Consider the following 72,089-nt stretch of genomic DNA (forward strand, 5'->3'; position numbering starts at 1 on the left):
GCCACATTTGGAGCAGGAAAAGAGAATTGTTGGAACCCAGTGCCCTTTGTTTGTCTTTAAGAAAAAATAAATAACAGGTATATATAGTCTTTCATGAAATATTTATATTATATTGTCACTCTCTGCAATATCTAAAAGTGGCCTGACTTTCTGATAATAAGACTGAATGCTTCTGTCAGTAGCGAGGTTAGGGAAACACGCTCTAAAGAAAAGCTAAGTCCCAAGTCCCTAAGATGCCCTTCAAAACCAGTCATCCATTTAATTTGATCTATTAAACAAACTTAGCAGTTGGGATGCCCACACAGTGAGAAAGGCTGCTTAGAGATGAAATTTTGGCTCTAATTGGAATCTTCTGTCATTTACTAGACAACCGTAAGTTTCCAATTACACACACCAACTTTATTTCAAACGTGGATTTATAAAACCTTATGATTTTTCATTCTTAGCAACAGATTTAGGAATAAAAATAAACTCCCATGATGAACAAATATGAGGAATTTTATTTTTCTCTCCCCCTCCCCTTTGTTTTGCCACCTCCCAAAATGTCATTGATAATTGACCAAGTGTTCACTTTATATCCAGAGCTGCATTAGCTGCATGGAGCTATTTTTAAAAATTCTGAAAAATAATCCCTGTCCTTGAAAATTTTAATTAATATATCTCAAGAGAAAAAAAGCTAACCTACCTGGAACAATTAGGTAACAATTAAATGACTACTTTGCTGTTTCCACTAACGATATAATGACTTCCCCTCCATTTTAGTCTATTAAAATTTTAACCATCCTTCAAGGTCTGTCTCCACAATTATCTTTGATTTAGCTTTATGAGGTTGCTTGAATGCAAGGGGGAGCCTACCTTTCTCCAAACCATCCATCTAAATACATGACACAAAATATTTTCAATAGTTCTTCATCATCTGCACCCTGCAGTCCAGGCTCTGTAGCCTGGTAAGGGGCCCCCAACCACCTCTCCTATCTTGTCTCCCCTTGCTCTCCTATTTGTACATTATTTTGAAGGCAAACCAAATCCTGGTCCTGAATCTACTTTAGTAAACAGCAAAACCAAGCCAAAGTTACCAAATGCTGTGAATTTCCACATCCAGTCTACAATGCCTAGAGTAGCCCTTTTTCATTCCTTACCCCCAATTTAACCCCTGGTAAATTCTGTCTCATCCATTAACCTACCTTAGACACTACTCTCTCGCTGAGTCTCTTCCCTTTGCATCCTCCAGGTGTGCTATCTCTGTCTTCCATATTTTTATGATTTTTTTTATGATTCTGGGTAGGAGTAGTTTGCTTTCAAGCCTGAATTCCCCTTTTAGACTCAGTATCTTGAGGGTAGCACCCAAACTTTACTTATTTTGGAATCCCAAATGCCTAGTAGGGGTGCCTGGCATACAGCAGGTTCTTCATAATATTTTACAGACATAAATTGGATTGCATTGAACTAACTGAAAGTATAGAGAAGACTCGAGGTAGCTGAAGATCCTAACTGACCTCTGGGTGTTATGTCAGTGTTGCGTTGGAGGGAAAAAAAACCTTACAGAAGAGGGAAATGACAGGACCAATGTCCCTGGCAAAAGCTGGGGACCGTGGATGGTCTTACCTGGCTGGACTGAATGCTATAGAGTGGGGAGTATTGGGAAATAAAGGTCAGAAGGGCCAGGCAGGGCCATGTATGGAAGACTTTGTGAAGCAGAGGAGGTGAAACATGATGTGACAAGTTCTGCAATTCAATAAAAGAAAAATTTAGAAATACTCAACTATTTGTTGTGCACAAAATGAACCTTATCCCTTCTACAGTCCTCTATTTCGGAACTTACCATATTGTTACCGTTGATATGTCACTGGTCCCTGTCGGCCTTGAGTCAACTGAGCATAACAGTGTGGTGGTTCGAAGTCGGGTATGATGCACCAGGAATCAGAAACCCCGGAGTCGAATTTCTGCTCTGGTACTAGGCTGTTACCTGATACGGTGAAGTTGCTTTACTGCTTTAATCCCCAGGGTTCTCATCTGTAAAATGAAGGCAAAATGTGGGTGACATGATTCATGAGGTCCCTTTGATCTCAAGGAGCTAGTTTATTAATCTCTCTCTGCGCATAGTTTTATTTGTTCATTTATTTACTTGTATTCTGGCATCAGACTGGTCTTTGACAGTCCCACAATCTGTTCTTCTGAGACCATCCTTTGAGGTCTTGATCATCTTGTCACACCTACAAATCCGTTCTCAACCTCTGCTCCACCTTAAAAACCCAGCTCCAGTCCAACACCTTGTTTCAAGCTTTTCCAGGTCTCTGATATTTACCTACTTGCTTTTGGTGTTTAAAAATATTTCATTTTGAGTTATTCTTTATTTCATCTTGACTTTCCTATTTCCAACTAGTCTGTAAATTTCTTATAATAAGGAGCTGTTCCATGTAATATATGTTAATCCCCCACCCCATCCCAATCCAAAGCTAGGCACAAAATAGATATTAATAAGGTTATTGAATATTGAAATGAATGACGTACAAGGAATATTACTAAAAATGGAATAACCAAGCCATCCAAAAGACATCATTAGGGCTTGGAATTGAAATAATGTAGCATGTCAATGATTTTATAGACAGCATTCTGTACCCAGAAAAGAGTGCTTTAAGATAGGGTGATCTGGGAAGTTTCTGGTCTGTGGGCTTGGTTTGAATTAAAGAGTGGGTGGTACTAGCACTGAGAGATATTACAGCCAACTCAAGGAAAAGAGAAAACAGAGAACTGTTTACTGAGTGACTTTGCTGTTGGACGTGTCCCAACTGCAGCTTGAGAACATCGGGCAGAGTTACCACCCTGCTGCCACAACCTCTGCCAACTTGGATAAGAAGCAACAAAATTGACCTGCCTTTTGGCTCTGGAACAAGGCAAGGGAGCGCACCAGCAGGCATGGGAAGGAAGAAGTTGTGAAATGAAAGACATGAAAAAGAGATTACTGTGATTCTCTCTGCTCTTTTCCCCCTTTCCCTCCAGTCTCTCTCTTGCCTCCCTGATACCTGCAAAGTGAAATAAACCAGATCTTCGCACTTAACATCAACTGGGGCATCAGACCATAGGAACCTAGCCTGGGGTCACAGAAGGCAGTGAGACTCAGTTTTTGTTTTGTTTCCTAAAATGATCCTAATATAAAAGGCTTGAAAATTCTAGTCTACTCAGGAAATTAGCCTTTAAACAACCTTTGTTTTAAAAACAAGTTTTAAAAACTCAATGTAAAATATAAGAGGAAAAGTGACTGATATAGTTGAATTCTAGATCTGGCAGTATTGGGGCTCTCCTGATTATAAATTAGCTAATGGAAAGAAAACATCTGAGGTTAGGAACTCCAAATCCTGCTTTTGCTCTCAAGTTGCCTCTGCCTTTCTCTGGTAGAGAAAGTCTAGAAACTACGGTTTCATCGTACACCAACCTCCTCCCCCTGCTTCTGACAGGCCCAAAGTTGTTGGTGTTTATAACAGAAGAACTCAGCATTGAGTTGGTTTGTCTTACTGTGTGCAGAAAATGTAGGAATAACTCCCATGTGTCATCAACCATTTAGTCAGCACTCATCTGAGTTCCTTAGCAGGGGAAATGGTCAGATTTATTAGGGAAAGTATCTGTCATCTCATATAAATAGATGCACAGTTAAAGCAGATGCAGCAGGCAGGGTATATATTTTTGCATGACTAATCATAAGGAGCTTATTATCAAGAACTATTTGGAAAAATCAGTCATTTGAGAAGAAGGCAGACGCAAAGATACACTTACATTTTTATGGAAAATATTCCTCAAAACAGTAACATAGGTTCTAAGTGCATTGTTGGGGTAAAAATCATTTAAATTAAATTTTTGGCTTTAATTTATTACTTTTGAGAAAATACATGCAAGTGATAAAAGCAGTCCAACAATAAACAAAGGTTTATAAAGCAGGTCTCTTTCCCACTGCTGACCCCAGTCCCCAGCCTCCTGCCCCCTTAGAGGCTGTCACTGTTGTCAATTTATTTTGTATTGTTCAGAAATATTCAACGTGAACAGGCAGATCTTCCCCTTCCGCTTTTACACACATGGCAGTCCACTCTCCATTTTCTTCCACAGCTTACTCTTTTCCTTAGCAATGTATCCTGGAAATCATTCCTTATCAGTCTGTGCATATGGGCCAGATGCATTGTTTTTAACAGATTTAACCGATTGACATCTTGCCATAATGGCTTTAGGGTTTTTTGTTTTGTTTCAACACTGCAAATACATTTTACCACAACCCCCACTGCCCAGTTCCCTTATTCTCTGCCCAAAGGTAATCACTATTCCGAAATTAGCATGTATCCTTCCTGCCTGTGTTTTAAATATATTTAGTAGACTACATATTTAGTATTTCATTGTGTGATTTTGGCACCATTTATTTATTCACAATTCTATTTTTGAACATTTAGGTTGTTTCCAATTTTTTGCTGTTAAAAACACTGCTAAAACAAACATTTTACTCCATGTTTCTTTAGGATGTATACCCACAGTAGAATTGCCAGGTCATAGGGTGTGTATTCACCAACTTCATATGATATTACAACCTTGTTTTCCACCGTGGTTTTTAACAATACGCATTCACACCAACCATGGTTTAAAAATCCCTTTCTTTCTTGACCACATTCTTACCAGCACTTGAGTTTCTCAGACTTCTAAAATGTTCCCAGTCTGATAGGTATGAAATAATGCCTCATTGTTGTTTTAATTTGCATTTATTACTTACCATGTATTTTCTTATTTGTAATGCTATTTAATTATCTCTAATAATTAACATTTGAAACTTTAACATTTTCTACCATATTACTCATTTTGCCTTGCTGTTTTGGGGAAATATAAAAAATATTTTGGATATTAATACCCAGTAACATGTATTCGACTACTCTAAGTGTCTGACTTGCATTTTTACCGCTTATTGTGTCTTTTGTCTAATGGAATGTTAATATTTAATGTGTTCAAATTCTCACTGTTAATCATTTGTGCTTTTGGTGTGTTGTTTAAGAAACCTAAAGAAATATAATGACATTCTCCTTACTTTCTTTTTAACTTTAAATATTTTCTCCATACCTGTAAGTTTTTAATCAGTGTGGGATTTATTTTTTTGTGATGGCATGAAGTGAAAGCTAAAAAAATTTCCCTTGTATCTACTCTGGCTATGGCCACTTGTCTTGGCACCATTTAAATAATCACCACTCTCTGCTGATACATACAGTCATCTCTGCCCATATCAAGTTTTCATATATGTGCAGGTCAGTATGGACTTATTTTGTTCATTCTGTTCCTTTGGATTAGTTTTATGCCCATGCTCCAACGCCACACTGTTTAAATAACTATAGCCTCACAATTAGCCTAGTAGGGCAAATTTCTATTCCTCGGTTTTGTTTTTCAAAAACTTCTTTGCTAATTTTGTCCCTTTGCTCTTCTATATGAACTTTAGGGTAGGATTGTTACATTTCATGAAAAATCTTGTTTGGATTCTGATTGGAATTGCAATGATTCATAGATCCATTACAAATTTATGGGGAGAACTATAGAATCTAACAGCTATATCCTTCCAATCATTCAGTTTCTCATCACTTCTCTAGGGCATCTTTTATGTAAATATTATAATTTTTCCCAATATGTATTTCATTAATTTTGGCCCAAGTTTCTATCGTCAATGAGAGATTTTATATATATATAAATATATATATACATATATATATATATATAAAATATATACACATATAACATAGTTTTTGTCTTTTACACCATGAACATGTATTCAGAATGCTGAATTTTTCTATTGGTCTGAATTATTTGGCCACAAATTCTCTTATATTTTCTATGTCAGTAATACTATCATCTGCAAATAAGGAAAATTTTCTTTTACTCTTTCTAATTCTTATTCTTTTTAAAGGTATTGCCCTGGCTAGGACTCTATCCAGTGTTTAAGAGAAGCTGTACTAACAGGTACCCTTGACTTTGAAGAGCACACGTCCAATGTTGTACCACTAGGTATCATGTACTCTGGGAGTTTCTGGTAGATACATGTAGAAGACACTGCTGATCTTCCCTGCACCTCCCACCTCCCAGTGGGTTCTCCCATTTTTAACTCAGAAGAACCTTTAAATTTTATTCTGGAGACGTGGATATCAAGAAAAATGCTTGTATTCTCTGTCGCCTTCAACTAGGTGATGATATATAGCTTAGTTGCTGCCATTAGATGTGAGTAAAAGTCATTTATGCAAATTCCAGGAGTATCCCAAAAGGGGAACATAGCCACTTTCTTCCTTTCTCCTACCTACCACCTGAAATGCAGATGTGATGATAAATTCAAGCAATTGTATTGGACTTGAAGTAAATTTAGAAATAAAAACCATACAAAACATAATACATAAGAGAGAAAGAAAATTCTATGAAGTCTGGAGTTTTCTGCCACTCACAGCCAAGCTCAATCCTACAACACTCTTTATCAGGACGATGAAGTTATAGTCCATTCTGTTTCCCAATAGTTTTTCTTTCTTTTTTTCCCTATGAGATGTACTTTCATGAACTGCTCATCTGCTTAGTGAGATGAATTACACTGATAAATTTTTAATGTTCAACCAGTCTTGGGATTCTGCCATGGTATAGACCATAGACCATAATTTTTAGAGGTTGCTGACGTTCAAACATTTTATTTCTTACTTTTCCAAAGGTTCTAATATAAAAAATTTTAAGCACACAGAAAAGTTGGTCTGTACTGTGAATACCCATTTATCCACCACCCAGATTCTATAACTAATACTATATTCTATACAAATATTATATTTATTTTGTGTCTTAGCAATGCATTGTGATGTGTTTTTTTGTAGTGTGTTTTCAATGCATTGCTTCATTTAATTAGCTAATATTTTAAATATTTGTGCACATGTATTCAAAAGTAAGGATAACCAACTTTTTCCCCCATGTTTTCTTTGGTTTGAATGTTAAGAATATATTCATTTCATAAAATGAAGCAAAGGGATTTTCTATTTTTATCTTTACTGAAAAAGTCTGTCCTGTACAGCAAATAAATTTGAAAATTTAGTAAAACTCTCCTCTTTGGGTAAGCACTTAGTTGGCATGGTGCTTTATTATTGGGTACAATTTTTTAAAACTACAGATTTAACTCATTTAATAGGTATAAATAAATATATTGATTGCCATTTCTTTTTCAAATAAGTTTTAGTGATTTATATATTTCTAGAGAACTGTTTATTTCATTAAATTGTCCAATGTGTTAAAGGATATTCATTGTATTCTCTAGTACCTTTAATAATCTAGACTCTATTTACAGTTATATCCTTCTTCCCAAGTCTTTTCTCTTTTTCTCTCAATCAGTTTTGCTAGGGTTTTCTATTGTATTAGTGTTCTGAAAGAACTAGCTTTTGGGTCTATTGATTTTTTTGCTGATTATTTTCCCTTTCATCTATTTCTTTTCTTTTTGTTATTATTTCCTCTATTCTTTTTTTTTTTAGAATTTTACTTACTTACTTACTTACTTACTTACTTACTTACTTACTTACTTATTTATTTATAGAGATGGGGAAGAGAGGGAGAGAAACATAGATTTGAGAGAGAAACAGTGATTGGATGCCTGTCACACGTGCCCCAGTCAATAGGGGACCGAACCCATGACCTAGGCACATGCTCTGAGTGGGAATTGATCTAATGCCCTTCAGCTTTGTGGAACAATGTCCAGCCAGTGGAGCCATACTGGTCAGGGGTACTTTCTCTGCTCTGATTTATTTTTGAGGTATATGCTTCCTTCTTTTCTCTTATATGTATTTGAAGCTCCAAATTTTCTTGTAAATACTGCTAAAATGGCATACCACATATATTGGTAATAGCATTTTTATCATCTGGTCAGGGCAAAACATGTGGTAATTTCCATTAATTTGTCTATCTTAATTATTATTTAGAGATTTGCAAAATTAATAGAATAGTGTAAATATTATAGTGATTTCTGATTGTATTGCATTGTTGTTAGAGAACATGTTTTATGTGATTGGGGGTCATTGGGTATGTGTTTGAAATTAATTTTTTGATTTATTATAGTCAGCTTTAAAAATGTTTCATGTATGCTAGAATGAATGTATTTATTAAAATTTGGATATAGGACTAATTCGATTGTTTACATCTTCTATAGCTATGGTGATAGATTTGTACATGCACACACATATTTGAGGTTCCAAATTATTATTTCTTCAGTGTGAATTAATTTATTTTTATTTATCTTTGTATTCTTATGTAATGACTCTTTTTGTCTTAAAGTTTTAAAAGTTGATACTGTTATATGAGTTTAACTTTTATTAATATTTTCCTAGTAAATTTTATTTTGTTTATATTTTTTTACATAATGACCTCCCCATCATCATATTTTAGGTGTGTCTCTGATAAGCAGTACATTATTGAATTTTATAATATCCTCCTGAGAATCTGTGTTTTCATAAGCAAGTTCAATATATTAATATTTCTATATACTTTGATTATTCATCTATTTGGGCTTATTTCTATTATTACATTGTGTTTTCTCTTTACATTCTTTAAATTTTATTTTTATTTTTCCTCTTCTCTACTTTCTATTAGGTCAATACAGTTTTTAAATTTTATTTAGTTATTTTTCAAGTACAGTTTTTTGTCTATTTCTCCCATCCCAGTCCCCCCTGTCCCGTGCCCCCCACCTCCCTCCCATTTCTTCCCCCCCTAGTCCTCATCCCTGTGTCCTTCATACTTGTTCCTCCAAATCCTTCCCCTTTTCCCCCCTTAAATTCCCTTCCCTCTCCCCTCTGGTCACTGTCCCCTTGTTCTCTATTTCAGTGTCTTTGTTTTTATTCTGCTTGCTTGTTTATTTTGTTGTTTAGCTTCCTGTTAAAGGTGAGATCATATGGTATTTGTCTTTCAACACCTGGCCTATTTCACTCAGCATAATGCTTTCCAGTTCCATCCATGTTGTTGCAAAGGGTAGTAGCTCCTTCTTTCTCTCTGCTGCATAGAATTCCATTGTGTATATGTACCACAATTTTTTGATCCATTCATATACTGATGGGCACCTAGGTTGCTTCCAACTCTTGGCTATTGTAAATTGTGCTGCTATGAACATTGTGGTGCATAGGTTCTTTGATATTGATGTTTTAGGATTCTTAGGATATAATCTTAGCAGTGGAATTGCTGGGTCAAAAGGCAGGTCGATTTTTATTTTTCTGAGAAAATTCCATACTGTTTTCCATAATGGTTGTACCAGTCTGCAATCCCAACAGTGAACTAAGGACCCCTTTTCCGCACACCCTCTCCAACATTTGTTGTTTGTTGCTTTGTTTATGACAGCCATCCTGACCGGTGTAAAGTGGTATCTCATTGTGGTTTTAATTTGCATCTCTCTGATGGCTAGCGATATTGAGCATCTTTTCACATGTCTCTGGATCCTCTGTATGTCCTCCTTGGAGACGTGTCTGTTCAAGTCCTTTTCCCATTTTTAATTGGGTTAGATATCTTCTTAGAGTGGAGTCATGTAAGTTCTTTGTATATTTTGGAGATTAAACCTTTGTCTGAGGTATCATTGGCAAATCTGTTTTCCCATACAGTTGGTTGTCTTTTTAATTTAATACTGTTTTCTTTAGCCACGCAGAAGCTTTTTATTTTGATGAGACCCCATTTGTTTATTCTTTCCTTTATATTCCTTGCTCTAGGGGACATATCGGTAAAAATGTTGCTGTGTGGAATATCTGAGATTTTCTTGCCAATGTTCTCCTCTAGGACTTTAATGGTGTCATGGCTTATATTTACGTTTTTTATCCACCTTGAATTTACTTTGGTGTATGGTGTAAGTTTGTGCTCAAGTTTCATTTTTTTGCACATAGCTGTCCAGTTCTCCCAACACCATTTGTTGAAGAGGCCATCTTTACTCCATTTTATGTTACCGCCCCCTTTGTTGAATATTAATTTACTGTAGAGAGTTGGGTTGATTTCTTGGCTCTCTGTTCTGTTCCATTGGTCTATGTGCCTGTTTTCATGCCAATACCAGGCTGTTTTGATTACAGTGGCCTTGTAAATACAGTTTGATATCAGGTTAGGTCGATACAGTTTTTAAATGTATTTTTCCTTTTCCTCTCTACTGGGAGTTTGCTATCAGCCTAGGGTTGTGATTAAAATTTAAAAAGTCCCCTGTGAGAAATTAAAACCCTAGGTTTCCATACCATTTTCCCAGCTAGGTGGTTGAACTTTTCTACTTTTTTCATAGCAGGGATATCTCTTCAAGGGCCTGTCTACAAGGACATCTCTTGGGTCCCCAGAATCTTTGTCTCAGGGAACTCAGGGAGATCCTCTATGCAGCTTCTGAACTTGAACTGAGAAGGCAAAGAACATGGCCTGAGCACAGAGCCAGGACTTCTCTGCCCAAGACTAGGGGTCAACATGAGATACAAGGGCACCTAAAGATAACCCTGAGCAAGAACTATTTAGACCATTAAATGAAGCAGAGTCAACTCAAGCTGAATCCACTGTGGCTTTGTTCTTACTAATTATTCTGAAAAGTCTTTTTTTTTATTTTTGAGCTCAGCTATTCAGTTAAAAATTATTTTTAATGCATTTTAACCAGCATTTCCATGAGTAGATACCAATCTGTGATACTCTAAAAAGCTGTGGGAGTTTGTTTATTTATTTTACAGAATGCTTACAGGCTCTAAGTCTTTTTTTAAAAAATAGGTTTGTTATTTATTTTTTTACAGGTTCTAAGTCTTACCTTCCACCTCAGATCCCTTTCTTTCTTTCTTTCTTTCTTTCTTTCTTTCTTTCTTTCTTTCTCTCTCTCTCTCTCTCTCTCTCTCTCTCTCTCTCTCTCCCCCTCAGTTTCTGACTAGTCAACTTACAAGCAGATTCTTTTTTTTCTGTCTTGCTCTTTGGCAATGATGATTCATTTTGAAGTTCTGAGTGGCTATTGTTCTGGCCTTTCCTCAGATGCCCTTGTCTCTCAGATTGAGATGGGGAAGCTCTCTCCAGTACACAAGCTCCTAGACACCATGCTGTGTTAACACCCACAGTCCAGGCACGAAAATCGGACATACTTTTCTGTCGTGAAGTCCCTGGGTGTGTTGCCTTTCCTCTATCCTCCAGCAGTTTCTGAAGTGATGGCCCCGACAGATCTCAGCCCTCCTGTCTGGACACGCCCCTGGCTGTGATGGAAACATACCCCGCTGGAGGCAGCTGACATGGACAGACCTTCCAGCATTAGGCTTTCTAATACAGCATCTTAGGGCCCTTATTTCCTATCAGGACTTTCTGGCTAGGTGTCTCCCTTCAGCCACAGGCATTTCCTGGGCAGCTGAGTTAACAACTGAGTTTGGCCATCACTAGTGCAGCTATGGGCCCTGGCATTGCCTCTGGTGAGTACATTCCCCAGTGAGCCTGAAAAGCTGCTTTGATTTCTCTTTCAGGTACAATTATCTTAGAACAAAGCCAGCTTGTCTTTATAAGTGGGAGACCTATGCGGTTACATTAGGCCCCACACTCAGAAAAGTACTTGAGTTAATACTCTGTCTGCTGTTGCTCTCCTGACATTTTAAATAACTTTTGAATAAAAGTTGAAAGTTTTTATTTTGGATTACATTCCACTACTGTATAACCTTTGCTGAGGAGAAACAGACAACATCCCTGACACTTGAAGAAGTGGGTGAGGCTTATCCACTCACCCAGCTTCTTAGGAGTCTTGGGCAGAGGTGTCCAAAGTTTTGGCATCTCCAGGCCACACTGGAAGAAGAAGAGTTGTCTTGGGCCACACATTGAATACATTGTGACATATAATCACCAAAAAAATCTCGTAATGTTTTAAGTCAATTTATGATTTTATATTGGGCCACATTCATAGCCATCCAGGATCACATGCAACCCACACACCACAGGTTCGACATCCCTGGTAGGGTAATAAACATTAAGAGAAATTGTTTAAAAATATATTTTTAGATACAGTGCCATATCCTGTAAAACATATTTTTATGGGAAGTTCCCATGTAAATAAAACACTGTAGCGCTTCGGGAAAGGGCGAAGGGCACCACTCTAGAATAGCCATCCAATAGAACTTGCTGCAGTGGTGTTAATGGTCTGTATCTTTGCTGTCCAATGCAGTGGCCACTGGCCACATGTGACTGAGGACCTACCTGAATTTCTAAACTTTAATTCATTTTAATTATTTAAATTTAAATTTAAATTGCCATGTGGGGCTATTGGCTACCATATTCGTGTAGACCTAGAACAACAAAGTAATTTCTGACCTTCTGTGCTTCGATTGTATTTTGCACTGATTCTACATCAAGACTTGATATTAAGCTTTGTCTAGAAAGGATTTTCTAAATTCAGATTTAGGGCATATCTAGAACTGGGTGGGAGAACTCAAATCACAGTGTTTTTTTCTTAAGTATAGGAAGATATCCTTTCCACTTATGAAAGCTTAGCCGTGCAGCACTGACAAGGGAGATATTACATGGACAAATGAACTGCCTGGAGGCCGCCCCTTTCAGTTGTTGGTGATTATGAAAGAAATAGGGAAGACAAAGAAGAGCCAAGGTCAGAGGCCAGAGTCTTGGCAAAGACTGATGGTGAGGAGGCACAGTGGGAGGTGAGTTGAAAGATGAGCTTGAGCCAACCTTTCTGGGCCTCCATGGCCTGGGTGTACATGTAACTCAGCAAGTCCCAGGGGTTCTGATGAGACATGGTCTTGAGAGCACAGAGATACAGCGGAGGGCTCTAGTCAAAACAAAGAGGTGGCTGAGTAGGAACTTGGAGAGGGCCAGAAACACAAGTATCAGAGGCAGACAGTACTCCATCTCAAAAAGCCACACTAGAGAAACCACACTTAAGTGTCAGCCCAGGGAACACAAAATCCAGCCACTGCACTACCCACCAATGAAGATCCAGATAACACCAGCTCTGCTGCCATGGGCCATTACTACTCTGACAGACCTCAGTACACACAGTTGTTACCTTAGAGGAGAACAAGGAGATGGAGAGAAAGTTTGAAAACAATATTTTTCCCAAAGAAACTTAGGAGAATTCACATAAAGGGGTTGTTTGAATTATTGAACTGAACTAAGTTTAATTGAGTGGGATAAGTTTAGGTTCTTCCTATTTCCCTATTAGTGAGCAGTGAGTTAGGGAGAAATAAGGAAGGTGCATTTTCTTTGCACATCAAAGCGCAGAATGAATGATATTGTGCCTCACTATAAATATGTACAGCCTTCTGCAAAGGCAGTTATAGATAGAAGTTCTATTCACAAGCATTAGTAGAGGTAGAATATGAGACAGGGGTGGGGCAGTGATGCTAACTGACTGTCTTGAGTCTAGGAGCCAGCGTCATGACAGATGCCCTTTGGCATTACAGAGGTCTCTTACCTCATAGATAAATGCCCTCTCTTCAGAGGACTGGCTACCTCACATGGTAAGGTCATTTGGGACTTATCTGTAGGACGGTTTTTCTCTTATTACCTACCGGGATTATAGAGGAGGTTGTACATAATCTGGCCTACTAGTCCAAGAACTTTGAGATCAGTGGCAGAGAGGCAGCCTGGCAGATTATGGTTCTTTTGCCTGTGCAATGCTCCAGTCATCTTCTTGTGCTGAATGAATCACATCCGGGATCAAGGAGGCAAGATCTACTTGGACAAAATCCTAATATATTTATCTGGATCTAACATCCCATCAGTCCCTTGCCCATACAGTCCTCTGTGGGCTATAACACCACCTGCAGGCCAGCACTGAAAAATACAAGTCGAAGAAAATGGAAGAAGTCCTGGTTTACACTCTGCACAGCCAAGATATCTATCCGCATTTTGCTTCAAGCATTCATGGTTCTAGAGTAAGAACCCACATGGTTCATAAAATCTATTTAGCAATTCCTGGAATTCATTATAAAATTCATTACACATTTCTTCTCAGCTGTTATAATAGCTGACATTCTCAAAAGCAAAGGAGGCTTTTTTTTTTTTTTTTTTTGGTTCTCAGAGGCAGATTGCAGCCTTCACATGTGTCTTGCTTAATTCTTCCAACCTCCTCCTAACCTACCTCACCCAGCACACCCCAGAATGAACATGGCCAACCATTGAGATGGGAAATACTAGATCCCAGGAGGACCCCAGCCCTTGTGCCTCCATCCCTTGGGTTTCTTTCTTTGGGAAATTGTCTTTTGGAAAAATTCAATGGCTTATCCTCCTTGGGAAAATAAATCACTTGTCATAGAAGCTATAATAGCTAGGATAGATGCAGAAATTCAGTTTGTACCAAGGTCATCTTTTTCAAGCATTTTGGATTTACCATTTCACAGCCAGTCCTGGAAGCCATAGGAAAGACTGTCACAGCACCAACCCTAGAAATCATCTGGCTGGAAATTCCAAGGACATCTAGGTCTAGCCATTATTAATTTTTAATCAGGCACAGGCAGGGGTCTGGACAATCGGATTTTTATGTTACCTAGGTGTAAGAGGAATAAAGTGTTTAAGCATGAGCTTTAAGTTTATATCCTGAGCTACTGGATTTTCTTAGTTCATTCAGGCTGCTATACAAACTGCCACAGACTGGGTATATTAAAGCTACGCACAACAGGAACTTACCATTTATAGCCCCGGCATTGGAAGTCTGAGATCAAGGAGGCAGGGTGATCACCTCCTAGTTAGAGTCCTCTTCCTGTTTCATAGCTGGCACCCTCTTGCTCTGTCTTATGCTGACAGGGCCCTGGAATTCTTTTATAAGGGCACTAATCCCATCTGTGAGTACTCCATCCTGAAGACCTAAGTCCTTCCTAAAGGCTCCACCTACTAATACCATGGCCTTTGGGAGTTAGGATTTGACATATGAATTTGGGACATACATTCAGACCATAGCATGGATAGATGGGAAAGCCAGTAGAAGAAGATGTGAGAGATAAGATCAAGTTGTAAGTAAATATACTTCTAAATAAATGGGATTCAAGGTGAATATTTATTTTCCTACATAATAAGTGAGGCTGCTTAAAAAAAAAGAACCTTATATTGAAAGCCAGACGCCTAATTTGTCATGTGTCATGACTGACTCAGAATGATTTTGGAATTTCTTCTTTGGAAGTACCTCAGAGCTCTCTGTACAAATAGGGTGACTAACCATCTCAGTTTGTCCTGGGATGAAGGGTTTCCCCGGATATGGAACTTCTGGTTTGAAAACTGAGGCAGCTTTGGGTAAATTTTTCTGGTTTACCTGGAACATAGAGAGATTTTGCGTCTAAAACTGGGAGAGTACCAGGCAAAATGGGTATAGTTCGGTCACCTTATTTATAAACTGTGTAAGAACCGCCAGCCCATTGCTTTGTAGTCATAATCAGATTCCTCAACTCGATCTTCTCCTTATTTTAAAATCTTGGCCCTAAATGTTTTTGGCTGTTTCAAAAGATCAAACTTCTCCTCCACAAACAGATATCTGACAGTGCTGAGAATAGCCTGGGTTTGGATGGCAGTTTGAAACAGTTTCCCTTCCCTCTCTACTTACTTTCTTCCCTCCCTCCCTCTCTTCTTTCCTATCTTTTCTTCTAGGTCTTGACTTTGACCTGCATCCTGTCTTTGGCTTGTCTAGCCCAGTTTTAGCAAAAACCCTTCTAAGTCACTTTAGCAAGAATCCCACCACCCTCAATATCTGATGAAATTTTTCATCTTCCACTCTTGGTATTGATCACTTTGGCTTATCTACAGCAAGAATCCCATTAACATGGGATGTCCAGGGATTCTTGTTAAGATTCTTGTTAAGATTCTTGTTAAGAATCCCTGGACATGGATAACAGTGTGGGGATTGACTGTGGGAGCAGGGGGTGGGAAGGCTGGAGGAGGGCAAAAGGAAAAATTGGGACAACTGTAATAGAACAATAAAAAGTGATTTAATAAAAAAAGTTATATTTCACATCATTAACAACAAAAATAGTATCCACACACAGGGTCCAGCACATATAATGTGCCTTGCTTATTACAAAATCGTTTATTACAAAATCGTAAGTATATAATTCTGTAACATAAAATATCACACTGAAACAAACCATGACATTTTAGGTGAAATGTTCAAAGTAAAATTATAAATTATTGTGCCCATATTATTATCCTACCAACCACACTCAAGCAGATGTTACTTCTGCTGGACCCTGAATATTAAATTATATAGTTCTGTTACTAAGTATGACTAAAGATGATGAAATTGGCTCATTGCCACATCTTGTTAAAAAGTATATGTAAGATAATGGGTACAATTTTTACCTCAGGGGGCTGAAATTCATGGGTTGAGGAAGCAAAGTGGAAATAACACAGGGATAATAAAATTTGGATTTTTCTTGAGAACAATAGAGTGTTCTGCCTTCTTTCTTCAGCAATGAAATAGTGCCAGTTTGTAGAACCTGTCATTAACATTTTAATTTCTGTTAGTTTTTTGTTTGTTTGTTTATCAGCACTATTACAGATGTCCCCACTCCTCACTTCCCCCCTCCACCCAGCTCTGCCCCACCCTCCCTCTGTCCATCGCCACACTGTTGTCTGTGTCTATACTCCCTGGCTCCTGAGTGGAAAATTTCTGGCTCTTATTGAGGCCTCTACTCTAGAAGCTGGTTAGAGTCCCGAGCTTCTCTGTTTATAAGGTACCGTGAGTTAAGAACCCAGGAGCTTCTCACACCCCTGCTGACTACATGCCCCCCACCATGGCACCAACTCTGTCCACTTCCCTTTATGGTGGAATGGTTTTACTAAGGATAATTTGGAACTTAATATGACTTCCCCAAACTGGTTCCTCTATGACATCATGAAGATTCCTCAAAAAAAATTAAAACTAGGACTACCATGTTGTTCTACTGTTAATAAAAGATTATTAAAAGGTTTTTCTTTACCTCTTAAGCAATTTTAAGTCTTTTGTCATCAGCAGATAGTTTTTGTTTTACTCTGATTTTTCTCTGAAAGCACTTAACATCAGCTATAGGCAAGAATGCTTCATCTTGAACGAAAAGAGACTGTCACTGAGATTCGTTGAAAGGTCTAGGACAGGTCTCTGGGATACAGGCTTCTGATGGCATTGCTAAAATAACTCTGAGGCCATATCATTTGACTAAGAAAGGGTTTCCAAAACTCTAGTGGAGAAGCTAATGGATTGACCAAACTGCTAACCCAAGACCAAGCAGAACAAGAGGTAATTACATGAGACTCAATGAACTGATCAAGTATGACTATGCCTTTTGTTTTGGAATATTGCTGCTGGATTTAAGGGACCATTTTCCCTTTTCTCTTAACCCATTTCCTGTTTAGAAAAAAAGTGCAGCTTGCTGCCACTCCTACTAAAAACAGTCTGCTGTGAGTAGAATGATGTCATTTATTTCCAAAGACTATCAATATACTAGAGCAATATGAAAATAATAATAATAGTGAGATATTTCATGGGTAAGGTTAGGGCTGTAATCCACAAGTTATCTCGGGTAAATGCTGCAGCCACAAGCACTGAGGCAAGTGTTCTCAGGCAAAAGGGAAATGGGTTAAGTTATAACTCATGACCATTTAGTAGATAATACTTTTGCAAGCAGAAATGAAACATTTTTTCTTCTTGCCTGATCTCTCCAGAATTCAGAAACACTTTTTAAAAAGATTTTACTTATTTATTTTACAAAGGAAAGGGAGGGAGAAAAAACAGAGAAACATCAATGTGTGATTGCCTCTCCTGCACCCCTTCCAGGGACGTGGCCCACAACCCAGGCTTGTACCCTGACTGGGAATTGAACCAGTGATCATTTGATTCACAGGCCGGCGCTCAATTCACTGAGCCACACCAGCCAGAGCAGAATTCAGAAACTCTTATTGAGTGTTCTCATTTTCATGGCAATATAGTTATTTGCATAATTTCAATAAGAATTTGTCCTCCTTGCCCTGCCTGCTTTGGCTCAGTTGGTTAGGCATCATCCTGCAAAGCAAAAGGTCTCAGGTTAGATTCCAGGTCATGGCACAAGCCTATGTTGCAGGTTTGGTCCAGGGCGGGGCATGTACGCGAGGCAAATGATGGATGTTTCTCTCACATCGATATTTCTCTCCCTCTCTTTCCCCCTCCCTTCCCCTTTTTTTCTTAAAAAAAAAACTGTCCTCCTTGAAAACAACATAATTGGAAACATTGGTTATATAACCAAGTCTTTGACTGAAATGTCATATTTGAGAATGATGTGCACAGAATCAGCTATAACCAGATAATTTAAGAAACTGAGGTTGACTTTATGGAGCCAGTGCTTACAAAACCCTTTTAGGAAAACAGAGCTGGAACCTGGCTTACAGTGTTCCCAGCCTTATAGGTAAGCAAGAAAGGTTATTTACTGGCAGGCCTAGGAAGCTTAGGGTATTTTAGGACCTAGAAAAGAAAGAAATTCACCCAAATATATAGGTACCACAGATCAAATCTGGTGGTGAGTCCTTGACTTGGCATTCTAGTTTTGAGAAGCTTTTAAAAGTCTAATTTGAGATTCCTTATGAAAAGTATTAGCAAAGAAATCTTTCAAAGGTCTCTGTGGTCAATTACTATTGTTGCTGTGCGTATGTGAGTAATAGGCCAAATCTAATGGGACAAGACTTATTTTATAAACAAGAATAATCTCATTTTGGTTAACTTTGATACAAAAAGAGTAAGTGCAGAGAAAAGCTGTCCGCATCAGTGGGCAACAGGAGCACACCCTGGTGAGTTATCCGACTCTAGTCCTCTCTATTATCTTTGAGGTTTTTTTACCTCCTTAGAAATTGGACTGAAGCCTGCATCCTGCCATCCTTACCAAATTCTCAGTTCTTCTAATTTCCTCCAATGGCTAGCTATAACTCTCCAAATTAACATTTCCAATTTTTCTCCCACTTTGCTAACTTGGTGTTACTGAGGATTAAAACTAAGTGCACCTCTCACTGGGACTTTGTTTGGGACTTACTGGGACTCAGGTTGCCTTTCAAGCTAAAGATGGACAACAGGAACCTTCATTCTTGGAGCTGCGGGCGTGTAGACCACCAGGAACTTTACTGAACGTTTCTCATCTTACATGCTCTGCTCTGGGAAATAACTATGACTGTGACACTGATGTTTATGCCATCACCAATGACATTCAAACTGGAAAGAAATCTGTCCAATTGTTGCTATTGTCCTCACTGTACCATCTAAAGATGCTACAAGTCGAACACCTAGAAATCTTGGCTGGCCGGCCTCTGGACTTAGAAACTAGGTTTATAGGCGGCTTCAACCATTAATCTTTGCTGCTGCTGCTGCTGTTGTTGTTTCATAGAAATTCTCTTTCTTAAATGTCTGATGATTTTCACCACCCCCCAGATATCCTCTAGTCCCAACAGATGGCTCATCTAATCCTTAATGGAAAAAAAGGAGACTGAACAAGAAATGGATTTATATTGTTCAGAGAAAAGAAGAGTATCTCTACTTTCAACTCTTCTTTCCTTGAACAAGAGGAGGGACTGAAATTCTCAAGCCTCCACTGTGGCATGCCTAGCCCAGTTTTAAACCAGAATACTGCTTAGTAAGTTTAGTGAGATTGCCCTTAACAATTAATAATCTGACAACTCTCGAAATCTGGTCAAGTGTCTCATCCCCTGCCTTTGAAGTAGAAGTCCTTGACCTGCCTTCAGCAGGTTGAAAAAGAATCGCACTACTCTTGATGTCTCCTCTGAGTAATTTTCCATCCACTGACGTCTCACTCTGCCTCTTGGCCTGTCATACTGGGAGGTGAGCCCAGTCTCTCTCTCCTATCGCCACAGCGTCAGGGCCTATTGCAATAGCCTTGATAAAACCTTCTTTACCATTTTAACAAGTGTCAGAAAAATTTTTTCAGGCACATCAGACAAGAGGGGTTTCCTAATCAGTAAATAGATCACAAGAGATATGAGAATCAGCATCTCCTCTTTTAAAGGTCATTTTGTCCTAGCTCCCAGCCAGTTTTGGAATCCCCTTCCCCTTATTTTTGGCTGCTTAACACATTTCATGGTAATCACTAATTCATCACATGGAACTGAATAAGAACCATTTAATATGATTATCTTCTCCATTAAAGCTGTCATCATAATTAGAGCTGCAGTGAACTGTTTGCCAGGAATTATAACTCTGCCAAGAAAAACTTGGGTGTCATTTTAGAAAAATTCTTCAGTGGGGGAGGAGGAGATCAGGACCATCTGTGTTGGGATCCAAAGCTGAACGATGAGGAATAAAGCCCCTCGCCTCTGCTATCTGCCAAGCCCTGGCCGGCCGTCTGACCGGACCTGGCCAGAGACTTTAGAGTGACTCAGCTTTCAGGGCAGTCCAAAGAGCACACCCTCTCAGAGAATCACAGCCCTGGAAAAGTCACCTGTTAAGAAGACAAAAAAGGCAACAGCAAATAAAAATTAGGCCTTCATGGATAAGGCTTCCTAAAAGTTGTTCCAAACGGTTTTGTTTGCCGCCCCACTGTTTCCAGGGCAACCACCTCAGCCAGGACAGAAGTAGAAGGAGACGTGAGGCTAGAATGGGACCACCCACTGCAATTCTCATTTTATCCTGATGGCAAGAACCTTTATATCAACTCCAAGTGTTTGTCAGGCCTCTCGCTGTGAATCACTGGAATAACATTTTACCCTGATGGAACTGTGTCACAGGCTGCTGCTCCCACGTCCCCCCATACTGAGGTGTTTTTAAATGGAAGTAAATATCCCAGAGGAATTTTCTCTGCACTACTAGCTGTCTTTGTCGCACATTTTTAGATTACACATTGTAAATTATAGATAAAATGCATCATGCTAATTTCCTCCTGCATATCTTTTAGTTATTTTTAGGAAAAAATGTCTTTGACATTTACCTTCTCAGGTAAATGTTTAAAATGAAGAGAAAAATAAAACCACGGCAGTGGGATGCTCAAGACAGACTGCAGCCATATTATAGTCTGGCACTTGTAATGAGCATAACGTGTGTTCAGCATGGCTTTTAGCTGCAGAGAGTGGAAGCATCTCTGTACTGGGCATCATTAGACTTGGTTGTGTCTTCTGGTTCTGCAAATTTCATTCTTATTTCATATTCCTCAGTCTCAGTTTCCTCATCTATGAAATGAGAAATGTTTGACGAGATCTCTAAGGTACCTCACATTTCTCACTCCCTATGACGCTGCTAAACCGAGTAAAATGCCCTCAAATCACAGAGAAGATTGCATAAACTGGCTTTAAAAGGATTGAACTAACTCAACCTGTATGTATTAATAAAATTCCGTGACTGGAAAAAATAAAAAAGCTGCATTTTCCACCCACACCCAAAACTTCAGTATCATTAAAACACTCAAACCACATTCTTCATGATGTCTTACTGCACTGGGTTGTTGATTTTTCCGCTTGCTGTGCTGGGTATGTCCCACTTGCTCCTCGGGTCGACCCTCCATTGTTTTCCACCCTGGGGAGGTTGTCATGCAAGGACTACAACACAGGCTCTTGTTCTCTGACTTCCAGGTGGGTTCGAGGAATTGACAAGAGAGTGAAGGAGGGCAGAGTGTGAGGTCGCCATGAGCTAGCTGCACCCCTCAACCGAAAGTCACAGCTCCTGGAAAGCATCCTCTCTACATAACTGTCTCCAGGTTTTCATAACAGGTCCCAGTCAGGGGAGCTATAACAAAGCGCTGTAGCTTATAAACAACACAATTTTATTTCTCACATTTCTGGTAACCGAAAGTCTGAGATCAGCATATGGCCGATTTGGTGTCTGATGAGTGCCCACTTCTTGGTTGCAGACTGCCAAATTCTCACTATACCCTCACGTGATAGAAGAAGGGTTAGAGAGCTTCCTGGGGTCTCTTCTATAAGGGCACCAATCCCATTCATGAGGGCTCCACCCTCATGACCTAAGTGCCTTCCAAAGGCCCCACCTCCCAATACCATCACATTGGGGGTCAGACTTGAAAGATACGATTTGGGGCAGGGGACATAAATGTTCGGTCCATCACAGGCTCTCTTCTCTTGCTACTTCACATCTAGGGGCACCGTATAACGTCTGTGGTTCTCTTTGCCCCATGTATATATATATTTTAATATTCTTTTTAAAAATTTTATTTATTTATCTTTAGAAGGGAAGGGAAGGAGAGAGGGAGAAAATATCAGTGTATGGTTGCTTCTCATACTTCCCCTGCTAGGAACTGGCCCCTGCTAGGAACTGGCCTGCAACCCAGGCAGGTGCCCTGACTGGCAATTGAACTGCGACCTTTTGGTTCACAGGCCTGTGCTCAATCCACTGAGCTACACCAGCCAGGGCTCTGGCCCATGTATATTTTTAAAAATTAGTCTTTATTTACCTCCCCAAATTACACAGTTCAAATGAGTCATCTATAGCCTGCCTGTATGCTGACTGATACACTCATTTTCTTGGACACAGGTGTGGCAAGATTGAAAAGGCCATGATGCTTATGACTTCAGTTTATCAATTTACCTTAAATAAATATCCCCCCTTAATTGTGACTTTGAGAAAAATATGAGACTCTCCATGCAGTCCTAGTTGGTTATGTAGTACGTGACCTCTACACATGTTTCTGTGAGGCAGGATTCAGAAGCAGATACTAGAAACAGGGTGTCTAGTGGTTTAAGTAGAAAAGTATCAGGTAGGTACAGGGAATCAGATGCTCAGAGTTATAAGAGCTGGAGGAGTCGGCTCCAGGCTGGGGCCCTAGTAATGGCTTTCCCAGCACCACCACAGAGCTGAACCATCTAGAGAATTCTCTCTGCAATAATCAGGAAGCTGGGGGAATCAAGGAGTCCTGTGCCACCTGCCAGCTCCAAGATCAGACTACTTTTGCCACAGTACAGGAACTGGGAAATTGGAGCCTCAGTTGTTGGTCTCAAACCATGTGTACCTGATTTGTACCATCAGAATGAAAGCCTGCCTTCCTTTCTGCTCAACTCAATTCTAAATTCGGTTTTTACACAAGTGCATCTAATTGGTGGAGTCTAAATCATATTTTGACTTGCAAACAAGCCTGGGAAATGTCAATTTTAGCTTCCTGGCCTCTATTGTATGGGAAGACACACTAAAAGGATATTGGGATGAATTCTGAAGGAGCTGATCTATTCTGTCACAAGATTACTTCTGAAAGCATGCTTCAAATGGCATACAAAAAACCCTGTGAACTTCGGAGAGTTTTTAACGAAGGGACTATAGAATTCAAACCTCTGCTCTAGGATACACCAGCTTCATGACCATTGGCAGGATGCACTTATATTATTGGATCTATTTTTTCATCTGCAATGGGAATAATAATGTCTACCTCCCAGAACTGTCATTAATTTATTGGATTTAATATTTGTGTTGCAGCCTGTCAGGGCCAGACAGGTTCATGGTATTCGGGCTGATGGAAGAATATTCACGGAAATCTTGGGATGTCTGACATGCCTCTATTCTAGGATGCAATCCATGCATGCTGCAAGCTGCATGTCCCCCTGCATGTCACCTGTCCCCCTGTGTGGCACCTGTCATGGTCCTTGCCCCCCAGCATGGCCCCCAGCTGGGAGTTGCTACACCCTGAAATACTAAAGACAAACAAAGCCAGCAGGGTGCCTACAGATTTTATGCAACAGAGCTTCATACTATGTGTGCAAGCCCACTCAAGGCTATGGGAACAGCTCATCGGACCCAGTCTCTAGGTCATAAGGACACCGCTTATCAGGCCCATTCTCAAGGTTATGGGAAACTGCTTCCCTTAGCTGCCCGGACACCTGGATGAGGAAGCCAGGCTGCCTCTGTTTACCCTACAATACTGCTAATCAGTATAACAGATGTTTACCAATTGTTATATTAACACCAGAAATTTTAGATGAAAATAACAGAAATATAATTGATTGGTTAAACCAAAGAGAAATTTATTAAAGAATATTTGGCATGTCACAGAATTGCCAGGAGGGCTAAAGAGCCAGGCTAAGGCTGGGCTTCTGGACCACCACGTAGAACTGGCATGAGAACTAGCCCAAGGACATTGTTCCTGCCTCCATCACTCCCTCCTAGCACTCAGTGCTATGTGTTTCACAGCCAGCAGAAATTTTACAGGTGCAGGTGCTACTGCCAGCTTTGTTACCAGAAACTCAACAGGTGCTACTGCCACCTCTGAAGGCCAAGTGATGGTGGTGTCACTCCTACTGGCAAAAATGGATTCCATGTGGCATTATTCCTTCTCAAAAGACTCTTCTCAAAAGACATTTCACAAGGGTATCTGGGGGGTCACATATTTGTGCTCAGCTACAAGGAGGGCTAGGGAAGCACAATTTCTGACTTTTAACTTGGGGAGCAAGGAAGTTCTCTAAGCAAAGGGAGAATGTTCACAAAGTGTTGGGCTTCAGACAGATACCTCCAAATGGTGAGGCAGGAGACTGTGGATTTAATTACTGGGAAACAGTATGAATGGCACTCCAGCTATAATACTTACCTTCTGTTAAGGGAGGGCAGGGCATTTTGCATGATTGCCTCACCAAGACTGGAAAGGAAATTGTTTCAAGATGTTCCTAACAGGAAAAGATGGAGGGAATGCCAGACAGACAAAATTCTAGATGTTCACTGTTTGTTCACTATATGCTAAGCACTCTCTTAGTTTCTTTAGACCCAAAGATAAATAATGATGTTGGCTAACATTTATCAATCATTTAATTGGTGCCACAAATTTGCAATGTATTATTTCGAATTTTCTTCATAATAAATACTGTAAGTAGGTACTCTTATTTCTTATATCAGTGTTATTGGCTGCTATCCTCCAACTTCAAATTCATAAGCTGAAGTCCTAACCCTCGTACCTCAGAATGTGACCTTATTTTGAAATAGGGTCATTGCAGATGTAATTAGTTAAGATGACATCGTTAGAGTGGGCCCTAATGCGATATGACTGGTATCTTTATAAAAAGGAGAAATTTGGACACAGACTCGGCACACAGGGAGAATGCCACGTGAAGATGAAAGCAGGGACTGAAGTGCTGTCGCTACCAGCCAGGGAACGCCAGATTGCCAGCACACCAGCAGAAGCTGGCGAAAAGCATGGACCAGATTCTTCTTCACAACCTTTAGAAGGGAGCAACCCTATCAACACATCAACCTTGGATTTCTAGTTTCCAGAAATATGAAAAAACAAGTTTCTCTTGTTTAAGCCACCCAGCTCATGGTCCTTTGTTACCGCAGCCCTTGAAACTAAGCAATCGAGTTTCCTAGAAGCAGAGCCCAAGATGGAATTCTTATGTAAGTGACCTTAGGAATACCTTTCTAGGGTTCTCCTGCATTTTTCAGAATGGCCACAGTATTATTTCTTGTTCCATATACTCCATATTTCTCCTCAAATTGCCACTCCTCCATCAAAAAGTGAAGTATTTGAACTTAGGAGGACCTTGTGTGTGTCTTGACTAATAGAATAAGGTAGAAGTAACACTGTGACTTTCAAGTTTAGGTCATGAAAAGCAATTCAGCAATCTTCTAGATCTTTTTCAGGATACTTACCCTTAGAACTCAGCCACCATAATATGAGGAAAGCCAAAATTAGCCCATTCATGAAGACCACATAGAGAGGGACTGAGGTCCACAGTAAATGGTTTACACTAACTGCCTGACACATAAGTGGTGGGACTTCAGATGACTCTAGTCCCCAACCTTCAAGTCTTCCGTCTCACAAATATAATGAAAAAGAGACAAGCCACTCCCACAAAGTTTCTGACCCACAGAATACGTGAGCATAACAAAGTTGCTGTAAGCCACCAAGTTTGGGGGTAATTTACATTGTAGCCATAGCAACTGAAGGTACATGGGAGTAGGGAGTGGCTCTAACAAAACTCCAAAAATGTGGAAGTGGTTTTGGGACATGGGGGCAGTAAGTGGTGGATGAAAGGGCCTTGAATAGACTGGTGACAGAATCTAGTGGCCTTCACGAGGGCTGTCAGGGAGAGTGTAAAAGAAAAGACAGTGTTAATTGAAGAAGATCCTTGTTATGAAGTGACATAGTGTTAGCAACATTGTAACTTGTGATAGAGTAGAAAGCAGAAAACATACAGAATGAGCTGGATATTTTAACTGAGATTTCCTGGAAGAATATTGAAGGTACCACCTGGCTGCTTCTTCATGCTTATAGTAAAATGTGAGAAGTCAGAAATAAACTAAATAAAGATCTGAATTTGAAAATAAAGCTATGGTTTCCAAGCTCTTCAAGATTGTTAGTTAAGGAAAAGCTTCACAGCAAAGATCAAATTCAGGGAATCGCTGTAAGATCCATTGTTATGATCTCAGAAATATCTAAAGTTTCCTTGGACAACAATTTAGTCAGACAAAAGTCCTCCAAGAATCCTAAGGGTGTCTGAATTTAAGGAGGACTTCTAAGAATCATAAAGGTGTTGTCTCTCAGGAATGTAATAGGAAGACCAAAGAAAGAGAACATTATCTCAAAGAGATCCATGGATATGGATTTTATTTAATGGAATGGATTATAAATTGATTCATAAAAAATCTACAAAGGTTTTTAAATTATTTTATCACCTTATACTAAAAGATGTAGAGATAATGCAGAATAAAAAGAGGTCTTTGGACCCCCAACTTTCTACAGGTGGAAAACTACTCAGCTGCAAATGTGGGCTATTTTCTATGGAAAATGAAGAGGGCAAGAACACAGAGGGTAGAGCCAGGAGCCTTGGCAAAAAATTCCCAGACAGCAGGACTGATCCTTTCTAATCAAGGAACTGGCAACAATATGAACAGCTGGATTTTAGTATTGCTCTGCGCCAGTGACTTCTGTGTACTTCATTTTTCCCTCTTTTTGAATGACACTGTCTATCATAGTTATTTTATGCCTGTCCAATTGCTGCACTTTGGGAATGTGCAGGAAAGATATTTTGTCTCCTTAGTTTGTAGGTCTACAGATTAAAAGGATCTGTTCCCAGGGAGTTGTATTTGAAGAAATACTTCTAAGGACACTTATCTGTACCTAGACCTAATCTAAACGGCACTATTTTCCCTTATCCACTAAGCACCGACATGGTGTTTGACATTTAGAAGGTACTTAGAAAATATTTGGTAAATGATGGCATAAATAAAAGAATATGTTACCCATCATACTGGAAAAATGGGCATTCTGGTGAGTAAAAATAATTATGGACTGGCCTAGGGAGAACAAATACATGTAAAATTGAGAATCCACAAATAAACCCATGTATTCCAGGGCAATCAATTTTTGACAAAGATATCAAGACAACTTAATGGGGGTAAGAGAGCATCTTTAAGAATTTGTGCTTATAAAACTGCATATTCATATGCAAAAGATGAAGTGGTACCCCTACCGCATACCATATATCATACCATATAAAAATTGGATCAAAGACTGACATATAAAAATTAAAGCTATATAACTCTTAGGAAAAAATATAGGCTTAAATCTCTATGACCTTGGATCAAACAATGGTTTCTTAAATATGACACCAAAAGTGCAAGCAACCAAAGGAGAATCGAATTGAATTTCATCAAAATGAAACATTTTTATGTTTCATACAACACTGTCAAGAAAGTGAAAAGGCAACTCAAAGAATGGGAGGAAAATATTTGCCACAACTGGTCCTCTTCCACAACACATACTCTACTATCCATTCTAAGTTCCCCTAATGCACAACTATTACCTCTACTTGTTTCAGTGCTGACCTGATGATGTGAACAAAAAGCCCACATTACTCAGGGATCTGAGTCACACACTTGGCTTGATTACTAGCTCATGAAGGTAACAAAATGTGAAGTATACGGATAATATGCTAAGGTATTTTAAGCACTTGCATTGTGAGATAAGGCAAGGGTTGGCAATCTACTACCTACAGGCCAAACTCAGCCCACTACATGCATTTGTAAACAAAGTTTTATTGGAAACAGCCACATGTTCATTTGCATATTTTATATGGTTGTTTTCATGCGTCACAGTAGAGTTGAGTGGTTAACACGAAAACATAATTATCTCCAAAGTCTATTAATTTACTACCTGACCCTTTACATGAAAAGTTTACTGACCCCCTGCTCTAAAGCAATCCTTGTCAACAGGGCATGGCATGTTAAAGGGGTGAATCCTTCACAGGGATATCACCCCAAGCTTGACCCTTGTTCTCTTCTTATTAATTTTATGCTTTGAGAGACCTCTCAGCCTTCAAAGGATTCAAGTTCTGTTGGAAAAATAATTATGGCAGAGTCTAATAGCTGTCCAGCATTAATTCATTTATTCATTCATTCTCTTTCAATAAGAGAACCCCTGAAATTTATTTATGCACAGGACTGCCAAGAAAAAATATTATATTTCCCAGCTTCCCTTGCAGACCATACGACTAAGTTATTGTCAATTAGATATCATTTCCAGAGAATATCCCTAATGTACGAATTATGCCTTTTGGGTTGGATTTTCTTCTTCTTGCTGGTAAGAATGCAGATGCAATGACCAGCCACCCAGCAGCCACTTGGACCACACCTGTCTGGTCATACCCTTGTGTCGATAAAGAAGAAAGCTAGAATGAACCTGGTTCCTGACAAACAGACATTTTATATGAGAGAATAACATCTTGAGTGTTAGAGCCACTGTGAAATTGGGTTTTATATTACATGCTATATCACCTAATTCCTACAAATACAATATCATAAACAGTAGATTTATGACTGTCTGAAGGCAGGAGATTTATCTTCTTGAGTCAAAGTTATATTCCAGCATCTAGAATGATGCCTGGTACATGACGTACTCAGTAAAATACTCAGTAAGTACATATAGAGAAATGTACAAATAAAATGTAATTAATAAGAATGAAGAACCAATGGAAATAACTGGGGGCAGAGTTTCCCACAACTAGAGAATTTTTTATTAATTGTAGTAAAATACACAACATAAAATTTATCAGCATAACTGTTTTTAAGTATATAACTCAGTGGTATGAATTACTTTCATATTATTGTGCAACCATACCTCATATAAGTGGAATCACACCGTATTTGTCCTTTTGCGAATGGCTTATTTCACTTAGCATAATATCCTCAAGGTTCATCCATCTTATAGCATATATTAGACCTGCATTATGATAAGGTTGAATGATATCTCATTGTATGTATATATTGCATCTTGTTTATCCATTCTTAGTGGATGGACACTTGGATGCTTCCATCTTTCAGCCACTGTGAATAATGCTGCTATGAACATGGATGGACAGAGAATGTTTAAAAGTTTCTAGGATATTTTAGATTCCCTGATTTACTCAGTCAAATCTTAGAAGTGAAAGAAAAAGAGTTTGGAAGTTGTATTTTATGTTTCCCAGATGATTTGTGATGCAGACAATGTAGTCTTTGGATTGATAGTTGGGAGTTCAGTGATCCCACACATTGATTATACTAATCTAGAAGGATAAACAACAACAACAATAGCAAAACAACCCATAATAATAAAATTATAAGGTGTGAGTTCAGTGTGTTGTTAAAAACTGAGGAGAATTTGGGTTATTCAACAACAACCAAAACAAAGCACTATGTGTCAGGAACTGTAATTAATGAGGAAAAAGAGAGTTTCTCACATGTAGCTTATCGTTAAGTGAGAGAAACAGGGTTTTGTGAGAAAATCTCACAAATAGATGTATAATTTCTATACTCTGAAGTAGCACAATTCATTCCATATCATGCTTTGAGAGTGATTAACAAGAATCTGGTCTGTTCCAGGACTCATGGAAGGCACTTGAGCTGAGTTAAAGAATAAGTAGTAGAAGAAGCATAACATTGGGTATGTGGGAGGCCAAGAGGATTTTAGGAAGAAGCAATGGCATGAGCAGAGGTTAAAGGTCAGCCTCTATGGCTTGAACCCAGGGAGCAAGTGTAAATGTACTTCAAGTTGTTTTAAGGACTTTTGCCTTTATTCCATGTGCAACAGTACATTAGCACGGATGTCTATTAGCTGAGCATCTTCAGCTGCGAGTGATGGAAAACTCAGTCTAACCTGCCTTAACCTCCACCCCACCACTCCCAAATCATTGGCTTATGCAGTGGTGAAGCTCAGAGGTCAGACCCTATCCCAGCACAGTTCTATTTATAGCTCTGGCTCTCTGGGATCCCTTGACTCTGCTCTCATCCTTGTTCTAGCTTTATCTTCACTCTGGTTCCCATCATGGTCACAAGAACCAATGTCCCTGATTTTATTTGATCTGCTTAAATACCCACCTTGAACCAATTCCTTTGGCTGGGGGAACACAGTACTTTAAGTGGTTTAGGTACGGGTTCAGTGCCCTTCTCTAAAACAATCTCTGTGGCTAGGGGGAGAGTATGCCAGTTAGAGCATCTGTAACTCTGGAGCTTGAGGTGGGGGGTAATTCCAAACCATTTAGGATTAAGTGGTTTCCTAAAAGAAATTTATAGTGTCATTACCATAGGGAGGATGGAAATTTGTTGGACAGAAGCTATCAGATGTCCGATAGACGTTAGAAGAGTTTTAGGCAGGATAATAATAGAGGGAGTAACATACATAGATCTACATTCACACACACACACACACACACACACACACACACACACACACACACACAGATGGCCTTCAGAATGGAAAATGGATTGAAATAAAATGGCAGGGGGCAAGAATACTCACAGGGAAGACCAATTATAGTTTGGAATAGCAGTTCAGTATGACAGCTTGAACAGAGGAAGTGGCAGCAGATTTGAGAATAAGCATAAAGATTCAACAGACATTTGGGCCCTGACTGGTGTAGCTCAGTGAACTGAGCATGGGCCTGTGTACCAAAGGATCGTGGTTCGATTCCCAGTCAGGGCACATGCCTGGGTTGCAGGCCAGTTCCCAGCAGGAGATGTACAAGAAGCAACCATACATTGGTATTTCCCTCTCTCCTTCCTTTCTGCTTTAAAGATAAATAAATAAAATCTTTAAAAAAGAGGCATTTGGAAAATAAAGTAAGTACAACTTGGTTATTAATTGGATATCGAGGAAGTTAAGGCAAAGAAGTTATTAAAGATAACCCCAGGTTTCTGACTTATACATGAATCACGATAAATGATGGTGACGTTACACTGATAGGGGTATTAAAAGAAGACCAGCTTTGGGAACTGCAGTCTCAATTTCAGATTAATTTCAGTTCCTTTAAAGATATCCAAGTGCAACAGACCAGAAGACATTTAGATTATTTTTATTTACTCAAATATATTTATTAAAGGCTTTGGAACAAATCCCCTTTCACACTTGGCTATATTTCCCTAACACCCTTCCTATTACAAAAAAGTATAGTAGCTCTCCACCCCCTACTCATGGGGGTATGTTCCAGGGCCCTCAGTGAATTCCTGAAACTTTGGATGGTAGCAAGCCCTATGTATGCTATGTTTTTTCTTATATATTATGGATGAAAAGGGGCCACATACTAACCCTGACAAGCTCAGGGAAACTCAGAGACCTCAAGGAACCACACAGAATACTCGTCAATGAAAACTCCTAACTAAAACCAAGTCATGGTGGTTAGTTATGTCCTAGGCCAGTATCTTCCCTGAAAAGGTCAATCTTTACCTTGACTGAGCCTGTTTATTGTATTTTTTGTGTGTCTATGACAACACCTTTGGAATGTCAAAGTGCTGCCCCTGTTTTCCAGGCCCCTCAGGGCACAATCTCCCACCCCTCAGTATTATATTGTTGCCCAAATACTATCACTATGTGCTGCAAATGTTAACTGCCCTGTACCCATCAATGTGAAAGATGTATTTGTCTTTTCATTTTACTCTTCATCCAATCTCACTGGATTGGATATTTCCCCACTTGGCTTTCTCCTGCCTCCCTGATCTACCACCAGTGAATTTCAGGTAACCCTCCTTACACCTTCTCCTTTGACTGTAATGTGTAAAATAAATGGCAAAACCGCCATTCTCTGGAGCATTTTCTCAAGCTGTTCAGGTTTTGTTTCCCATCAATTGTCATAAGTTAGGCTCAAATAAGCTCATAAAAATTGTCCATCGGTTTGGATATCACAACATACATACCTTTTCGCTTAAAGGAAGCGCTTCACAGCATTTCTTTTGCATATCAACATTACTAGTGATACAGGGTGCAGCCAAGGGGGGCCCAAAAAAAGATTTGGAATGGTGTCCAGAATTCAAAGTGTATAGGAATATTGGAGAGACATATAAAATGTCCTCACCACCCCCAGGGGGAAGAGACAAATACAGCAGGGCCATTGAGAGCTGTTTTGCATAGCAACAGTTCTGCAACTAACCTCTGGAATGATTATTTAACATATCTATAACCTTTAACTGGTTTCATAGATATGTTAAATAGCTGTGGCCAAGTTTTGAGCCAGGGAGAAGGGAGTGGCTTCTACCCAGGATGTAACTAGGGGCTGCGCCTCTGAGTAGGAGAGCTCCTGTGGGAGAGCTTGGAAAAGATGGGCTCCTGGACATGAGGGGAGAACTGCCCCGGTGAGGAGGGAGCCACGGGGTTTCAGCAGAGTGAGGACCCCCTCTTGGTGAGGTGAAAGTGGGAGCCATGTGGTTTTGGCAGAATGCAGACCCCCCTCTTTCCCAGGTGAAAGGGAAAACCACGTAGCTTTGCCAGAATGGAGATCCCTGCAGCCAGGTGAAGAAGAAAGCCACGTGCTTTTGGTGGAGTGCGGACCCCTGCAGCTTTGATAGAAGAGGCCCACACGCCTTTGGGGTGCCCCCTTTGACCGCGTGGCCTGGAAAGCAGGAGAGACTTTGACTGGAACTGGGTAACTGGGTACAAAGAACTCTTGCCAGTGGACCGTGAGAGGGTACCACAGTACTTTGGATGAACTAGAGAGAGATCCTGCCTGACACAGCTGACAATACCATCGGCCTGAAACACAGACCTGTGCTCTTTTCCTGATTTACGGTACCCGGAGTTGGGACAGTGGGAGAAGGGAGTGCTGTGTGGGTGTAGGTGTATACCCTAAAGGACTTTGATATTTTAGGAGAGGCGTTAAGCCTGAATAGCATTAAATAAACATTTTTTTCCTTTTCACAAATCTCTGGCATTGAGAGATGTCTTTCCAATTGGCGGCGGACAGAAGAGCCCAGTAGATAATAGTATTCTGTCCTTGGGAGGGGCCCCTGTTCTTTAGTAGTTTTGGGCATCCCTAGGTGGGCCAAATATTGCCCCCCCACCCAGGACCTCTTGTTCTGTAACACTAGCATCACTACTCTTATGTTTTGGGGGCATTATTAAGGAAACCAGGGGTTAATTGAACACAAGGCCAGAGGTAGCCTGACAGTCGATCTGATAACTGAGAGGGCTACTTAGTGACTAATAAGTAGGTAGTATTGAGGCAGGCTAGGAAACCAAGCCAAGCAGAATAGGGTAACTGAGATAGATGGTTAAATGGCCAAGCAGTTTAAAGCCATATAATAAATTGCAAAATTCTATATTCCATAACCAAGGACACTTGAGAATAATTGAGAGTAAATGGTTTACACTTCTCCCCAGCCAGAGGGGTGAACACTTAAATTATCCTACTCAGGGAGATACATAGAAGAATCCAATTAGTGCCATTTGCCAACCACAGATGAAGTTAAGGGAATAAATCTCATTTTGGGACATCAGCATAAAAGTGATGAATATTCTATTGAGATCCTCCCCTAAGACCTCCCCTAAACAGCCTTTAAAAACTCTCAAAGAGAAGGCCCCAGAGCATGTTCTTCCCTCCAGGAGCCACCTGCACCTTTCCCTTCCCCACCCCTTCTTCTTTCTTCCCAGCCATGTGTCTCCTAAACTCTAAGGGACCCCACAAGACTTGCAACCAGGGGACAAATGAGCAATGGCAGCTTGTCCTGGGCTAAGCCCCTGGACCTGTCCTCTGGACCCCCTTTTCTCTGACTTTTCAGTGAGCCAAACCAGCCCAGCCTAGACTCATTTCCCCACCTAGTCCCTCTCCTGTTGCTTCTTCTCTCCTGGGCCCTTTCTTGTTTCACTGTCTCCAGCTTTAATAAAAGTCCATTAAAAATCACCTGGCTTGTATTGTGAAATCTTTCCTGAATGAAGTCAAGACTCCAAACACTGGCAACTGACTCTAGACAGACCCACACAGGACCAGGTGCCCTTTTTGATAACAGGATAGGCAGTGTAGATATGTGTGATGACGCAGCAGGAAGACCTGAGATTTCATCACACTACTCAGAATGATGCAGAATTTAAATCTTGTGAACTGTTTATTTCTGACAATTACCACTAAATACATTGGACTGAGCTTGACAGTGGATTACTGAAAACACAGAGAGTGAAACTGTGGCTCAGGAGAGACAACTATAGCTTTCCATTCCGTTTAAACCCTACAAAGAATTATTAACATTCCTCCCATAATTTTCCCTTTATGAATTACATAAGAATTGTCTCTCTTCTTTCTGAAATCCTAGTCTCTATTATCGAATCCCCTGGTGCACAGTAGTCCCTGCTGCGGGTTCCCACGCACCAATCACACAGTGCAACCAGAGACAGGAACCCTGGACCTTCGGCTGGTGTTCTATTCCGCTCTGAGCACTGAGGCACCAGAGGGGAAGGGCGTGACTCTGCAGCATGACCTGCCCAATTAGGAATTTATGATCAGATCGCCCTGTGAGGTTACTTTTGGTTAGATTTACAGCACCACCCCTTTCTTCATCCTCACTACTCAGTAAAGTAACATGCTGTACAGGTTTCTGGCCTAGGAGCTATCGGGGAACAGAATTTATCACCCCAAAGTGTCTTTTTGACATAAGGATTATCTTAAGCTGGTTAATTTTAAGAAACAGCAGACTCAGCGGGAGCAGCTCTGAAAACCAAATAGAAGTTGCCCTTTGTAAAAGATATTTAAATTTGTAAGGGAAATCTCCATCTGTGACGGTGTCTCCCTGCTGTTCCAAGGAGAGGGGGACGACCTTATCTCTAGAAACTCTCATCAATGCGGAAGCTGAAGACTTAAATCTGCATAACAACCTTACCCTTTTTTTCCTGTGCTTTTCCCGACACCTCCCATAGCTGACTCCCCAACCCCAACCTCTTCTTCGTCTTCAGATGAAGATGGCATTTAAGGTGGTGGCTTCAGCCATTTTGGCAAATTCCTCAGTTTTCCTGGGTCTCTCTTATATATAAAATAGTTACATAAGCATTAAACCTTGTTTTTCTCTTGTTTTGTTTTTTATTTTCTTTTTAAAATTGTTGTTCAATTACAGTTGTCCCCATTTCCCCCCCCCCATTACTGTCTCCTCTCTACCCACCCCATTTCCACATTCAACTCTCACCTCCCGCTACCCCGTCTTTGTCCATGGGTCACTTATATATGTTTTTCTCTTATTAATCTATCTTTTATTATAGGAATGTCTCCAACAAGGACCCAAATAAGTAGAGATAAAATTATTTTTCCTCTCTGTTGGTTTGAGAATGTCCAAATTTTTATAAAAACCTATTTGAATGCAACAGAGGACACATCTGGAAGCAAGATTTCAAGAGTCAATGATAAATGCTTCAAAGAAACAACAGTTTGCTGATGCGGATCCTGGCCAGCAGGATTCATGTGTTGTGGCTGCGAGACAAATTCACACAGACTACAGAAGTCCTGTGGAGGAAAAGGGACTGCATGGCCGCTCTCTGACAGAGAGAGAGAGAGAGAGAGAGAGAGAGAGAGAGAGGGCCTCGACACCCACCTGGACAAGCTTTTACTGTTTTTCTGGGTACATTACATCAAGGATGGTCCTCATTTACTATGCACATGTTCACTGCAGGTGATTACCTTTTACAAATAACAAAGGAAAGAATGTAGCTAATTACTTTAAAGAGAAGGATGTTACAGACCAAGGGGAAAAAAGTGGTTGAACTGATTATACTCCATACTTGGGAGGTTTAGCACAGACTTTAGGAAGTTACTTTAGAGATATACAGTAACCATTAGCTGCCTCAGTCCAGGGTGAGGGAGTTTTAGCAAAGAGCAGGTCTCATAGCTGCCTAAGTACAATGCAGGCCTGATTCCCCTACATTGGGTAGCATAGGAAGAACCTATCTGTGGGCTCCTGTGTGCCAGAACCTCACTTCCCACTGGTCTTTCCAAGTGCGAGCTGAGCTACATTCTCATGCCACATGGAACGGCTCCCTATAGTTTGCAGCTTATTTTATGCCCATGAAAGTGAGAGAAAGCAAGGTGAGGATTAGATAATAGGATAGTTAAGATTATGTGCTGTTTTGAGGTTGGTTGTGCTTTAAAAGGGTTAGGTAGGATAATAGATAGAAAACTGAGGCAGGGAGGAAGAGGCATACAAGTCTCACTCACGAAATCTGTAGTCCTTGAAATTCTAAGTATCTTTTTTATTATTTGGGAAAGAAAGACTTTGAAATTGCACTTACATCCCAATGTCTGAAAGTCTGGAAAGAGCCCTCAGTGCCTAAAGGAGGAAGTCCCTTAACACCTTTGGGTATTCATGCCCCAAAGGGGCAAGCTAGCACTACCTTAACTTGGCAGTCAATATGTAACTTCTTCACTCTCCCCCATCCCAATAAATATATAAGTCCTCAGAACAAAGGATCTCTCTTGCTCTTGCCACCCTTGCTCTTGCCTTTCTCCCCGACCTGGGCAAGGCCTGTTCTCTTCCATGAGAATGTATCACTAATAAACCCCACTTTCATGATAGTAGACTCACTGATCTGTAATTCTTTACTTGGCAAGAAGAATCAAGTTCCTGGGAGTTTTTCCCATAACCAAAGGAAGGATCTGAAAAGAGGCATTTCAAAAGGGTGTTAACCTAGATGCACAAAAACAAGGGATAGGGCTTTCTTAAGGCAAAGATGAAACTTGTACTAAAGAAGTCATATGCCTGGAGTGTGACTACACACCATGACCTGCCCAATTAAAAATTTATAATTAGATTGTCCTTGAAAAGGACAGTACTGTTCCATCTAGAATGTGTAAATTCTTGACTTCATGCAGGAAAGATTTTATGACACAAGTCCAGGTGATTTTTAGAGTACATTTATTAAAGCTAGGGATAGTAAAACAAAAGAAGGACCTAAGATGGAAGAGGCAAGACCACAGCAACAGGAGTAAACCTAGACTGAGCTGCCCAGATGCAGAAAAGGAGACCACAGTAACAGAAGTGAAGTACACCAGGCTGCATGGACTCAGGATAAAAGGTACAGGGGTGAAAAGGTACAAGATACCACTGCCTGCTGCTCCCCTGGGTCCAAGTTTCCTGGGAGGCTTTAGAGCTTAGGAGAAAAGAAAGCAAAGAGACATGCCTGAGGAAAGAAGAAGGTGGAGGAAGACATGGTGTGCTCAAGGGAGAGTGCATGCTGAGTCCTTTGTCTTAAGGGTTTTTATCTGTTTTCTGAAGGGGAGATCTCAATCAGAATATTCATCATCTTTCCAGATGTTATCATTTGATATGCTGATGCATCAAAATGAATGTATAGAGGGGTCAGGGTCATTCTCTGGTTAGTTTCACCTTCACTGGAAAAGGACTGGGACTGAGGTGGGTCTGCCCCTGTACAGTCTGGACTGTGTACACCATTTGCTCCCAAGTGTCTTTTGTTAGGGAAGGTAAGACCTTGCAATTTGTTAGTTGACTATAAACTACTCTGCCTTATTCAGCTGTCTGTCTCAGTTTTCTCATTCCACTTGCCAAGAAATTTTTCTAAATTTTTACTAATTTGCCTCAAGGTCACCCTATGAGGTTACTTTCTATAGAACCCCCTTTTTGTCCACATTCCCTCCAGAGCAATAGGCTTAATCATATACCTCAGGTGTGCAGTTGGCTATAACATTCATATTTATGTAAGTCACAAAATTACCTAACCGCATATTTCTCAGAAAGTATTATTAAGTTGTAGATGACTTTTCTTATAATTTAAATACCTGAGGAAAGACATCTTTTTGGCTTTTCTGATAACTATCATGACATTTGAGCAGTTTCTTAGGTTGGATTTCCACAGAAGCTGACTTGGAGGCACAAATGCAAGAGCTGATAGTTAACTTAGGATGTGGTTCTTGGAAGCACTTTTCAGCAAACAGGGAATTGAGATGAGACAATGAAGGGAAGGAAGCCAAGAAAGGATTCATTATTGTGCAGGTTACTGCTATGTGCAACTGTGCCAAGAGAGAACCAGAAGACAGTGTAGAATATTCCTCAGAGTTAACCAGGCAAAGACGTTGGGTATTTGTCCTTTAACTCCCATCTATCATTGGCTGAGGACTAATTCCAGGGCAGGGGTAACCCATGTACACCCAGCCTGCCTTACTTCCCTTAAGTAGAAAGTGGCAGGTGCTTACAGCAGGATGCTGTCAGCATAATGTGGATCAGGGACTGTGGAAGGGATACAGACAGGGACCCAACAGCATCTGTCATTGGCAGAACTCTATTCTGGCCAAATCGTAGGTTAATGGCCTTTGGGTCAGTGTCTAATCAGCTTGGCTCCTGTAAGAGTTGTAGTTATGTAATATTAAGAATTTAATAGGATACTTTTACAGTAGGGATGTGGGCATGGCAGGAACAATTGATTAGCATGTCTAAGTACAAGGAGATAAGAAACATGAAGATAATTACAGTAGAAGATCATTTATCCAGAAGCCTAAACACCATAGCAACCAAACAACACGACTATTAAAAATAATATTGTAATTAACCAGTGATAACAATAATGTAACAACTATGTCACTGGTAATACGTGTGTTCTGATAATGGTTATTTGTAGGTTTAGGCACACGAAAACTGTTTCTGAAGCTTTGTATTGGAGTTATGCAAATATATTTTATATAGGCCCTAATCCAAATAACAGAGAGAAATCAAGAAAATGGACTCAGTTCCTTCCTTCAAGGTTTAGCCCAAAAGTCTGTGTAGGCAGTTAGGGGTGGGGGAATGAACAGTGGTTCTGGTGGGCTGGCATACAGTGTTGCACCTGAGCAGCCAGGGGGCATCTGTGTGGGGAGGAGGCAGTCTGGAGCAAGGTGTCAGTGTGTGAGTGGAGTGAGAAGAGTGTTGACATGGAAGGACAGCAGCGGCAATGCGAAAGTAACTGTACATAGAGTTATTGAACCAACATGCCAGTAATATTCACTCTTTAACAATGTAGGGGATATGGGCACCAAGCCCTTGCACAGTTGAACATCTGTGCATAACTTTTGACTCCCCCAAAACTGAACTACAGTCCCTCAGTATCCACGGGGAAATTGTTCCGGGACACCTGAGCATAACAAAATTTGCAGGTGTTCAAGTCCCAAAATGGGGTAGAACAATGCATAGTTGATACAGAGATCTAATCAGATCACTGCTGGGGTGAGGATGAGGAGAAGGGAGGGGCTGTAGGAGGAGGTTGCCTGAGGCAATGCTAAACAGTTTAAGCCGGGATTGGTAAGAAACTAAATGCCTCCAGAGCACTTGGAAATATGGGCCAGAAGATTTAAAGTAAAAAGAGGGCAGAGATGGGCTCTTGGGCTCTCATTCTCAAGGATGCCTGGATGATCTTGTTACAGCTGCCTGCATTTCCCAACAGATGGTATTTTGGATAGATTTTGGATGGGAGAAGAAGCTCTGGGTGCAGCCTAGGATCAGGCTGGTCTGACAGAGGGTGGAAGGATTATTCTTCTTTGGGTGTTCTAGAGGGGATGAGCTCTGAGGCAGAAGCTTGCCATACTTCCAAAATTATGTAGCTTTTGAATAAAGATTCCTTTCCTTTATCACCAAAACTTTGCCTCTGGAGTTTTGTCTAGAGAGTGGCATCGGGCCACAGGACTCCACTTGCTTCTCAGTAACCTAGTCAGCCCTTAGCTCTGTAGATACCCAGCTGCAGATGGAAAATCCTGTTTTCAGTCCATAGTTAGTTAAATCCACTGATGTGAAATGCAGGGATATGAAGAGTTGACTGCATACACTGTATTTAAAGAAAAAAATCACGCGTAAGTGGACCTGTGCAGTTCAAACTTGTGTTGTTCAAAGGTCAGCTGTATATTGAGGATAATGGTTGCCTGGATTCTCATTGTTGGAGAAGGTAAATACAAATGAGAAAACTAGAATGAACCCTGTGTTTTTGGATTGGCAATACCAATGAACTCATGGATTTCAATAGATGGGTGGGTACTTAGATGGGTAGATAGATAAATATGGTTTTACATGTGTATAAGTATATATACATCCCCTAGCTCTGTCCCCTGTGGTAGCCTGGGAACAGCAGTATCCCAATAGCAATACGCACATCTAGGTATCCAGATCTTGGTTTCTAAATTCCATTCTCCATTTAAGAGAGCAAGGTAGAGAGGAGGGAGGGAATGTACAAGATGAGCCTGGAATATCATGTGTCAGAAAGAAAGCATTAAAAAATGATGAGGATATTAAAAGAACAGAGAAGCCAATTTCTGGACACTCCCGCTGGCCAAATCTGGGACAATTTGATCATCAAAATAAGTAACAATAGTAAGAATTATAAAATTAAATTGAACAGGAATTCATGACTCCACATTGATATACATAAATAATGAGAAAGATTTCCCTTATAACTAGTAAATGTAGAAAAAATGATGGAATTTTTAAAAATCACTATTTCACAATCATAATAATAATTGAGGAAAATGATAAAACCAGTGAGATGAAAAACATCTCAACAAATTATTTTTTTTTAATTTAAAGAGTATAATTTTACAGAGGAGAAGCTTGGACTTACCTTAACTGAATGTAACTAAAGACGCACTGAGGGGAGTTTCCTGGAACAAAAGGAGTCACTCCAAAGGAATAATCTTTTTACTTCCAAGGATCAAAATTCTAACTATCCCTGTTTACCACCTTCCACATTCTCCCTCACGATCTCCTTTTTAACTAACTCTTTTGACCGAGTAACTTATTTAAAAATAAAAATGAGATCATTTCACTCTGAGCCTTTAAAAGATCTCTTTTATGTTCATAGCTGCTTTCTTTTCACAAAAATGTCAAAATAGTTTGAGTGGAAATTGTGACTAATTTTTATTTTTTCTTTAAGTTGTGGCTGTGCAATTTACCATGAGAACTGTGCCCACAATACATGAAGTTTTTTGACAGGTTTTTCAAAGTTCGACAGTTCTTGGTGAAAGTCTTGCAGGAATTAACAGCCCTCTTTTGACAGAATTTACTCTATGTAGTGAATTTTAAATGGCCACTAATTCTTTGTAGCTCCACCCACCAAAAGGTAGTTTGTTGAATCTGGGCCAGCTTTGTGACTCTGATCAACAGAATATGGTGAAGTGACATTTTGACTCTTCCTGGCTGAGTCCTCAGAACTCTTGATGTCTCTGCTTTAGCCCCACTGAAAGTAGCTGCCACATGAGAGCCCCCCCAGCTAACCTACTGCAGAGGCCCATGTGGAAGCAACTTGACGTGCCTAATCAGCAGCCACAGTCAACTACCAGACATGTCACATGAGACCGATCATGACCATTCTGCCCTAGCCAACTTGCTAATAACATATGTGTCAACCCATTCAACCAAGAAGAGCAGAGGCAAGTCATCCCCATTGAGAGCCCTGTCCAAAACACCAGTCCATAGAATTATAAGCCTTGATAAACCAGAAGTCAAAACACTATGATCTGTGGGTCAAATCTGTCTCACTGCCTCTTTGTAAATAAAGTTTTATTAGAACATAGCCACACCCATTTTTTTTTACATAATATCTATGGCTTCTTTTGAGCTAAAACAGTACTTTGAATAGTTTTGATGGGGATTGTATAGTCTACAAAGTCTAGAAGTTTCTATTTGGACCTTTACAAAAAAGGTTTGCCAAGCTTTATTTTTAGCCATTAAATTTGGGAGTTGTTTGTTATGCAGCAGTAGATAACTCAAACACTCCCGATATAACAGAAGAGCGGTCAAGTCTTTGCTTGAACTATAATAAATTTCTGTAATTTCATGTACACATGTTGAGGTCTGTGAAGGTATTTAACTTTATCTGGGCCAGCATCTGTTTTCATATGAAACAATGTCATTTTTCTAAATACAGTATGTTAATAATAAAGAAAGTAGCACAGTACCCACTTTCTTAATGCAAAGCACCTTTTGAATTTAATAACCAGATAAAATCCAATATGCTTCTTTTCCACCTCAGAAAATGTTTTCTTTAAAAATTTTTCCTGCTAAAATGATTTTAACTTGATGTCAGAAATGAGCCTCGGTATATGAAAGTCTTTCGTAGTATAATAATTCACTGTAGAAAGCCAACCTCTAAGTATTACTGCTTCATTTTCACAACTTTTGCCTGATAGCTCCTATCTGATTTTTTTTTAAGAAAAGTAACATATTAGCCTGTCTTTAACCTTCAAAGAGATGAACCATATTTTCTGACTTATACAAGGTATTTTAAAAAAGTAATTTTAGGGATTGGCAGATATACTATATAATCCTGGCTTGTTGAAAAGTATATGAATAGATTTCTTTATGAGCTTGGAAATATGAATAAATATAATGTGTAAAGCACTGTCAAACTCTGATATTTATCTGCGTACTGCAGAAGTTTACTATCTATTCTTCTTTGCTTAAATACATGGTCAATCAGTTAATGCTTGTTAAATGTTACCATTTCTGCAAAAACTGTATAATAAAATAAACTATAAGTAAAGAAAATGGGAACTATAATGCGTTTTTCCATTCAGCTTTAAAGAGATATGAAATGTACAGCAGGACATGAGTATACACGCTTAATTGTCCTCAGATATTTTTAAGCATATACAACTATGAGAGAAAACAGTGGTTATGGAAACAAAGTGAATGTGGGAGCCTGAATTGTCATCAGTGTAAGTTAGGATTCTGAAGGCCGAACTCTAGGTTAGCGATCAGACTTAAAGGATTTTCCTCCAAGATATTTTCAATTGTCCATTCATATTTTAAGAAAACGTTTCACAATTCCTAACTTATCTCTGGCTCTCTTGCATGCCTGTTATTTATAAAACATATCCAATATTTAAAAGTTATACTTAACAACATATACTTTTATTGTCCTTGAACTACATTTGTAGGATTTGGGGACTCCGGAAGAGACTTCACAGATTTTCTGATCCACTTGCTTCATTTTGAAGAAAAGGAGATTGTTTCTTTTTGAGTGTGTGTGTGTGTGTGTGTGTGTGTGTTTGGATACTATATACATAATATGTAAAGCACCAATTTATGTATCATTTTGCATATATCTAACAAACTAGCAGATTCTAAAAATTTTTGAGTGGGATAGAAATAGTAAGCATCAATATCAGCCAGGCAAATTTACTGATTTTAACAATAATTTAATGAAAAAGTTGAGACCATTCTGTTTTTTTATAAATTATAAGAACTTGGGTAAGAGTCCTGAAAGATCAGCAATAAAATTCAAAGAGATCTAAAATGAGGATAAAAATGGAGTAGTAGTTTTCAGTAGTCTTATGATTCTATCTGAATTGTGTACCCTCATTGAAGTCTTCACCCCAATACCTCAGAATCTGACTGTATTTGGAGATAGGGTCTTAGTGAGGTAATTAAGTTAAACAGAGTCCATCATAGTGAGCTTTCATCTAATACAACTGTCTCATAAAAAAAGGAGATAACACTCCCAGACAGACACACATGGAGGGAGGGCCACGTTGGAAAATGGTCATCTACAAACCAAGGAGAGATGCCTCCAAGGAAAACAATTTTGTCAATTCTTTGATCTTGGACTTTTGGACTTCAGAATTGTGAGAGAATAAATTTCTGTCATTTATGCCACCCATTCTGTGGCACTTCGTGATGGTAGCCCTAGCACAATGTGATACCCAGGGCTCATAAAAATGCGATGCCCAGGGCTGCAGGTGACCAAATGACATGACTGCCATCTTCATTATGGTGAACACCATAGTTCTGTTGTTGGGACATAAGATTCTATAAACTGTATACAGTTCAGATACTCTGTGACAGTTTCTCAGCTCATAGTTCCATACAAAGACACACATTCTAGATGTCTAAACAGGAGTGAAAAACATTAAAATTCTACTTAGGTCTCTTCAAACACACATAAAGTGACTCAATATTTATAACACATGGCGTTTCCTTTCAAACCTCTTTTCTCATCTAAAAGCCTCCCTTGTCATAGCAGCTAGTCAAATTTCTTTCTCTCTCCTCTCTTTTATGAACTTCCCAAACTCTCTCTCTCAGCCAGTGCTTATTGGCTTTGCCTTTCTTAGTGCCTCCTCTTTCATCCTCAGCATCTCTCCAGATTTTCCAATAGATCAGTCAAACCTCTTTTCTCTTACCCACTCCACCCATCTCTTTAAAAGGCCAAGGAGCTGACCCAGCCAAGAAAGAACTTTCCTTGACTGAAAGATGGAGAGGAGAGGCTGTGTACAGACATCACTTTTTTTTTGCCTGTCAAAACTCTTTTTGGCAGCTGTTTCACATTGTTGCCGATATTAAGTTTGCAGTAAATTAAAATGTTTCCAAGTTTAAGTGTTAAGTGAAATCATCTCTATTCTATAGTCAGGTCTTTCCTTTTTCACATTAAATGCAAAACTTTTCATTTCTTTCTAAGTGTCATCTTTTGGCCCAGTGTTCCAAAATTCCAGGATCTTTTTGAATCTTTTTTTCCTTTCATCTAACACTTAGACATTATTTCTAGTCCTATGAATTTAAAAGCATGGGACCACCAGCTGGGAATGAGTCAGCAATACAGTGTGGCTGTTTTCATAGAGCTGACTGTGATAGTGAAATATATTAATAGGTCTATGACATCCAAGAGCTAGGAAAGTATCCCTCTGCTAAACTTAGAATTGGTCACACCCTGAAAGTATTGTGCCAAGTTTGGGCACTGACATTTTAACGTATGTGTGAAATGCCAGGGAGGGTTTGAGAGTAGAATAACAAAAATGAATCAAAAAATGAAATGAAATGTGGTTAAAGGAGTTGAGATTATTGAAACAAAAAAATAAGTTTTACATATTTCCGTAAAGCCTCTATAAACAATGCCTTGACCGATTGTTTTTCAGTTTCTCAGGGAGTCCGGGACAAAACCAGAGGACATGGCCTTCAGAAAGCGGGAGACAACACAAAGGTCTAACGACAGAAGACTGCTTGTGCAGTGCCTCAGTATAATAACAACCAGCATGAAACACTTGATAAAACACAGTGAACAATTATTCGTCATCTCAGAGTAAGGAAGGCTTTTCAAAGACTCACATAAAACTCAAGCCATAAAGTAAAAAATACATATACATGTAAAACTTCCATTAGGAAACTAATAAAACTAGAAAGTTTAAAAAGTCAAAGAGTAGATAATATGCAAAGTCCTAATTTCTTCAATGCACATAAGAACTGCATAATTCAATAAAAAAGACTAATAACCCAATAAGAAAATGTACAGAGAATTCAAAGAAAAAGTTTCTATTAAGATAAATGCAAATGACTAATAAAAATAGTAAATGTTATTCAACCTCACTAATGAAGAAGTATGTGTTATAACTGGAATTAGATATACATGTGAAAGTCCTGTTAAAATGCAAAGTTGGAAAAGTTTGACCATACCCAGATTTGTTAAGAGTATAAGTAGGTAGTAGTATGAATTGGTATAATCTTCTTGGAGAGTAATTTGGCAATATTGAAAATACCTATAAAAATTTTAAATATTTACACCCTTTGATCCAACCATTATATTCCTAATAATTGATTATACAGATATTCTTGCATAAGTACAGAAAGATAAAGACACAATTGCAATGTTGTTATAGAAAAAATACCCAAATGCCAATCAGTTAGAAATAATTTCAGTAAATTATGGCTCATATATAATATGAAATTCTAAGCATCCATTTTATATTCCTTTGCATTCCTAGCCACACAAAAATGGGAAGATGTCTTAGATGTACAAGGGGGAAACTCAGAAAATCCCAAAATTATCTTCTGAAGGGCAGGCCCCTTGTAGCACAGGCTTCCACAGCTAAGTGAGTATTCTAGGAACCCATCTCTAATAGTGTACCAGCAAGCATTGTTGTGAGAGGCTGAGGTCGGCTTCAGTGAATTTTTTTGATGAGTGAATTCTTTCAATGAGTTTGCCCATTTCAGGATGGGTGATTTATGAGCGCATGTGCCCACATCGTGCTGAGTGTTCAGCAGTTTTTGACCAAAAACATAATGACCCTTATGCCCCACCCTCCTTATTCACCTGATCTTTCCCCAAGTGGTTTTCTTTGTTTCCCCAACGGAAAAAGTCCTCAAAGGGAAAAATGTTGCTGATATGGAAGAGGTGAAACAAACAAACAAAAAAAAGGCAGAAACACTAAAAGGCATCAAAACTGACAAGTTCAAAAACTGGAGCAGTGGAAAAATTCTCAGGAGGTGTACTGCATCAAGTGGAGGGTACTTTGAAGGTGACTGAAGTCTAAATATGTAAGAATAAATACACAATTTTTATAAATAAATTCTGTTTTTGGGTCTCCCTCATATTGTTAGATGAAAAACACATTGTAGAAAACATTATGCATAGTATGATCCCATTTGTGGAAAACTGTATATACACAATATATGTAAGGCTGCACACTAGACTGGTGGGCAGGCTGATGTACCACAAACAAGAGAATGGAGAATTCTCCTCTCTCAAAATGGATCAGTTTAAGAGACAGTATTGGAGTTAGTTTCTTCAGTTCTATTTGTTCTATTGCAGAGAACTCATCAGTCAGCAAGTACCACTCAGGCACACAAAGTTTCTAACCAAATCAGTTTTTTAGTGATTTCTTAAATCTGAACAGAGAAAATGACCAGATAGTTGGGGAATGCTTCCAATAAGAAGACTGAAACAAAGAAATTACAAACACATATACATATACACAAACACCAAAAATAACAACAATAACAATTCAGAAGCAACACGTGAAGAAGGAAAAAAATTAAAAAGTCATTAATAGCTTCAGTTTTCATGACATACAAAATAATTTCCTTTTATTTAAAAACATAAAAAATAAGAAAGAGAAAAATAGGAACTTTTATGGATAATAAACCATCGTGGAAAAATTCAGTGGAAGAGTTAGGAGATAGTTGAGGAAATCTCTCAGAAAACAACACAGAAAGCAAGTGATGTTAAACAGGAAGGAGGCAGGCTACGGCCCACTCCCAGCCACATGGTTGGAAGCTTGACTAGATTGTTAAGCCTCAGAAGAAACTCATCTATTGTAGGCCTAGACTGGGTTGCTGCCTTTAAAAATAAGGGAAGGTGGGCAAATATCAACAGCAACACAACATGGAATTTCCAGAGAGGCTTTATTTTAAAACTTTATAAAGAATGAGAACCACATGGACGTCTGTCTACAAGGGAGATTGAACTGGCCTGAGCTGGAGGGAAAGGGTAATGAGTGTCTAACCTGTAACTAATGCCAGGTCTTGTATGAGCATGAGCGACAGCCCTTTCCTGATTAACTACATGGACCAACAATTCCCAGAAGAGCTCCGGAAAAACTCTAAGCAGGGAAATGTCAATACTGAGCTGTGGTATTTGTGACCAGCGTGGCAACACAGAAGCTATGTAGTGTCTGTGTTTTTTATGGTCACCTGGCGGTATATGGACGAGGGTCTTCTGGCCCCTGGGCACTGACTGGCTATGTTTAGTTTGATTTCACTGATGGAGGTGAAGGGCTGAGGAAGAGCAGGCAAACCCAGTGGGCTGACTTCATCAGTCTCACATTCGGTTTTTCCCCAGTACTGAAGACCCTGAGAGTGTGTCAGCTCTGGCACCATCTACACCATGTCAGTCTTCATGCTCTCAGGCACCCTCATCTTTGACTGTGGCACCAATGTTGCCATTGTGTCCACATTGTGTCCATTGTCCTTGAACATGGCCATCTTTGCTTCTGCCTACCTTGACACATGCCTGTTCCAGTTCCTGCATGCCTTCACCATGGTGACATTTGGCATGTAGATTTTTACCCTGTGGCCGGTGTTATAGAAGACACTGAGGCATGTACTCCCTGCAGCTATATGGGTGGGAGTCACTTTCTTTTTGCATTTAAGAGGCCTGTGTCCATCAATGCTGTAGAAACCAGCCTTTCGCCCTTCCACTGGTGTTCATCTCCTGTCTCTTCCCTTTTTACCTCATTTGCCTGCAGCTTTAAAATTTTTTAAAATTAATTTTAGAGAGAGGGGAAGGGAAGGAGAAAGAGTGGGAGAGAAACATCAATGTGTGGTTGCTTCTCATGTGTCCCGTAACGGAGGACCTGGCCTGTAACCCAGACATGTGCCCTAACTGGGAATCAAACCGAGATCCTTTGATTCACAGGCCCATGGTCAATCCACTGAGCTACACCAGCCAGGGCGCCTATATCTTTTTAAAGAAAACATTCATGGGCCTTGGAAAGAGGCTGAGATCAAAGAAGACTTGTCCAGCTTCCTCAGGTAAGTTAGGGACCTCCATTTTGTTATTATGGTAAGCTGATAGAATAGCTTCCAAACAGGGTAAGATTTGAAAGAAGAGTTATGTTCTGGAAGCAGCAAATTGCTGTAGGTGGTGATGCGGACCCTGGCCAGCAGGATCCACGTGTTGTAGCCCCAATGAACAAATACACATGGACTACAGAAGTCCTGTGGAGAAAAAGGGATGGCATAGCCACTCCCTAAGTAAGAGAGAGGGCCCTGACCCCTGCCTGGACAAAATTTTATTGCTTTTCTGGGTACATTATATGAGGATGGTCCTCATTTACTATGCACAGGTTTGCTACAGGTGATTACCTTTTACAGATAACAAAGGAAAGAATGTTGCTAATTACTTCAAAGAGAAGGATGTTGCAGATCAAAGAGAATAGTGGTTGAACTGGTTGCACTCCATACTTGGGGGGTTTAGCTCAGATTTTAGGAAGTTACAGTAAGTACTTTCTGCCTCAATCCAGGGTGAGGGAGTTTTAGCAAAAGCAAATCTCATAGTAGTCTAGGTATAATGCAGGCCCGAATCCCCACAGGAGAACCTATCCATGGGTGTGGGTCCTGTGTGCTGGACCTTGCTCCCCACTGACCTTTCCAGGTCTGGGCTGGGCTACATTCCCATGCCAAGCAGAACAGTTCCCTACAGGATGGGAGAACTGAGATCAAAAGAAAAAGTTAACCAAAGGCTTGGGTGATGAAGATGCTTATCCTTTTGTTATCTGGTGGATAAAAAAAGCTTTCTGGGCCCCTCATGGATAATTGCCTCCCATTATTAGTCACTGTAACAAATAAAATGGTGTCATTTCTATTTATTAAAAATAACAATATATCCAAAAGAAGAAGAAAAAAAACACAAGAAGATAAGAATGTCAGTCCATCAAGGCCAATACCTGAATAATAAAAGTTCCAAAAAAAAAGAGAGAAAAAAATGGAGGATGGCAATGATCACAGAAATATAAAATTTACAAAGAATGAAAGGATACAACTTTTCAAACAGAAAGAGCATAAAGAACATAATAAATGACCAGCACACTGAATGGGTAAAGACCCATACCAAGCATATTCAGTTTTGGGTTTCTATGGGAAAATGCCCTGTAGTAGGATTGTTGGGTCCTTCTTTGTCTCTTGTTATAGCCTTTGTTTAAAAGTCTATTTTGTCTCATATAATTATTGCTATCTCAGCTTTTGTTTATTTGTTTCCATTTATACAAAATATCTTTTTCTAACCCTTTACTTTCAGTCTGTGTATGAAGTGAGTCTCTTATTGTAGAATTCCAAGCATAAAAAGTTTTAAGAATCAGAATGGCAGATATGTCAACACCATATCATGAAAGCAAAAACAATGAAACAGGCCTTTAAAAATCTGAGGAAAAAATATTTGCAATGTTGAGTTATTTATCTAAACTACCAATCAAGTGATTGTAGTTTATAATAAAGGCATTTTCAGTTATTCATGAGCACAAAAAATTTACCTTCCATGCAAAGTTTTTCACGAAGTTACTCAACAATGCTTCATCAGAGGTTGTAAAGCAAGAAAATGTATTGGGATTCAGGAAATAAGAGATCCGAGATAGAAAAGAAGTGAAAGGACTTTCCAGAAATGGAAAGAAAGCTAGATTCAGTTCTAGTTCGCATAGGAGTAACATGATGGAGTACTCTAAAAGGAATATTGTAAAAGAGAGAGGGAGAGAAGAGGAGGAAGAGGAGAAGGAGGAGGAGGAGGAAGAGGAAGAGGAAGAGGAAGAGGAAGAAGAAGAAGAAGAAGAAGAAGAAGAAGAAGAAGAAGAAGAAGAAGAAGAAGAAGAAGAAGAAGAGAAAAACAGAAATCAAACAAAAGCTGTTGATGTAGTTATACTGATTTAGGTTTTATAGCTCTGTTGGAAGGTTTGGGATCAATACTGAGCAAATAGCAAAAAACACAGGCAATTACTGACTCTAGAAAAAAATAAAGTGGTGGCAAAAGTGAAATGCAATATATGGTGTATTAAGTAACTAAGCATGAACAATGTTGATATTACTTATTTTTTACAGCTTGTTTTTAAAAAATTTGTAGTGAAATACACATAACAAAATTTACCATTTTAACCATTTTTAAGTGTACAGTGCAGTGGTACTAAGTACATTCACATCATTGAGTAATTTTTTATTTGAAATAATTTTTGTTTTCAATTACAGCTGATATACAATATTATATTAGTTTCTGGTGTATAAAACAATAATTGGGCATCATAGAACTTACTAAGTGATCACCTGATAAATCTAGTGCCCCTCCGACACTGTACATAGTTATTACGATATTATTGACCATAGTCCCTATTTTGTACTTTACATCCCTGTGACTACTCTGTATAACTACCAATTTGTATTTTTTAATCCCTTTACCTTTTTCCACCCATCCCCCCAACACCCTTCCACCTGGCAACCGTCAAAATATTTTCTGTATCTATGAGTCTGTTTCTGCTTTGCTTGTTTGTTTATTTTGTTTTTTATATTCCACATATAAGTGAAATTGTATGGCATTTGTCTTCCTCTGTCTGACTTATTTCACTCAGCCAATATCCTCTCAGTCCATCCATGTTGTCTAGATGGCAAGATTTCATTCTTTTTTTTATGGCTGAGTCATATTCCATTATAATAATTGCCACTTCTTTATCCAATTCACCTTTTGATAGACATATAGGTTGCTTCCATATCGTAGCTATTTTAAATAATGCTGTAATAAACATATGGATGTATATGTCTTTTTAATTTAGTGTTTTGGGTTTCTATGGGAAAATGCCCTGTAGAAGGATTGTTGGGTCCTTCTTTGTCTCTTGTTATAGCCTTTGTTTAAAAGTCTATTTTGTCTCATATAATTATTGCTATCTCAGCTTTTGTTTATTTGTTTCCATTTATACAAAATATCTTTTTCTAACCCTTTACTTTCAGTCTGTGTATGAAGTGAGTCTCTTATAGACAGTATATATAAGTGTCTTCTTTTGTTACCCATTCAGCCTCCATAAGTCATTTAATTGGAACATTTAATTCCAATTAATTACTTACCTATCAACAAGTAATTGTTGATAGATATATATTCATTGACATTTTATTTTATTTTTTTATCTTTTTCTTCTTCTCCTCCTCTTTTTTCTTCCTAAAGACTTCCAGATGTGTCTTGGTGTCTTGGTGTGGGCCCCTTTGGGGACTCTCTGTGCTTTCTGGTCTTGTATATCTATTTCCTTCACCAGGTTAGGGAAGTTTTCCACTAGTATTTTTTCACATAGGTTCAATTCCTTGCTGTCTCTTCTCCTTCTGGCACCCCTATGATGCCAGTGTTGGTAGGCTTCAAGTGGTCCCAGAGGGCTCTTATGCTATCCTCATTTTTATTGAATTCTTTCTTATCTTTGTTGTTCTCATTGGGTGTTTTCTGCTTTCTTACCTTGCAAATCTCTGATTTGATCTGCTGCTTCATCTACTTCACTGTTGATTCTCTCTAATGTATTCTGCATTTCTGACTGCTTCCTTTTATGTTTTCTATCTACATTTTTATGTTTTCTATCTCATGGTTGAAGTTTTGTTTTTTTAAGTATATTTCATTGATTATGCTATTACATAATTGTCCTGCTTCTCTCCTTTTATCCCCTTTTGCCCTACAACCACCCTCTCACCAGTATTCCCTCCCACCCCTCAGTTCAAGTCTATAGGTTGTAAATATAAGTTCTTTGGCTTCTCCATTTTCTATACTATTCTTAACCTCCTCCTGTCTATTTTGTACCTACCATTTTTGCTTTTTATTCCCTATTCTCCCCGATTCCCCTCCCTGCTGATAACCCTCCATTTGATTTTCATTTATATACTGGATCCTTATAACCAGTGTTTTGGAACTCTGCTACTGATAGATTACTTGTCTCTTTTTTTTTTTTTTTAGTTTTTTTTTCTTGAGTTTTCTTCTGTTCTTTCATTTGGGACATGTGTCTTTGTCTCCTCATTTTGGCAGCCTTCCTGTGTTTGTTTCTATGTATTAGACAGAGATGCTACATCTCATGGTCTTGGTAGAGTGGCCTAATGTAGTAGGTATCCCATAGGGTCCAGTGGCATAGCTTCCCTATTCATCTAAGCTGGGCACTCTAGGTGTGCTTCCCATGTGGGCTTTGTATACCCTCCTGTTGTAGCTAAGACTTGACTACTGTTGACACCTCAATAGGAGGGTTTTACCCTCAGGTGGATTGGCTGCAAGGTCTGTCTGTAACTATGATTGAGATCAGCTGTGCATGGGCCATCCAACCCCAGGGAGCTGACTTACTTCAGTGGGCTCTGGTGTTTGCAGAGTCTACACCTTGAGTGTGTTGTCTACAGAGGTAGTTTGGTGATGCTCTGGCATCTGTCTGCTGGGTGTGTTGGCTCTGGGACCTCTTAGAAGGTGCAGGCCAAGGTCGTTCACCACCTGTACCCTGACCTGGGCCACTTGCCTGATCTACTTAGATGGCTGCTACTTGTGCTGGGCTTGGAGGTATCCAGGAGAGGCAAAAGTATGAATCAAGGCCAGCTACCACCAGTGCCAGGCCTAAGACCCCTTAGTGAGAGGCACAACACACATCAAGACCAGGTGCTGTTTGTTTGAGAGAGTTTAGAAAAGTTTCAAGCATGAGCTAAGACAGGCTATTTATATGGAAAAGCCACTGGAAAGGGCTGGGTGGGCCCACAAGTTAAGTGGAGCCAGGAGTCAGGGAATCATCAGGACAGGTTGAACAGTATTAGCCAGGTTGATGGAGACACAGACATGGCGCCTACCTACTGGCTGTGTTGAGAGAGGGCTCAGCACTTCTCCCTGGGAGAAAGTGGCCCCTGTAGGTCTTACCCTGATGCCAGACAATTTAACTCCTCCTCTTTTGTCCCTGGTGCCTTTGGAGCTGTTGCCCAGCCCCTTGCTCCTCAGGTGGGACCTCCTGAGCTGCAATAACTCTCCCAATTTATATCTACCACACATGGGTGTGGAACTAGCCCTTCTGTATTTTTGCCCTTCCTACCAGTCTTGACGTGGCTTCCTCATATTCTTAGTTGTAGGTCTTCCATTCAACTTGATTTCAGGTGGTTCTGAAGGATGGTTGTTCTGTAGTTTACTTGTAATTTTGATGTTGTTGTGGGAGGATGCTAGTACCTCATTTACCTACATCACCAACTTGACCAGAACTCCCTCATTAATATAATTTTAATGTAACACCAAATGACAATTTAGTAAACAGTGTCGTATAACTCCATGTAGAGGAAAATATGTGTATGCTTTGAGGTAAGAGTTCATGAGTTCAAAGTAATACATACAGAATGATACCATAAAAAAGTACAGTCTATATGCATAACCAAAAGAGTAAACCACGAAAGAACATGAACCAAAGTGTTACTAGTGAGTATTTTGGGATGGTTGAATTGTGGATGAGTCCCAGTTCTTTTTTGGTTGATCTGTATTTTTCATGGTCTTTTTTAAAAAACAAATAAGTATTACTTTTGAGATGAGAAAAAGAATAATCAAAACATACTTATATTCACAATATAAGGTATAGGTTTAATTTGGTCGAAGGAGGAGTTTAGTGAGGTAGTAGAAAGACTTAACCCTACAAGTAACTTTCCTGACATTTCTTTCTACAAGAATGCATGTGTGCTGGGAGAGGAAGGAGTCCAGAGGGAGAAGGTGGTGTGCTGAAAGGGCAGCTGCTGGAAGCTCCCAGAAAGAGGGGAGAGGACTCACGTCGATGTAACAGAATGATGGAAAGTTAAAAATAAATGTATTAAAACAAAATTAAGTCTCAGAAACTCTGGCACCTAGATGGGACTCTGCCTGGCTTTCAGTCAGGGCTGTGGAATCTTGTTGAAAGCTCATTAAGAGGGAGAAGAAGTGAAGTCACTGGGCCACACACTAGTGTAAATTCCAAGCAAAAAGAAGAAAGGAATAGAGGGACAAAAGAAAATAAAATATTGTTGGCAGTGGTGACTTTTATCATTAACGAAGCATGGGAAAAAAGGAATCTTATGCAACATATGCAAAACAACCAGTATTTCCTGCTGGAACCCTGCCCTTGGCAACATTTATATGATTTGGGAGGTCATAATTGGCCAATTATGGGAGGTCAATCAATTGGCCAAAATGTGATGGAGTAATTAACTTTCTTTTCCTACTGCTGTGGCTGTAGCCCGGCACATGTTCCTGATATCTCCTCACGAAACTTTGGATACATTTTCCCATAAAAATTGTACACATAAACTCATAGTTCTTTCCTTGGTTCAGTTCTTCTTGTGTCTTCAGCCTCTCTGAAGTGCCCTCAGCCAGCTACACCAGTTGCAATCCCCTGAAAATGCTATAGCAAAGGCCATTGGTTGCTATGGTCTCCCCTTTCTTTATTTTTAAGAGAATTTTGATTTTGTTGGAGGTGATTTTGTGCCCAGCTTAAAAACAATAAAAATAAATAAAAGGAAACCTTTGTTTCTCAGCTTCCTTTCTAATGTAAGGCAAAAAGAACCTCAAAGACCTAGCACCTGACATCTTTGAGTCACTACATCAATGTCAGCAACTGCTAGATTTCCTAGTATGTAGGAAGAATAAATAAATTTCACCTGTGTTTAAACCACTGTTATTTTTAAAAATTTTCAGTTAAATAGAGCCAAATGCGATCACTCCCTGCTTTACATTTTTGCACCCTATTTCCCCTGCCTGGTATGTTATTCTTCTACCTGTGTAGCAGATGAACTACAACACTCCAAGACTCATCTGAAGGGATTGCTTCCTTGTCAAGCTTTACATTTCCTCTGCAAACTTAGATAGTTACATATTCTTCTGCACCCCCTAACACTTTGTATAAATGTTTGGCATTTATTGCAAACCTTTAAAAATATCTGTGTATTGATATGTCTCTGTTACTTGACAATAAAGTTCTTCAGAGCAGGGCTGAGTTGTATGTGCTTTGCATCTTCTTGCACAGTCACAGATCCATGCAGGGGCTCAATAACTATCAGTTAAATGAATGTTGAATAAACTGAGACTACCTTGAGAACCCAAAGTACTTGTTAATTTCCTGATTGTAATTTTGTTCTCCCAAATGTAAATGTGATATATAATGTTGCCTTCTGTGTCATAGACTTTAGCATCATCTAAAATACTGAAATGAACTATGTGGGTGGTCACTAACCCAAGCAATATTAACTGATAATTATATAAATAAAATAAAACTTTTAAAGTCTGAATTAGGCAGAAAAGGAAGGAAACAAATGTTTATTTAGCACTTATGTGCAAAGAATTGTGTTTTGGGGCTTATCTCATTTACCAAAGTAATTCTACAAGATAGGTATTAATTTCACTTAGAAAAAGAAACTGAAGATACAGATACTAAGTAACATGCCCAAGGTCAAAGCTAATAAGAGGCATAGCCAGAAAATGCTTTCTGACTTCAAGTCTAGTGATTTTTTTCTACTCTATTAAGCTGTTCTCATGTCAGACTAAGGAAATGAACTTTAAAAGGTAGGCTAGTGTTGCATTATTCCTGTCTCTAATCTTCCCCATTCCAATCCCACCAACACCTTGTGGTTGAATTCATCTACTTGGAACACAATTCTAATTATGACATTCATCTGGATAGAAACATTAAATGGTTTTCTATAGTCCAGTGAGATAAGACCCCAATCTGTGCTCTATTTCAACCAAGTAATTGTGTCCTAGCCAGACTCTGTCTGTCCCTTTGTTAACACTATTCCTGAAGCCTGGACACAACTTACTACATCAGTGACATATTTAAGTCTTGTCTACTGACAGAGACTTTGCTCAAATTTTGTTTCTACCACCAAGTCTTTCCCAATTCATACCATTGTTGTGAATATTCTTTTTCTCTTGATTCCTACTTCTCTCATATCACTTTTCTCATTTAATTTTACTTTGTTAACTGCTTTTTTCCTCTTCTGCACTAGGTAATAAGCTCCTGAAGACAGAACCATCCACTTTCATTTTTGAACCCCTCTTAGTGTCTAGTAGGGAATCATAGCAGGTGTTCCATAAGTAAATGAATGGTAAAATGTCCAAATAATGACACCTTGCCCATCACTCCTTTTTTGTTCTCTACTTTCCCTTCATATGTGATGTTGCCTTAATTTCAAACATGAGTGAAAGTAGGCTTCAGCATTATACTTTCAAATTTTTAAGTAAGTCTATCTCACCCCTCTCTATTTCTCCTCATCCACATCATGTATTATGATAAAAGAACATTGAATAAAATCATACATTTAAATATTCAGCAGCTAAAGAAGTTAAGAGTCAGCGCATTATTCTGAAATAGAAAGTTTAAGATTTATTTACTTTTCACAATATCAAAAATATAGTGCCTTTTAAATAGTTCAGACCCATACAATTTCTTTAAGTTCATATGGCCACTTGACATCCTGTGGTCTATAAATAATGTAGAATGACTAACACACACACACACACACACACACACACACACAAAAAAAACCAAACCCAAAAATCCACCCCCCAAAACAAAACCCCCAAATTTTATCTACTTATTCAGAAAAGAATGCACCTGAGAAGGTGATCATGAAGATGCAAATCCAAATCGTTCTAGAAATTTCTTTCAGAATTTTTTTTAAAAGCAAACCTAAACATGTTGGGCACCAAACTCTGACAAGTAGGTGACAAGACCCAGAGTGAGCTGGAAAACAGAGCTCCAGTCTTTCACTGCTGCAAATGCCAAAAAACAGAGAGAGAGAGAGAGAGAGAGAGAGAGAGAGAGAGATCTTACTAACACCAGAAACTTGAGTTGCCAGATACCCAGTCAACTGACTCACTGAAAAATTTAGAAAAGTTTGCTGCCCGAATACCACAGAATGCTAGCACCTCCAGCACACTGCAGTCAGCAATGATGTCTAAGCCTCAGTGCTACATTAGGCTAGAGCTGGGGTTGGGTGTACTAACCTATAAATCAGAGTTTCTCAACCATAGTGCATGTTATAATCACAAGAGATAAAAACAGTGACCAAGAGAAGGGAGAAAGGAGAATTATTGTTTAATGGGTATAGGGTTCTAGGTTGGGATGAGTTAAAGGTTTATCAATGAATATATGTATGTGCCTTAAAGGTTAGTCAAGTAGCGTGTAGAAAATGCCAAAGGAATTTGGGGGAAGAATGATTACAAAAGGTCAATGTATATGGTAAAACTTCAGAATGGACATAGTTTTGAGCTGTGCTTTAAAGATAATGTAGCATGCAGATAAAAGGTGGAGAAAGGAGAATACAGTTTAAGTAGAAAACATTACATGAATTAGAGGGGCAGAAACACATGTGTCCCATGTGGGGAATCCGGGCATGAAGAATGGAGGGCTCCTTCAAAAAGTGGTACAAGAAAAGGCTGGAAATGAAACTGGTGACATATTATGAGAAGGTTAAATTTCAGGCTGAGGAATTCGATCTTATTCTGAAATCAGAAGACAGCTATTAAAAATATTTTGGGTTGTATTAGTGGTATAAATCTTTCAAAAAACAGCAGTATTTTTTAAAGATTTATTAACATTGTGGAGAACTGACTGGAAGGTGGATGGACCCATGTGGTGGAAAGAGCAATTAAAGGATCTCAGCAATTATGTAATTCTAAGGCAACAGGGGGCTTAACAAGATGGGCAGTGGTGACATTAAAACATGAGAACAGATTTTAGCCACATAAGACATCTGGGTAAGGTGGTGTATGGTGATGGATGTATACTTGTTAAAAGGAAAATACGACATATGCCCTACTAAAGGAAAGATCAAAGCAGGAAAATACGTTTAAAGACCTTATTCTATTCCTACATGCTGAAGTTTTTCATTTTTATGACCCAGCATGTTTCTTTTAAATGCTGTGTAAAAGCAGATCTGTTTAATGCACACTGAGTCAGGCAGAGGTGCTAGCGAAAGCTGGTTCTTCTTTCACCCTGTGCTCTCCTGCTGGCCAGTGTTTTGGCCAGTTGGGTGATCATCACTAACTAAACCTCAGATTCTTAATCAATAAAATGAGGGCAATAATGTTAGTTTTGCTTATCTAAGAGTATTGTGAAAATCAAATTAGTCTAGTTTAAATTACATTTAAACGTATTTATTGATCATCTACTGTTTGTAAGCTTTGTGCTAGGTACAACAGAAAATATAAAGATGAACAAGACAAAAGTCTCTCTACGGAAGACTAAAACAAACACAAAACACAAGACGGTAAAACAAAAATACAAGATGGGATAATATAAGTGTCTCTTAGGAGACAAAGTCCTTAAGCATTCAAAGGTCCTGGAGGATAAATTCAAGAATGATTTTGTAAAAGAGGAATCATTACAGGGAAGGCACCAATAGATGGAGGATGGAGGATAAAGGGAAAGTAATTCATCCATTCAGCTACTCATCCATATATCCATCCATTGCACATTTTCAGGGGGTTCTCTTCTGTGACATATCACACAGATAAAAAAAATACTCTGCCCTTGTGTAGCAGTCTCTAGCAAAAAGCTTATCCAGAGTGTTAAATGGAAAATGATTAACTTAGTATTGAACAAACTAAGACAAGGGATATAAATTGCATAAAATCTAAAGTAGAAAAAGCGTAAGATGAATGCAGTAGCTAAATACAATGTCAAAAGGTAGGGATTGCCTATATTACTACAAGATTTCTTCTATTTGGGGAGTTAAGGGGGTTTCAATTACATTTGGGGAGCAGAGATGAGATCTGAGAGAAAATATTTATATGGTTGGTGAACAATCCGAACTAAAGGATATTTATTTGCACATACATTCCATTCATTTGGGTTCTTTTCTCTTGGTCATCCCTCATACATCCTGCCCAGAGTTCTAAAACATGGAGCACCGGTGAAACTCCAGGCAAAACTGTAGATATCTGGGTCCCACAGGTCAGCCCCCTCTCAGTTGTTTACTGTCTATAACCATCAATGTAGACTTTCTTCTTCTTCTTTTTTTTTGGTGGTGGATCTAGATGTTTTTTCTCTCTCTCCCTTCACTGTACATCCATAATGACTGGTCCTCCTTTCATGAGGAAGATAGAGTTTATGAAGAAAACTATGGAGGCAACAAATATTTTAGAGCATGGTTATGAGAGAGGAAGAAAGGCAGAGGCAGAGACGGAGCAAAGAGGTGAGAAGAGGAGAGGAAGAGAGAAGAGGAAGGGGAGAAATATAAGAGGGGAAGGACGTAGGTTGGTTGAATTGACTGGCTTTTATGTACAGAACTGCTGTGTAATGTGAAGTGAGAGCTAACTATTGCTATTTCTGTTCCTAGAATGAAAAAAGTAGAAATTACTTTTGCAATTGGAGGACATAAAATTTTAATATTTTAAAGTCAGGAAAGAGGTATTCACCATTGTAACCTAGGAATTCAGAAAAAAAAAAAAGACCCGTTCCTTCCTGATTCCAGAGCCTGTGTAAGCATCCTCCTTTCTATAACTTATAGAAATGACAGTTCTACCTCTTCGTTAAGCCAATTATACATTCTCCCCTTAGATAAAGAGGGGAATTTACCCCCATCCCAAACCTCATCGGATATCAAGAGGAGTTAATCATCTGTTCTACACATACCCTTCACCTATCCTGCCCCTCTCCTAATATTCTTATTTGAGTGCACCCATTTGGTCTCCCATGACAGGAACATTAAAGTTGTCTTTGAATTCTAACACACCTACATCCCTGCTAACTCAGAATCCTTAATGAAGCCTTTTCAAACTACAGCCTAATTATGGCACCCTATAAAAACGCCTGTGGCACTGCTCTAGGGGCTCAGGAATTCTGACTGTTTCCTCCTACTGTCAGGCTCATGTTCTGGTCTGAATGTATCCCAGTGTGTTTTGTTGCCATACACTTGGATTTTGCATTGGCCAGCTGGTGTCTTCAGAATAGTATATCAGTCCCGTGTACTGCCTGGCATTTTGTTTCATTTTAAACTATGGTTGTGTTTATTAAATAGACCTGGGATCCTGAATATGAACTCCAGTTCTTCCCCTACACTGACACTCAACCCTGGTGTGATAATCTCTTGCCCACCCAGTTCTTTTTACCCTTTGTTCGACCTCTGGTGTTTTCTTAAGAGACAGAGGGCATGGTAATGAAATGAATGCTGGAGTTGGAATCAGCAAAGTTTTAACTCTCATTTCTACTTTTTCCTAAACATGGAAATTCACTTAAACCTTTTGAACTTTGTTTTTGTCACCTGTTAGGCATATGTGGTGGATATATAGGGACTGCAGCTGGGGCCACCAGTCAACTATGCTCCCCTCAGCAGCGGATCTGAGTGTGATATGTTTTCACAGATGCCACACACTCCAATCAGGCATTGATTGGTAGCTACTCCTCCTCTGAAACTGCTTCTGTTGAGATCTCTTGTTGCAATCACTACTTTCATCTTTCCAAATCCCTTGGCAGTCTTCATATCCAGTCTTCATATTCAACTTTTCGGCACCACTCTACACAGCTGATTATCTTTCCAAAATACTTCCTTCATTTGACTTACAAAAAGCCACAGCTCCTAGTTTCACTGATACACTAGAAGTCTTTCCTAATTCACTCCTTGTTGAAATGCCCTAGGACTTAGTTCTCAGCTTCATCTCTATCTACACTCCCTCCTTTGATAATCTCTTCCAGACCTTAGTTTTAAATACCATCTATATGGTGATGTCTCCTAATTTTAAATCTCCAGTCAAAATTTGTCCCTGAGCTCCAGACTGAAGATTCATCTATGTACTAGACAACTACTTGAAATCCTCTTGATTGTCTGACAGGGATATCAAGCTTAAATTGTACAAAACACAACAATTGATCTTTCTGTGAGGATAATTATTTGTAGTAGGCAAGATTAGAACAATGAAGACTAAATACAAAGCTACTCTAATAATCCAGGTGAGATACTGGTGAGAGATGATGCCAGCTTGAGCAAGTGGTTCAGATATGATTAGGCTACAAACCTTGGTATTGGGGAATTATCTTGGATTATCAAGGTTGGCACAGTCTAATCACAAATCCTTAAAATCAGAGAACCTATCCCAGAGAGAGAGAGATGAAGGTGAAAGTATGGTCAGAGAGCTGTGCTATTATAGGCTTTGAAGATGAAGGAGGGGGCCATGAACCAAAAAATGCAGGCATCCTCTATAAAAAAAAGATTCACTCTTCCTCTGCTAAGCCCAAATACCGTGCATAAAGTGTCTGGCATCAAGGCAAATGCTAGAGGACAGCTTTCTCCCAGACAGAAAGGCAAGCACAGGCCACTGTCCCTTTTCTGATCCCTCCCCATACAGAGCCAGTAGACAGTAGACAGAGCCAGTAGACAGTTGCAATATCTGAGACTTTATCAACAGGGGCTAATACTGTTTGTCCTGCCCTGAGATCCCCTGAGGCTCTGGCCCATCCAACTTCTTTTCCCAGGCTTCTTTTCCATATGAATGGCTGGTCTTGGTTCATGCTTCACAACTTCCTAAATCCTCTCAAAAAGCAACAGCCACCTTCACTGAGCCCCCAGAACCCACACATCTTGCTAAGTGGCCAGAGGCCCCACACTAGGTGCAGCAAGTCTAGATTTACAACTTGGCTTTGCCTAGGAATCTCCAGGCCTAGCACAAGTAGCAGTCATCTCAGATTGCTGTATGGCTTAGGCAGTGTGGCCCTGCAAAAAACACAGGTGGGAGCTGACCTTGGCCTGCACCACCCAGGAAAACCCAGAGCCTGTGCACCCAGTAGACAGCCACAGACCACGCTGGAGCACCATCACCATGTCCCCACACTGCTGACCTCCACAGAGGGTGGACATTGGTGGTCACAGCCAATCCTTGCAGCTGACTGACTTGGGTAAATCCCTCCCATTGATCTGTCAGCAGCAATCAGGCTCAACTACAAAAGGAGAGTGTACTCAGCCCACATGAAGGGCACACCTTTAGTATCCAGCTTGGGTAATACCATAATCAATAAAATATAATTAAAAAATAAGCATATCCACAATTATATGAAAAAGCAATGGAAATACATCCTCTCCCAGCTTTTAAAAAATGCAGATATGGACATTAAATGAAGTTAAGAATTGTGATTATTTCTGAATATGTGAGACCAGATTTATGTTTAAAATGACACAGATCTTTCTAATACCTTACAGTGGTCAGAAAGGGGATGAGGCCTAGGGATGAGAGGAACACCATTCACTGTATCTCACGCCCACTGGGTAGATTTTTAAGGCAATAATGAATAATAATAATTACTTTTTTAGTAAACAAAATGCAGACATGGACTTAAAGACATTAAATCAAGGTGGAAAACAATACAACTCATAAGAACAGATGAGTACATTTACAACATGAGCACACAAAATAATTTAATCACAAAACCATAGATGGCTACAGGCAAGTAGAATAGAAGACGTGCAATAGTGTTACACACGATACAACATATATTTCATTAATTCCTTACAGTATTTAATCTTTTATCAAATTTTATTTGACCTGGAAGCTACTCTTAGCCAGAAGCTGAGAGGGAAAAGTGTCAAAAGAGAGGCAGACAAGGAATGTATAATGCAGAAACTTGACACACAGAGGCAAAGAAACCATTCCATTAACAAAGTTCCAAGTAACATTTCAGAGAAAGGCTATTTGAGAGTAATGAGAAAGAGTTACTGTGAAAATCCCCAACAGAGGCTGAAATTCCTCTGGCGGTAGCTATGGAAAGGGGATAATATTATAACCACTGCTTTTATGTATGGTAAGCCAAAGTTCACTGAGCAATATCTGCATATTTTCATGGAGGGAGTAATATATGCAAATTCCATGCTTAAAGTCCCCTTGTTTAGAAATCTGGTTTGCTTCATTTTGTCTCCCTAATCTACTTATGTGGAGACCTTTCCTTTTGTTTTAATGTCAAATAGGCTTTAGCATGGACAGGTCTAGTGGGACTTTGCCATTGGTGGAGGCTTAACAGGCCATCAGGAGATTGTAAGTAAATTTCATTAGAAAGCTACAATCTCTACTTCATGAAAGATCATATATATATTTAAATGTAGGGGGTCAGGATATCCTTCCAGTTTGCTAGAGCAATAACCTAGAAATAACCTGCAGGGATTACCTGCAGGTTTCTGATACCCCCTCCATAGTCTACTTCCAGTCATGACCAAGCCATGTACACTGAGAGCCCTGGAGTGCTTGGACAACTGAAGTTTTCCACTCTCAAGCAAACAGTTGAAAAAATTATAGCTAAATATATTTTTGTTTGAACATTGGATTTTATGGAAACAAACTGCATATTATTAATCATTTTTACCAGTTTCTGCTTTTTATAGTCTTGAAATTCTCTTTGTTATAGAATAATACAATATGAGAGAACAGAAGTACTCCTAATTTGGCAGTCTCTAAAAAAAAGAAAGAAAGAAAAAGAAAACTCCTTAAGTTTAATGCAATTAGAAAACATAGGACTTAATGAAGACCTGTGTAAAATGTGAATTTTTGAGTGTTTGCACGTGAATAAGAATAAGAATTATTTCAAATCTTAAAAGCCTTGCTGTAAGGAAGCACTATTCTTCCTTGCTATATTCATGCTTGCTGCAAGGAAGCATGATTTTTAAAAGATCCATTCAGAGTTCAAGATAAATGAATGGACTTTAATATAACAATATGAATGTTCATTTATATGGTTTCAGATTACATATAGTAAATAACATTTAAGAAATTATTAATTGTCAAGTTTTGGCATAATATCAAGGAAGCCTATCCAAGAGACTTCCAGTCAAGATGGCAGCATGTGTAAACACAACTCACCTCCTCTCACAACCACATTAAAATTAAAACTATTATTAATTAAGTATAGAATAACCATCACTCAGGACCATCAGAAATCAAGTTGAATGGAAGCCTGACAACATGGAACAGGTTAGTCCTTCATCCATGTGTGGTGAATAAAAATTTGGGAGGGGCATCTTGGGAGTGGGGAGTGAGGAGTCCAAGCCCCACACCAGTCCCCCAGCCCAGGGTTCCAGTGCCAAGAAGATAAGTCCTCGTATTTTCTGGCTGCAACACCTTCAGGGATTGAGTCAGTAGAAGAAACTGCTAGAACCCCACCAACAGACTTACTTAGACTTACTCCCTCTGGAACTCCAGAACCAGAGTAGCAGCTTGAAAGGCACCGGTGGCATACAGGGAGGATCTGAATAGTCTGGCATGAAGATGATAGCCAGGGGACAGCTTTCTCTCAGACAGAGAGGGGTACAAAGGGCATTGTTTCTTTTCTGTACTGCTCTGCCCTCTACAGAGCCCAGAGAGAGCATATCTGAGGCTCCATCAACCTGGCTAACATTGTTTTCCCTGTGCTGGAGATGCCCTAAGACTCTACTCCATCCAAATTACAGACCCACCCAAGGTGTTAAAGGTAACTTTTCCGTATGTATGACTAGTCTTGGCTCATGCTTCACAACTTCCTAAATCCTCTCAAACAAGCATCAGCTGGCCTCAGTGAGCCCCCAGACCATACACCTCTTACTAAGTGGCCCCAGGCCTGGCACTAGGAGTAGCCAGTTTAGATTCACATAGCTTGGCTTCACATGGGAATCTCCAGGCCCAGCACAAGTAGCAGCTATCTCAGATTGCTTTATAGCTCATACAGAGTGGCCCCAGGCAGAACACAGGTGGGGGCTGACCTTGACCCTGTACAGTGTATCCTCCCTGAAGGACAGAGGTTGGTAGTCATTAGTCACAGCCAGGCCTTGCAACCGACTGGCCTAGGTAAATCCTTCCATTGACCTGCCAACAGCAATCTGGGCTCAACTACAAGAGGAGGGTACACTCTGAGGGTGCACCTCTTGTACCCTTCTTGGGTGATAACAGAGGCTGTGCCACTGGACCTATAAGACACCTACTACATTAGGCCACACTACCAACACATGGAGTCAAAACAGCTCTGCTTAATACATGGAAACAAAAAAGGAGGCTGCCAAAATGAGGACACAAAGAAATATGGCCCAAATGAAAGAATAGTTTAAAACTCCAGAAAAAGAACTAAACAAAATGAAGATAAGCAATCTATTAGATGCAAAGTTCGAAACACTGGTTATTAGGATGCTCAGGGAACTTATTAAGGACCTCAACAGCATAAAATAGATCCAGTTAGAAACAAAGGACACAGTAATTGAAATAAAGGACAATTTTTAAAGATTTTATTTATCTTTAGAGGAGAAGGGAAGGAGAGAAGGAGAGAAATATCAATGTATGGTTGCCTCTCATGTGTCCCCCACTTGGCCTGCAACCCAGGCATGTACCGGGACTGGGAATCCAACTGTGATCCTTTGGTTCGCAGGCCGGCACTCAATCCACTGAGCTACACCAGCCAGGCGAAATAAAGAACAATTTACTGGGAAACAACAGTAGAGTGGATGAGGCTGAGAATCAAATCAGTGATTTGGAGCATAAGTAAGCAAAAAACCCAACCAATCAGAACAACCAGAAAAAAAAAGAATTAAAAAAATGAGGATAGTATAAGCAGCCTCTGGAACAACTCCAAGAGGTCCAACATTTGCATCATAAGGGTGCCAGAAGGAAAGGAAAAATAGCAAGAAATTGGAAATCTATTTGAAAAAAATACTGAAAGAAAACTTCCCTTAATTGGTGAAGGCAATATACAGGGAAGTTCAGGAAGCAGAGAGTCCCAAACAAGATGGATGCACGGAAGCCCACTCCAAGACACGTCATAATTAAAATGTCAAAAGTTAAAGACAAAGAGAGAATCTTAAGAGCAGCAATGGAAAAGCAGTTACCTACAGAGGAATTCCCATAAGACTGTCAGTTGATTTCTCAAAAGAAACCTTGCAGACTAGAAGGGACTGGCAAGAAATATCCAAAGTCATGAAAAGTAGGGATCTACAGCCAAGATTGCTATACCCAGCAAAGCTATCATTTAGAATCAAAGGGCAGATAAAAAGATTCCTAGATTTTAAAAAAGGAAAACAACACTGAAAAAGTTCATCATCACCAAGCCATTATTATATGAAATGTTAAAGGGACTTAAGAAAAAACAGATCAAAACTATGAATAATAAAATGGCAATATATACATATCTATCAACCATAGGGGACCATTCTGCATGGCTGTAGCTCAGCCCCCACTTGGGAAGGCCAGTGGGGAACGAGGTCCAGCACACAGGACCCACACCCATGGATAGGTTCTCCCTTGGGGAATCAGACCTGTACCTAGGCTGCTATGAGACTTGCTTTTGCTAAAACTCCCTCACCCTGGATTGAGGCAGAAAATGTTTACTGCATATCTCTAAAGTAACTTCTTAAGATCTGTGCTAAACCTCCCAAGTGTGAAGTGTAACCAGTTCAACCACTTTCCCCTAGATCTGTAACATCCTTCTCTTTGAAGTAATTAGTAACATTCTTTCCTTTGTTTTCTGTAAAAGATAATCACTTACAGCTAACCTGTGCATAGTAAATGAGGACCATCCTAGATATAATGTACCCAGAAATGCAACAAAAGCATGTCCAGGCAGGGGCTGGGCCCTCTCTCTCACTTATAGAGTGGCCATGATGTCCCCTTTTCTCCACAGGACTTCTGTAGTCCATGTGTATTTGTTCATAGCAGCCACAACACACAGACCCTACTGGCCAGGGTCCACATCAATCAACAACTGAACCTAAAAAACAAACTAATAAAACAAGAACAGAGACAGAATCATGGATACAAAGAGCATTTTGATGGTTGCCAGTTGAGAGGGAGGTGTGGGGGAATGGGTGAAGAGGTGAGGGAATTAAGAAGTACAAATAGGTAGTTACAGAATAGTCATGAGGATGTAAAGTACAATATAGGAAATGGAGTAGCCAAAGAACTTACAAAGAACTTCACAGACATGAACGATGGTGTGGGTCTAAATGGAGTGGAGTTGCTGCGTGTAGGGGGGCAATGGGAGAAAAATTGGAACAACTATGATTATGCTATTGGAATAGCATAATCAATAAAATGTATTCCAAAAGTACAAAGTATACAATAATTTCTTTTTAACTCCTATCCAGCCACCTAGTTCCCCTCCTCAGAGGTAACCAATATTACCAGCATCTTATTCTTCAATGTATATGAACAAATGCATATATAGTTTTTATACAGATGATAACATTCCATCTACTCTGTCCTTTTTCTCTAAAATCTATCTTGGTAATAATTCCAAGAATTTCAATAATTACATACAGGTTTTGCTAATTTATGTTCCTATTGGTAATATATGAAAATACATCTTTTAACACTCTCACTAATGCATTGTTACCAAGCTTTGTGACCTTTTCCAATTTTATGAATTAACCATGATATTTCAGTTTAATTTTAATTTTGAAATTGAATAACTTTTCATATATGTTTTAGAGCTATTTATATTTCCCTTTATGTAAACTGTTCATATCCTTTGCCCATTTATCTTCTGGGTTATTGGCTTAGCTATAGGTTTTTTTGTTTGTTAATTTATTTTTTCTTTTTATTCAATTCTCTTTACTTTAGGCCAAATTGAATCTGGAGCTGACATCTGTAACGATAGAATATATTTAGCTGGTCAAATGAGCCTCTGGCTTGTATCCAGATGAGTGTTTAAAATTCCTTTGGAATATTCAAGTGGTTCGGTGAGGTTACTTTTTGCAGTGTTGCTACTGAAGGAAGAGATATTTATGAGTAGAAAGATGCTTGAACTCTCTGCTAGTTCAGCCACTAAACTTCATCCTGTATCCCGAAAATGATGTCTGATAAATGATTGAGCCCTGCTGAAAGTAAAGACAGGGACGAGCTTTTGAAAATACATGTATTTTCAAATACATGGGAATACAAAATACTGGGAAGGAGGATAGTGGGATACTTTGCCCTTTCTCATAAACCAAAACAATCTCAAAATCTTTGGTAGTAGTACTTTCGCACCCCTAAAACTTTACAATTTTCTCCTTTCCACTCCATTTCCTCACTTTCTGTATCACAATACATTTATTTCCATAAAAGCCACAAAGGTGTTCTTTTTCCCTCACACAAGTGAGTAGTGGTTTATGGTTGTTCTCACAGGGCAGCCTCTGCCCCAGACAACAGCTTTCACACATCAGCGTGTGAGCAGCTCGGGCAGAGCAAGCTGGGAGTTGGCCCTTTCAGAACAGCAATAGCTTTTGGTAATGTATGTATTCAAGGTTTTGTTTATTGCCTGTTATTACAATAAAGTTTTTAAATTTTAAATGTTCTCTAATAACATATTGACATGTATTAGTCCTGACCTTTCTCCTGCTCTCCAGAAAAACATATCCTTATAACTGCTCATGTTATGTAATGCCATCTTTGTTGGAACATTGTTTTTTTTTTTTAACAATGCTCCCAATATCTTTAATAGTTGCAGGGTAATTTAAACTTTTACTTTCTTATTCAGTCACTTCTCATAAGGCATATATTATATCCTAAGAATCCCGAGTCACCAATTCAAAACAACCTATGCATCCCAATGTTCACAGCAGTGTTATTTACAATAGCCAAGTGCTGGAAACAGTGCACAGTGCCCATCAGTAAATGAGTGGATCAAAAAACTGTGGAACATTTCCACAATACAATACTATACAGCAGAAAAAAAGAAGGAACTCTACCCTTCCAGACAGCATGGATGGAACTGGAGAGCATTATGCTAAGTGCAGTAAGCCAGGCAGTGAAAGACAAATACCATGTGATCTCTCCTATAAGTGGAACCTAATCAACAAAACAAAGAAGTGAGCAAAATAGAATCAAAGACGTGGAAATAAAGAACAAACTGACAGTGACCAGAGGGGAGGAGGAGGGGCAATAACAGGGGAAAGAAAGGGAAAGGGCAAGTCAAGGGACATGAATAGAGGACTCAAGGGCATGGACAATGGGGTGGGTTTGACTGTGGGAGTGGGTTGGAGGAAAGGGCAAGGGAGAGCGATGGGGAAAAAGGCAGGACAACTGTAACTGAACAACAATAAAATACGAGAATACAATCACAAACCTTTAGAGTATACATTTTCATGACAATTTACTAATTAAAACAAAATGGCCAAATTAATAAAAAAAGAAACTTTCCTATGTTGTTTAAATTCTCAGAATTGCTATCATATGGTTGCTATGTTTATAGTTTGAAAAATAAGAAGCTTTATAGATTAAAAATTGGTACTTTGATCATGATATGAATTGCAAAAATTTTCCCATTATTTTGTTGCCTTTATACTTTGAATGATAATTTGAATGACACAGATTTCTTGGGTTGCACTTCCTCTCCTTGAGGATTTAAAAGGCATTTCTCCAGCTATCTAGATGTGCACATTGTGGTAAAGTCGTGAAGTGTGGTGTAGATGGCTCATTGTTTTTGCACAATTGTCCAAAGGATTTTTTTTTAATTCAAAGTTCAGCAATTGTATTAAGATGTCTGTATTACCCATTATGTGTCACTTTTTTCTCAGACCTGAAATGCCCCTTCTAGGATCTGTAGTGATGTCCCCTCTTCCATTTCTGATATTGGCAATTTGGGTCCTCTCTCTTTTTTCTTAGTCAGCCTACCAGGCCATATCAGTTTTATTGACTTTTTACAAAGAACCAGCTTTGGGTTTCATTGATTTTTCTCTCTCTTTCTTTTTTTTTTAAAGATTTTATTTATTTATTTATAGAGGGGAAGGAGAGAGGGAGAGAAACATCAATGTATGGTTGCCTTTCGTGCATCCCCCTGCTGGAAACTGGCCTGCAGGGAAGCAGTCTGCAACCCAGGCATGTGCCCCGACTGGGAATCAAACCGCGATCCTTTGATTCGCAGGCCCTCGCTCTATCCACTGAGCTACACCAGCCAGGGCTCTCTCTTTCTTTTTAAGTATTTTAAATACACTGTATGTATATATGGTCTTTTATCTTATAAATGAATTGCTTTGTTAACCGTTTAAATCCATGGCAAAACATTTAGTCAAAATTTTCATCTGTTTCACAGAAATACTGCTTCAGTTGTTCATCTGCATTTGTTTTCTTGTTCCTTTTCTCTTCTTTACTTTTAATAATGAATATAGATCCTAGATGGTTTATTTTTTATTTCTTATGTTGGATGAGTGGACTTTTCCTTGACCAGTTATTCGCAAATGGTTCATATGTTGGAGACAGTGGATCTGTGTCCAAAGTTAGCAGTATCTGTCCCTGCATGGTGTGAGTTCATTAACTGTTAACTATCCAGCCAATAGAGATAGGCAGCTGTAAGATTCACACCATTTGAACTCTTTCTGATTGGAAAGAGTCTCACCAACAGACTGTTTCTTAAAATATGGCTTGTCATGAGTCTTTTTTTAGTTTTGCCGCCCCTTCTTCTCAGAACCAAACTAGTGTATGGATGCTCTTGTCAAGTACCCCACACCCCCTGTCTCTGTTTGGACATAGGATTTTTGCTTTCTGTCTTGGGCATGCTTCTCATCTTGGGGAAGTGCCAGATTTCTCAGGGGTTCGCATCCCTTCCTGCTTCCTCCCACACACTGTTTGATCTTCACAGGTTTTGGCAGCCCTTCTATCTATTTGTGGCTTAGGGTTTCATATGGAATCCTAGTTACATTTCTTTTTTTAATCATTTTTAATTTTTCAATTACAGTTGACATCCTATATTATATTAGTTTCAGGTGTATACCCCAGTGATTATACAGTATGTCACTTTGTAAGTGATCATCCTGATAAATCTCATACTTTACATCCCCATGACTATTCTGTAACTAATAATTTGTACTTAACCTTTCCACCTTTTTCACCAAACCCCCCAAACCCCTTCCCATCTGGCAACCCTCAAAACTTTTTCTGTATCTATGAGTTCATTTCTGTTCTGCTTGTTTATTTATTTTGGTTTTTATATTCAACTGTTAATAGATGTGTATTTATTGCCATTTTATTGTTCATATTTCTCCTCCTCCTCCTCCTCCTCCTTCTTCTTCTTCTAGACACTTTAACAGTTCATGTAATAGTGGTTTGATGGTGATGAAATCCTTTCCTGGGAAACTCCATCTGTCCTTAGATTCTAAATGAGAGCTTTGCTGGGCAGAGTAATCTTGGTTGCAGGTCCCTGCTTTTCATCACTTGGAATATTCCTTGCCAATCCCTTCTGGCCCATGTTTGTTGAGAAATAAGCTGACAATCTTATGGGAGCTCCCTTTTAGGTAACTAACTGCCTTTCTCTGGCTGCTTTTAAGATTCTCTCATCTTTAGCTTCTGGCATTTCAATTATGATGTGCCTTGGTGTGGGCCTCTTTGGGTTCATTTTGTTTGAGACTCTTTGTGCTTCTAGAACTTGTATATCTATTTGCTTCACCAGGTTAGGGTAGTTCTCTGTCACTCTTTTTTCAAATAAGTTTTCAATTTCTTTCTCTTTGTTTTCCTTATGGCACCTTCATGATGTGAATGTTGGCACACTTGAAGTTGTCCCAAAATTCCCTTACACTAACCTTATTTTAAAAATTTTTCTTGTTGTTATGAAAGGGTGTTTTTTTGCTTTCTTATATTTTGATTCTCAGCTTTATCTACTCTACTGTTGATTCCCTGTAAACTATTCTTCATTTCAGTTAGTGTATCCTTCATTTCTTACTGGTTCTTTTTGTGGTTTCCATGTCCTTTTCTATGCTGTTAAAAATCTCCTAAGTTCATCTACTCTTCCCCCTAAGTTTGTTGAGTATCCTTTTATCCAGTGTTTTGAACTCTGCATCTAATTGATTGCTTATCTCCATTTTGTTTAGTTCTTTCTCTGGAGTT

The 72,089-nt window shown here is 39.2% G+C and overlaps 1 pseudogene; it reads left to right on the forward strand.

The window, feature by feature from the left end:
• The first annotated feature begins 1,780 nt into the window (after nucleotides 1–1,780).
• LOC119053453 (phosphatidylinositol N-acetylglucosaminyltransferase subunit C-like) lies at nucleotides 1,781–56,300 on the forward strand (annotated as a pseudogene).
• Nucleotides 56,301–72,089: the final 15,789 nt, after the last annotated feature.

The sequence above is a fragment of the Artibeus jamaicensis genome, unplaced genomic scaffold, assembly GCF_021234435.1.
Source record: "Artibeus jamaicensis isolate MK-2021 breed Jamaican fruit bat unplaced genomic scaffold, CSHL_Jam_final contig_548, whole genome shotgun sequence".
Classification (NCBI taxonomy): Eukaryota; Metazoa; Chordata; class Mammalia; order Chiroptera; family Phyllostomidae; genus Artibeus; species Artibeus jamaicensis.